At 38.6% G+C, this 72,089-nt stretch overlaps 3 protein-coding genes and 1 long non-coding RNA gene across 5 annotated transcripts; all 4 read right to left on the bottom strand.

Annotated features, from left to right (window-relative positions):
* Positions 1-14,312: 14,312 nt before the first annotated feature.
* On the bottom strand, positions 14,313-20,464 carry LOC142165760 (uncharacterized). Its single transcript, XM_075224132.1, has 8 exons — positions 20,365-20,464; positions 20,182-20,244; positions 19,973-20,047; positions 17,742-18,096; positions 16,879-17,387; positions 15,629-16,333; positions 15,290-15,483; positions 14,313-14,432 (listed from the first exon to the last, which is right to left on the bottom strand). Exons 1-8 carry the CDS (start codon positions 20,462-20,464, stop codon positions 14,313-14,315), a joined length of 2,121 nt encoding a protein of 706 aa, XP_075080233.1.
* Positions 20,465-37,888: 17,424 nt separating this feature from the next.
* Positions 37,889-39,878, bottom strand: LOC107786159 (cytochrome P450 77A1). Of its 2 annotated transcripts, none has more exons than XM_016607611.2 (2): positions 38,830-39,878; positions 37,889-38,735 (listed from the first exon to the last, which is right to left on the bottom strand). In XM_016607611.2, exons 1-2 carry the CDS (start codon positions 39,677-39,679, stop codon positions 38,077-38,079), a joined length of 1,509 nt encoding a protein of 502 aa, XP_016463097.1. In that variant the 5' UTR covers positions 39,680-39,878; the 3' UTR covers positions 37,889-38,076. The 2 variants fall into 2 exon arrangements, with proteins under 2 accessions (XP_016463097.1, XP_016463098.1); XM_016607612.2 differs by having other exon boundaries at positions 37,889-38,732; positions 38,830-39,756.
* Positions 39,879-61,813: 21,935 nt separating this feature from the next.
* LOC107786158 (uncharacterized) lies at positions 61,814-62,831 on the bottom strand. The gene is made up of 2 exons (XR_001648080.2): positions 62,575-62,831; positions 61,814-62,067 (listed from the first exon to the last, which is right to left on the bottom strand). It is a non-coding gene; the product is annotated as an uncharacterized LOC107786158 (long non-coding RNA).
* A 506-nt stretch (positions 62,832-63,337) lies between these two features.
* LOC142165759 (uncharacterized) lies at positions 63,338-69,516 on the bottom strand. Its single transcript, XM_075224131.1, has 2 exons — positions 68,906-69,516; positions 63,338-63,347 (listed from the first exon to the last, which is right to left on the bottom strand). Exons 1-2 carry the CDS (start codon positions 69,514-69,516, stop codon positions 63,338-63,340), a joined length of 621 nt encoding a protein of 206 aa, XP_075080232.1.
* Positions 69,517-72,089: the final 2,573 nt, after the last annotated feature.

The following is a 72,089-nucleotide window of genomic DNA, read 5'->3' as shown; positions in this document are numbered from 1 at the left end:
CCCTAGAGGGTTTTCCTGCGATCTCAAAGTCATTTTCTCCACCTTCCTGATACTGATATATAGAATCCTATGAAGATATAGAAATACGAAGAGTCTTGACACCGTCCAATGGAAAACCCAGTTTCTAGCCAAATATACAACTTGAAAACCTCCAATTACTACATGTAAAATCTTGAAGCCAGCAGAAATGTTCTCGAGAGTTATCCACTCTACTCAAACCTCAATTAGATAGATCAAATGAACCGAACAACCTATGCTTCATTAGCACTCCGACACCGCATATTGTAACCTTACCTATAACCAAGCAACTTCCTGCTCTGTGCACCGCACATCCCTTACCAATAACCACTCAAGACATTCATACACCTATGAAGCATAATATAACCTTTGTCAAAATCTTCCTTTACTCGAGCCATCCTTGGTCTCGGTATTCGTAGCCCTGCTCTTCTCCCTCTTGTATTCCTTAAATTGTTTTAGTATATTTTCAGACCTTAGTAGATGCTCGTGACTTGTGACACCCCGATGTCGGTCTTGTATTTTTATTCCGCACTGTTCATTTAGACTTACATTATGAGATTATTGATTATTAATGGCTTAAAAATGACTTTCATTGAATAATGGTTGATTCGGGAATTGTGTCGGCTGTCCTAGTTTCACCATAAGCTCCATCAAGACGTGGTCAGTTTTAGGGTCATGACATTACCTTCCCTAGTCATTCTGCCACTTGTTACATGAATACTTGGCTTACCTAGTGCCCACATATATTGGAATTTCGTGCAACTCATATGATCATGAAAATTACTTTTGATTTTACTTCCTGTTCATTGGTTACGATAGGTGGCACTTTCTTATGGAGTGCATACAATGTTATAGTGAGATTGTTATTCCAAGATCATTTCTTCTTTAGGTCACTATGCTTATGTTGAAGCCTTCGTCCATATTTTCTCAGCTAGTCTTTCATTGTAGCACTTATTGGAGACCCTCTGAATCATGTAAAGCTGTAAGCTTATTACATCATATACCCGACGGAATTTTCGATGTGCTTACTCACCTACAAATATCCTTAGTTACATACATCCGTACTCTTGTTCTAATAGGGTTACTTCTGAATTCAATTTTTTTTCCTCCCCCGTGGCACTCTCTTTTGTTTTTGTAACACTTTTACGGCAACTATAACTACCTACTCCTATTTGAATAATTTTCAAAGATTACGATGTCGTATATGCGAGACTGAATTCCCTATGATGGGGTTCACTAGGTTTATTTTGCATGGTCTATTGATTATTTGTATCCTCTTGTCTAGCCATAATTAGGATCTTCCTAAATCAACTGCTAACTACTCGTTGGTCCATTCTCATATCTATATTCTTGTAATCTCTCTAAGGTTGTTCCCTTGTCTTAAATTACCTCTCACACTGCTCCTAATGTATCCAGTGCCCATTCACACTTATTTATCAATAATATCTTGGCCGGGAACCCTTACTGCCTCTCCCCAACATCGTGCTTGCATAGTGTTCTAGAGTTGTAGTATATATGTATGATCTGAATAAATTCAATCTCACTTCTTTTGCCTTTTTACCGCTTCTTCCTTTACTATTCCATAGTTACCTGAACTACTTAACTCTAACTTAATACTATATCACCCCATCTTCCTCCCTTTAGGGGAGTACTAAAATTTAATGCTATGAAGATTCACCTACAAATATTTTACCACTTCATCTTCGGTGTCTTTTCACGTCTTCACTGAATCTTACTCCCTTATGGTAGCCCTTCTTTTCCAGGGATTACTAAATTTCTTACGTGCGAGGGTGACACCTAGTGTAACTAGCACACTTAGTTTCTTAAGCTAAACTTTGTTCACAGTTCTTTCTTTAGGGAAGCGTCTTCCTGAATGACCTTTAAATGTTATTCTTCTATTGTCCATTCGATTTTTGCCAGAACATGATCTCCAAAATTCTCACGATGCCGACTATTATTGAATCCTTCGGTCATTAAATCATGTTTGATTTTTCATATTTACTAGACTATGCTAATTTCTATCACTCCGGGTGTCTAACTTTGCTTTCTAGTAATCATGTTGGAGCCACCAACTCATTTCTATTCGCATGGTATGTTAGATATTCCCGTCTTAGGGTAAGTGGGAAATTCACACATCAGGTATGCATGATCTAATAGGGTATCAAATAGGGCCACACCGTCAAGAATTCTCTCTCAACTAATTCCCTCACCTGCTGCTGTATTAGCCCTCTGGCTAGCTATAATTTTTCTAATTGAAAATATCTCTATATCATTAGCAAATATGAGCTTTGGCTTGAACTCTTATGACTCAGCTTTATAGCACGATTTGGATTTGAAAGAAGGGTAACAAACTCCTAAATGCCTTGTAGCTTCCTGTTTATATAATGTGTTGCACAACACATCTATAAACAGGCTCTGCTAGACACGGCTTGTAGACTTCCTAGGATAGAGCTACTCTGATACCAAGTTTGTCACGCCCTAAACCTAAAGAGGCATGGCCGACACCAGGTACCATACTCGGCCTGAGTGTACCACTCTGTAACTATGAACTCTAGAGGGATAACCCCCAACCTAAATCAATGAGGCCATACTCTGAATCTGTAACGACCCGACTGGTCGTTTTGGGCTTTGGCACTTGCTCTCCAGTTCTCGGGCATGACTTGCCCCATGTGATGTATTATAACTTATATAAATTATTGATTTTTCTTTTTAGGGTAACCAGAATGAATTTGGAAGAAACGGTTCTCAATTTGAAGCTTGAAATTTAAAACATTTGCCCAAGATTTGACTTCTTGGTATATGATCTCGAATTGGAATTTTTATGATTTGGTTAGCTTCATTAGGTGATTTGGGACTTAGGAGCATGATCGGAATGCATTTTGGAAGTCCGTGGATGGTTTAAGCTTGAATTGGCGAAAATGAGATTTTGGCATTTTTCAAGTTAATAGGTGAGATTTTGATATAGGGGTCGGAATGGAATTCCGAGAGTTACAGTAGTTCTGATGTGTCATTTGTGATGTGTGTGCAAAATTTCAGGTCATTCGGACGAGGTTTGATAGACTTTTTGATCGAAATCGGAATTTGGAAGTTCTTGAAGCTCTTAGGCTTGAATCCGATGTGATTTTGGTGTTTTGATGTTGTTTTGAGCGTTCTGAAGGTTGAAAAAAGTTTGAATGAGGTTATGGGATATGTTGTCATGTTTGGTTGAGGTCCCGATGGCCTCGGGTGAGTTTCGGGTGGTTAAACGGATCACTTTTGGACTTTGGACTTGGTAGTTTTTGCTAGTTTTTGTTGCAGACGAATTGTGCTTCGCGTTCGTGGTCAGGGACTTGCGTTTGCGAAGGGTGTTTTGTGTGATGATATTTTTTTTCTACGCATTTGCGAGGATGAGAATGCAAATACAAAGGTGGAGGATTCATGTGCATCGCGGACGCAAGACCGAGGTCGCGTTCGCGTAGAGGAGTAAGGTCGTTGGGCACCCCAGTCCCATGTGCTATGCATTCGCGAGAGTTGCATCGCGTTCGCGAAAGCCTGGCATGGCGAAGCATCACGTTCGCGTGGAATTGTCCACGTTCGCGAAGGGAAAAGTGGAGAGGCAGTGAATTTGGTCTACGCGAATGCGAGAGGACGGTCGCGTTTGCGAAGAAGGTAATTTTACCTGGGGCAGAATGTTTAAAAGTGAGTTTCGCGATTTTTGGTCTATTTTCTCCATTGTTGAGCGATATTTGGAGCTTTTGAGAAGGATTGAAGAGGGAATCGAAGGGGAACACTTGAAAGTAAGATTTCTGAACTCTATACTCGATCCTATGTTGATTCTTACTTGTTTAATCATGAAATACGTGGAAATTAAAGCCTAAAATTGGGGAATTAGGGCTTTAATTTGGAAAGTGTAAATTGGGAATTTGAGGGGGCAACTGAGGTCCAAATTTGATGTTATTGGTATGTATAGACTCGTGAGATGATGAGGATTCCATTGATGTTAATTTTGTCAGATTCCGAGACATAGGCCTTGGGTCGGGTTTGAGCAATTTCGGGATTTTTGATGTAAATTGGATATTTTCGAGTGGGCTTTGTTCCCTTAGCATATTTTAATGGTTATGTACTGATTGTGGCTAGATTTGGAGCATTCGGAGGTCGATTCGTGAGGGCAAAGGCATCGCGGGCTACAGTTTGAACCGGATCGAGGTGAGTAATGATTGCAAATGATGTTCTGAGGGTATGAAACCCCGGATTGCACATCATTGTGCTATATTGAGGTGACGCACATGCTAGATGACGAGCATGGAGTCGTTCACTGTTGGGGATTGTGACTTAGTCCGTACCGAATGACTATTTTACCGCGTATTTGACTGAAAATCTATTTTCTATCATCATGTTTTGGGTTAAATGCCATATTTGGGCTTCGTGCCAACTATTTGAACCCTTAGGAGATTTTATTGATATTTCCTCACTGTCTTGACTTTATACTTGAACTCAGTCATGCTATATTTCACTGTTTTCATAACTTAGCCATGTTTACTCTGTTTTAATATATCAAATGATATTTCAAATAATATTTTGGGCTGATCATCATATTTTACTGTTGCGCGAGTGGCTTATGTGATTTTGACTGAGTAAGGCTGAGGGCATGTGCTGTGAGGATACTTTTGGGTCGGGATGCATGCCGCAACGTTGATACACTGATTATGATTAAGAGACCGAGGGCCTGAGATATGTATGTCACGAGGTCGCTTGTTGATATGAGGCTGAGAGCCTGGTGATGATCCCACAAGATGGCTTGATATTGCGCTTGTGCCGAAACGGGCCCCTCTAAGAGTTTGCACACCCCCGGTGAGCGCGGGTACCCATTGTGATGTGAGATATAGCCTGAGGGGCTAGTATCGTTGACATTGTGCCCGAGGGGCAATCCTTTATGTGCTTATCTATCTTATTTGTCTGTCATTTACCTGTTTAATTGTGTATTTGAGCCCGAGGGGCAGATTTTCTGTGCTTATCTGTTCTAATTGCTTTGCATTCAATTTCTTAACTATTAAAAAGTCGTATTTTAAAGAAGTTTAAACTGAGCTAAGGTGTTTTAAGAGATTTCACAGCTTCATTGCTTTCTTACTGGTTTTGTACTACTCTATACAACATGTTGATGTACTTTTCGTGATTTCATATCACTCAGTCTTTGTTTTGATTATTACTCACTGAGTTGGAGTACTCACTTTTCTCTGCACCCCTTGTGCAGATTCAGGCGTTGCTGATCCTGCCAATGTGAGTTGAGAGCTCCCGACAGACTTTGGAGTCCACGAGGTAGCTGTTTGGCGTCCGCAGTCCCGTGTGTCTCCCCCTTTATCATTTCTATCTCTTTATCAGACCTTTTGTAATAGCTTATACACTTTTCCGACTTGTATTAGGATTGATAGATGCTCATGACTAGTGACACCCCTGTATCGGGCTGTGTTGGGTTGTATTCCGCAAATTATGCTACTATTTGCTACTTTGAGGTTCTATTTATTATTCTTAGACTTATTCCTTGTGGTTTAACTATTAAAAATTGAAATAGAAAGTGTCGGCTGGCCTTGTTTTCACGAGAGGCGCCATAACGATCGGGTCCAGGTTTTGGGTCGTGACAAGTTGGTATCAGATCCTAGGTTGCATAGGTCTCACGAGTCATGAGCAGGTTTAGTAGAGTCTTGCGGATCAGTGGGGAGATGTCTGTACATATCCTCGGGAGGCTGCAGAACATTTGGGAAGAACTTCACATTCTTGAATTCTTGTCGTGCGTCCTTGATTCAGCTTAAAAAGTAACTCCTTGAATTCCTTCCATGCGTTCGTATGCATGCATGAGCGCTCGGTATCAGATGTGCATCGATGGCTTGTGATTCCCTAATCGAGGGGCGAGATGTGATCCCTGGGTGTTGATGTTGGGCCAGTCTGGAAGACTTGAGGCCGGATTTCTGCCTATAGCTTGAGCCTTAAGCTGTTGATTGCGTAATGAGCGTGTTTTTGGATCTATATGTGTTGTTGTGTCCCTATTAAGGGAATTAATGACTGGATAGCGACGTGATGAGGGTGATGTGACTATGGGATGTGTTCATATGAATCGAATGAGATGAGGAGGGTCTGCTTTGGGCCAGCAAGGACTATTAGGTGCTTGATTTCCATCTTGATTTGGGGTATAGCCCCGAGTTATGGGTGTGTGAAGAATCTTTTCATGTTTTCTAGTTGGGAGTGAAGTAAATTTCATGTTGTGGTATGAGTTTAGACTCAGGAAGATTAAGTGACTGCGTAACATTTGTGACGGCGAAAGGTATACAGAAATACCAGTTTGAGGCAAAGCAGGTGGGTTATCTCCTGCGGAGTGTTCTGAGGTTATGTGATCCTTATGTTATCTGTTAGAAGATCTCATTTATAAGTGAAATATATGTGTTGCAATTTAAATTTGGGTCACTTAAAAAAGTGGGTTTAACTGTTACGAGAGTGAATGCGAGATTTGCATAAGAGTTAAAGTACCAGATGGCATGTGTTTCACAAGCTTATGAAGGATTGAGTTTAATCTCACTATGGTATTATGGCAGCAATAGAGTATATGTGTTATGAGTTATTGAGTGTGTTTTGATCTATGGCTTCGAGCCAAGTGGGGGAGTCTGCTATTGATTAGTTGATTGCACGATTATGTGCTATGTTGGTTCCAGTTTGAGGCGTTCAGGAGAATCAGTTATGGATTACAAAGATTTGAGAGCGAGGATAGCTCAAGTAAAGGAAAAGGTTATGTTATGCTTCGTAGGTGTATGAGAATCACAGAATATCTTGAGTTGTTATGGGTAAAGGGTGTGTGGTGCTTAGAACATGGAGTTGCTTGGTTGCATTAAGGTGAGGTTACACTCTGCGGTGTCGGAGTGCTAATGAGGCACGGGTTGTTCGGTTTATTTGATCAGCCTAAATGTAGTTTAAGTAGGGTAGATGGCTTTAGAGAATGATTCTAATGCATTCAAGGTTTTACATGTAATAATTAGAGATTTCAAGTGTATAATTTGGCTAGAAACTAAGGTTTGCATTGGAGGGTGCCGAAATTTGTGTCATTTCTATATCAATTATGGGATTCTATATATCAGTATTAGGAAGGTAATGGTTCCATATTCACAGGAAGTCTCTTCGGGGTAGGTATTTTGAACGTGGTGCTTTTGGAACATTTAAGAGAGTACTCAGCGGCTTATGAGCCTTAGACAGTGTGGTTTTATGCTTGGGTCTCATGTGGTGAGTTTGGGTTGAGGAATTGTGGTGCTATAGCAAGAAGGAGTATCAATTTAAAGGTAAATCAGAAGGAAACCTGGATAGATAGGATAGCTTGGTAGTAGACCGGATTGGTATGGTAAGGAAATGATTAGTTCCTTGGGTGTGAACGGAGTAATGAGTTTCTGCAGGTGTTTTGCGACAATTCTCTTGGATTATTAGTGTCCTGCGTAGCTTGGTTGAGTTAGAAGGATTCAGTCCTGACGGTTTAGTTTTGTGCGAATGGAATTCGGAAAGTTTTTGATGATTTCTACCACGGTTAGAGGTGTATATTTTCCACGTGCATGAGGAACATGGGATGTATAGTGATTTTCTCCCAAATGGGGTCCAATGGAAAAGTTCTTGGCTAGTTGAGGATGTAGTTGCGTATGGCTCGGAATGGATATGAAGTTCTCATGTTTACCTTAGGATGGTATGGTATATGTGGTATGTTGTGCAGGACTTAGATTTGCATGTTTAAGGTCATGGATCAGTTCTGAAAGAAAGGTCATAAATTCTTAGGCAGCACGGGCAACTTCAGATAATTAGAGAAATGATCTCCAGATAATTAGAGAAATGAGCTCCAGATAATTAGAGAAATGAGCTTCAGATGATTAAGGAAATGATCTTCAGATGATTAAGGAAACGTTATTGCTAACTGGGGTGATTTGACGAGGGTATATGTTTCAGAAAAAGGCAATGTGATTAAGTTGATGGTATTTCGGTAGTATTGCAGCACTCTCTTATTAGATCGACTGCTGATATTCAAGTTTGCTTGGTGGCACAGAAGAATTTTTAAGTATCTCTCATGGAATGATTGGGTATTAGAGGTATGGTATGTATTCAGACGGCGGAATTGGGATCAGATATGGTGATTCGTGTGCCATATGGATTTGGAGATGGGAAGTTCTCACAAATAGGTTATGTTGTGGTTGTGGGTTGCGTGTATCAGCACTGTATAGTGACTATTGGGGTTTGGAGACTCGAGTGGATCTTTTGCTTCTTGGTATGTTAGATTATGATGTAACATTGGGGGCAGACTGGTTGTCTCCATGTCAGGTTATTCTGTACTATTGCGCTAAGGCGGTAGTGTTAGGTATGCCGGGAATGCCACGGATTAAGTGGCGAGGTTTGACGGATTATGTTCTTAATAGGGTGGTTTCATATTTCGAAGACCCAGAGGATGGCTGGGAAGGGTTGTCTTTCTTATTTGGACTTCATAATGGATGTCAGTGCAGAGACTCCTATTGTTGATTCAGTTCTAGAGATGGGGGACTTTTTCGGATGTGTTTCCTACTGCCAGGCAAGTCGCCGGACATGGTTGTTTATTTTTGTATTGATTTGGTGTTGGGCACCGTATCGTATGGCACCGGTAGAGTAAAAGGAGTTGAGGGAGTAGCTTCTGGAACTCCTTGATAAGGGGTTCATTAGTAGACCTATATGGATGTGTGTTCTGCATTGAGACGACTTTGTTAACTTTGAGTCGCTATTGGTGAGGGATATGTTGATTCGGTTGTTATTGAGCTATTAGTGTTCTAAAGTGATCTATGAATTACTTTTTTGTGTTGCGAGACGTTATGATTTGTTGGTTATAGCACAGATGGTGCAGTTCCATTGGGGTTTCATAGTGGAAGTCGAGCAGGAAAGAGTACTGGGAATTGCTCGGTGGATGGCGGATCGGTTGTGTCCCTTCGGGTATGTGTAATGTCGTGTCAATTTCTTCACGGTGGTTATGATGATTGCCTTGGTTTTAGACATCATATTGCGCATAGTTGTCGATTTTTTAGCATAATGACTTAGGGTGTTTCATGTGGACCAGTGTTTGGATGAGGTTGCGTATTGGAGCAAAGCTATGTGGAGGTATGGCCCTTCAAGTTGGATTCGTGCGTTCTGTTTCTATGATGTGTGATGGGTTCTCAGCATTGTGTGTGGTAGTTCTGGTAAGCTTGCGGTACAACTCTTTCATTTGAGTCATTTTCATGGTTTTAGTATGTTCGGATTATTGCTTATTAGGGCGTGGATTGCGCAAGTTGTGGCTTTATTCTGTATTGAGGTGTCATGTCACCAGAGTAGTTGTATTGGATTAGATAAGATCATTGGGATCTTTAATGAATACAAATGGATTCGATTTCAGCAGTGTTAGTAGGATAATATCAAGGTTCGGCAGAAATTTGCTATGGTCTTTGCCAAAGGAGAAACGACTTCATGAATGGTTGATCTGAGAAATGGTTATGTCTTACTGCATGTTTCATTTATCATTGGCAGTATATGAAAGTGTAGGAATGAAACTTTAGTTGATAAGAGGTTTTCTATCGGTATTCGGTTGTTGTGTGTCGCTGCTGTGATTAGAAGTTACCGCTACAAGCATTTGAGTTACGTGGTATATCATGTAATTGCACCCAACGTGGCAGGCATGGGTTATTACAGCTTGTTCGGGCTTATTTAGAGTATAGATGTGATACTCTGATCTTGTGGATGATTTCGGAAATGGAAATGTGGTTCTAAGGTTTATGGGCTAGGTTGGATTGTGAAATTTCAGTTACATTGTATTATCAGACCTATATGAGATAGGGTGATGGGATCACCCCCGGGTATATGCATGGTAAGGTCATTCAGCGATTGGTTGGCTTTTGGAACAACTCTGGGCACGTTCGAGGACGAACGTATGTTTAAGTGGGGGAGGATGTAACGACCTGACCGATCATTTTGGGCTTTTGCACTTTGCTCGCCAGCTCTCGAGCATGACTTGCCCCATGTGATGTATTATGACTTATATAAATCGTTGTTTCTTGTTTTCAGGGTAACCAGAATGAATTTGGAAGAAACAGTTCTCAGTTTGAAGCTTGAAATTTGAAAAGTTTGACCAAGATTTGACTTGTTGGTATATGATCTCGGATCGGAATTTTTATGATTTTGTTAGCTTCGTTAGGTGATTTAGGACTTAGGAGCGAGATCGGAATGCATTTTGGAAGTCCGTGAAAGGTTTAGGCTTGAACTGGCAAAAATGAGATTTTGGTGTTTTCCGGTTGATAGGTGAGATTTTGATATAGAGGTTGGAATGGAATTCCGAGAGTTTAAGTAGTTCCGTTGTGTTATTTGTGACGTGTGTGCAAAATTTCAGGTCATTCGGATGAGGTTTGATAGACTTTTTGATCAAAAGCGAAATTTAGAAGTTCTTAAAGCTCTTAGGCTTGAATCCAATGTGATTTTGGTGTTTTGATGTTGTTTTGAGCGTTCCAAATGTTGGAACAAGTTTTAATGAAGTTATGAGATATGTTGGCATGTTTGGTTGAGGTCCCGAGGGCCTCTGGTGAGTTTCGGGTGGTTAAACGGATCAATCTTGGACTTTGGACTTAGTAGTTTTTGCTGGTTTTTGTTGCAAACGAATTCTTCGCGTTCACGGTCAGGGACTTGCGTTTGCGAAAGGTGTTTTGTGTGATGATATTTTTGTTCTACGCGTTCGTGAGGATGAGAACGCGAATGCGAAGGTATAGGATTCATGTGCATCGCGGACGCGAGACTGGGGCCGCGTTCGCGTAGAGGAGTAAGGTCGTTGGGCACCCCAGGCCCATGTTCTATGCGTTCGCGAGAGTTGCATCACGTTCGCGAAAGCCTGGCATGGCGAAACATCGCGTTCGCATGGAATTATCCGTGTTCGTGAAGGGAAAAGTGGAGAGGCAGTGAATTTGGTCTACGCGAACGCGAGAGGCCGATCACGTTCGCGAAGAAGGTAATTTTACCTGGGGCAGAATGTTTAAAAGTGAGTTTCGCGATTTTTTGGTCTATTTTCTCCATTGTTGAGTGATTTTTGGAGCTTTTGAGAAGGATTGAAGAGGGAATCGAGGGGGAACACTTGGAGGTAATATTTTTAAACTCTATACTCGATCCTATGTTGATTCTTACTTGTTTAATCATGAAATATGTGGAAATTAAAGCCTAAAATTGTGGAATTATGGCTTGAATTTAGAGAGTGTAAATTGGGAATTTGAGGGGGCAATTCATGTCTGAATTTGATGTTGTTGGTATGTATAGACTCGTGAGATGATGAGGATTCCATTGAAGTTAATTTTGTCAGATTCCGAGACGTGGGCCCGGGGGCCGGATTTGAGCAATTTCAGGATTTTTTATGTAAATTGGATATTTTCGAGTGGACTTTGTTCCCTTAGCATATTTTAATGGTTATGTACTGATTGTGGCTAGATTTGGAGCATCCAGAGGTTGATTCGTGAGGGCAAAGGCATCATGGGCTACAGTTTGGACAGGATCGAGTGAGTAATGATTGTAAATGATGTTCTGAGGGTATGAAACCCCGGATTGCACATCATTGTTCTATATTGAGGTGACACACACGCTAAATGATGAGCATGGGGTCGTGCACTGTTGGAGATTGTGACTTAGTCCGTCCCGAATGACTATTCTACCGCGTATTTGACTGAAAATCTATTTGTTATCATCATGTACTGGGTTGAATGTCATATTTGGCTTCGTTCCAACTATTTGAACCCTTAGGGGATTTTTATTGATATTTCCTCACTGTCTTGACTTTATACTTGAACTCAGTCATGCTATATTTCATTGTTTTCATAACTCAGCCATGTTTGCTTTGTTTTAATATATCAAATGATATTTTAAATAATATTTTGGGCTGAGCATCATGTTTTACTGCTGCCCGAGTGGTTTATGTGATTTTGACTGAGTAAGGCCGAGGGCCTGTACTGTGAGGATACTTTTGGGTCGGGTTGCACGCCGCAGCGGTAATACACTGATTATGATTATGAGGCTGAGGGCCTGAGATATGTACGCCACTAGGTGGCTTGTTGATATGAGGCCGAGAGCCTAGTGATGATGCCACGAGATGGCTTGATATTGCGCTTGGGCTGAAAGGGGCTCCTCCAGGAGTCTGCATACCCCCAATGAGCGTGGGTACCCATTGTGATGTGAGATATAGCCCGAAAGGCTGGTATTGTTGACATTGTGCCCGAGGGGCAATACTTTATGTGCTTATTTGTCTTATTCGTCTGTCATTTACCTGTTTAATTGTGTATTTGAGCCCGAGGGGTGGATTTTTTGTGCTTATCTGTTCTAATTTCTTTGCATTCAATTATTTAACTGTTAAAAAGTCATTTTTAAATAAGTTTAAACTAAGCTAAGGTACTTTAAGAGATTTCACAGCTTCATTATTTCTTATTGGTTTTGTACTACTCTATAGCATGTTGATGTACTTTTCGTCATTTCCTATCACTCAGTCTTTATTTATGATTATTTCTCGCTGAGTTGGAGTACTCACTTTACTCCCTGCACCCCATGTGCAGATTCGGGCGTTGCTGATCCTGCCAGTGCGAGTTGAGAGCTCCCGGCAGACTTCGGAGTCCACAAGGTAGCTGCTTGGCGTCCGCAGTCCCGTATTTCTCCCTCTTTATCATTTCTATCTCTTTATCAGGCCTTTTACAATAGCTTATAGACTTTTCTTACTTGTATTAGGATTGATAGATGCTCATGACTAGTGACACCCCGGTATCGGGCTGTGTTGGGTTGTATTCCGCAAATTATGCTATTATCTGCTACTTTGAGGTTCTATTTATTATTCTTAGACTTATTCCTTATGGTTTAATTGTTAAAAATTGAAATGGGAGGTGTCAGATGGCCTTATCTTCACGAGAGGCGTCATCACGATCCGGTCCGAGTTTAGGGTCGTGACAGAATAATCTGAAAATATCATCTCTCTCATCTGAGGGGTAAACATACTCAAAAGCTCGTATATATATACTAGTATTAGGACCCACGCGATGCGCGATTTATTTTAACGAAACTTATCATATCAAGGAATACTCTGCAATTTGTAGAAAGCAACAAACTTGATTAAAGGACAAAAGTCACAGCATCCAACACATTGGTTTGCAATCCAGTCTAGAACATAAGATTTACATCACCTATGTCTATTTTGAATACTAAAAACATGAAGCAAATGAATTGCTTTAGTAGAAATTAGCAATCTCAATTAAAGTCGCAGTATATAAACATATAATTACAGCCTACATGAATTTGTGGCAATTTTTCGGTTCGATTTGAACACCCCTAACTATAGTGCAAATTTTGTTCAATACTAACCCCAGGCTCCATCTTCTTTTCCTCACTTAAAGTGAAAACCAATTCAGCTTTTAATCATCTTGATAAATCTATATGTTCTATTTTTTATATTTAAATGGATAAAAGGATAAGTGCTTAGCTTATCTGAAGAATACAATATAGACACATTTTTAATTGGGTACATATGAACTTGGCTTCCTATAAATTTTTTGTGTATATCTTCATCATATACGAAAGGACATTGGCAGTGGAATTATCATAAAGAAGTCTGCTACTGAAGAATGAAACGGTATATTGGAAACATTGCTGCAGACTTGTTCCGAGGCAGCTTGTGATTGTTCTCCATTTATAATATATTTGGAACATTTATGCAATCCTTTTTTTCTTTCACTTATTATTCTTAATCATTTGCTCTGAAAGTATGGTAAAGGATGCTGAATTTAAAAGGTATCTATCTTAGAGTAAAAATTCACATGGTCTCCAATACATAAAGATGACTGAAGGATGGTGCCTAAACATTTTACCTTTTTCCCATGTTCCTAAACCGGGCTTCTGTTGCTTAAAGGATGGAGTATCGATTCTTAATTTTCCATTTTATTGAATACTATATCTCATACAAAAAAATTGTATCAGAAGTATGAAGTCTCACAAACACAAGTAGGTACGAAAACCTCAACTACACAAACTCTTACTCAATACTTGATTCATTCACTTAACTCACATATAACATTCATAAATTCTTTCTCATTAATGATTGACTGATATAACAATATAAACATTCAAGTACGGTATTTTAAACTTCTTCAGTAGATCTTCTAATATTAATCAAATCAATAACATAAAGAGTCAAGTAACTTCAGACTAAAAGTCATGATTCAAAGATACTTTCTAAAATTTAAATTATGCAATTATCTCAATAAAACCATTTAAAATGAAGTAAATGCAGTCATTCATGGATTTTTTCTCTTGTTAATCACTCTTTTGATCTTGTTGCTTGATAATTGTGCAACATCATCATCAACTTCTACTACAGATGATCCATTATCTTCTCCAGTTCTCTTGGCAGGGATCTTCGTAGAAAAAATTATCTTATTATCATCCATGGAATCTTACAAAAGAAAAATAATTAAGGGTCAAATAATCAGTAGAGAAAAATAAATTATCAAAACCTTAGATGAGAATAGCTACTGAAAATATACAATGAAAATATAATCAACAGTAATGTTTACTCAAAAGTTAAAGCAATTATAGAAATCAGAAAAATATATTGTAAATACCTGATAATTTCATCATGTCTAGATTCATCTCAAACTAAATTATGGAAAACTTCTTTATATACCACATTTGTAACTTCATTCGTTATTTGGCCATCATCATCATAAACTAAAATCTTCAACCCTTTTCTACTCGTCACGCGTAAAAGAGCAACATACAGTTGTCCATGCGTAGATATTGGCTTCTTCAAAAATAATCTCACATGAGACAATGACTGGCCTTGACTTTTATTAATTATTATGGCAAAAGATACAACAATTGGAAATTGTCTTCACTGGAACTTAAAAGGTATTATTGCATCTGATGGCGTCAACGTCATTCTCGGGATAAATATTTTTTGTCCAGCCATGTTACCCGATAAAACCTTGGCTTCAATAACCCGATTTCCAAGTCTTGTGATGATTAACCTCGTGCCATTACACAATTCTGATGACTGGTCTATATTTCTCAACAACATCACAGGAATACTAACCTTCAAAGTAATAGAGTGATTTAGAATTCCAGAACATTTAATATTGTTTAGGAATTGGGGTGTATGTACGTGCTTCAAAGCTGAAAAGGAATGATCAGACATACAAACTATATCAGAACTCAAATATATCTTCTCAGAACTATGATTGAGTGAAACCATATATTCATTGATCTACTTCACCATATTAAGAGTTGGAGCAAGAATTGCTCTTTGCTGGAAGTAATCAATGTCACTAGAATGGTTAAAGAAATCTAGATATGTACTTTCAACAATTGCCAATATTAGATCATCATAATTATTTATGAGAAGATCATCGGGGATTTGGACATTCTCAATGCCATCAATGTAACTCCCAATACTTCCATCACCGATTACTAAAATCCATTCAAAAAAAAAATTAACTCATCCAAATGTGCATCTAACTGATCTCTTTGTAACCACATATTCTTTGTTAGAGTTAAGACTTCACAGTGGGTCCATAAATACGAAGAATTAAGAGTAGCATTAATAATATCTTGCCTAAATCCTTTTGCAATGTCAGGCAAAATTTGTCTGAAGTAGCCACCAAGAATAACTGTTTTACCTCCAAAAGGTTTATCAGCATCGATATGTCTTTAAATCTAAGAATATCTCTAAAAGTTTGATCAAGATCTTCAAAATAATATCTATGTATCATCGGTTCCTCATCCCAAATAATCAACTTTGTCTTTGTAATCAAATTTGCTGGAGGACTACCTTGTTTTATATTGCATGTTGAATCTTCAGTTGGATTGAGAGGGATTACAAATCTCAAATGAGCTGTTCTACCACCTGATAACAAAAGAGATGCAATTCCACTTGATGCAATAGTTAACACGATGTCTCCTCTAGACCGTATGCAAGAAGATAGAGTCTTCCAAATAAAAGTCCTTCTAGTTTCTCCATAACCATACAAAAAGAAGAATCTGCCTTTGGCTTCATTCACTACCCTCATAATTTTGTCATAAACCGACTTTTGTTCAACTGTCAAATTTATTAATAATTGTTGATGTTCCTCTAACAGAGAATAATGATTATAATGCAATTCATCATGGATTAACCTATTGCTATGGTCAACTTCTTCCTCATTGTAAAGAGGTCTTGGCATGATTGGAAAATCATGAAAACTTCTTCCACAGTTTTTCAAAACTTTTTTCAACTTTTGTAAACGACGTTTTTTCAATTCATCATCTATTAGGTCTGCCTCTGAAAGAACAAAAAGAATTATAGAATTTAAATAACAATAATATAAAAAAACATATTACATGATTACACAAATAAAGTATATTTAATTTAGCTTTTTAGTTAGGTTAGTTGCTTATAATAATGATTTACACAACAAAGAACTTATGAATGCTATATAGTGAAACTCCATATTATCTTAAACATAAAGATCATAAATTAAAGAATATAACTTCTAAAGAATTAAGTAAAGAAATCAAATACAAAGAGTTTCACATAGGAGTTTATATTTTCATTCAAAATTTGCAGATTTTGTTTTAAATTTTGTGCAAAATTTAGTCATGGAGTTATTAAAGACTCAATATATTAACCCTTTAAATATGCTTTGAGCTAGACTAGTTACATACTCACATGTACACTAAAATAACTATAAGGATATATATGCATGTAATTTTTATCCTCTTTATAACTATATTTAGTTATTATGCTACAAATAACTACTTAAATATCCTCATATAGACGCTGAAACATTATTTGATAACTTGAAAATAGAAAGTCTATATTTATACCTAGATTAGTCAAAAACACTCTTTCTTCATGGAGGATATCTTCTGATAATAATTTCCATGTTGATTGCCAAATATATTCTGGCCGAGACGTCGAATTGGATAACAGCAACATAGCAAATAATTGCCTAAGATATGATGACATTCCCCAGTTAATTGCTTCCTTTATGGCATCCACATACTCTTTATCGTCATCCAAGAACCCAAGTGCATAACATGCATCTCTAAAAGTGAGATGGTTATGATTGTTGATTCTTTTAAGATCGTCATAAGATTTTGGACCTTTAATAACATTCAACAACAATCTGAGATAATATAATTCACCAGTTCCAGGCGGAACAAAGAAAATTCTTCCAATGAAAAATACAGAAGTTTTTCTTTTCTCCCAACTTTTAAATTGTTTCATCCAAACAAACTTAAGAGTGAATTCTGCATAAGTCAATTCTCTTGCTTCTGGCAATGTTTTATTTGTCTCAAACCAGCTTAAAAATATTGATTCCTTTACACTTGGTCTATTTGCAACATAATCAATTGGATCATCATCAGAGAATATAACATTTTATTCATTTGGAAGATGAAATGATAGTCTTTCCACAGGAGGTTCTCTATGGTGAATTGAAAATTTGAATATTCTCCAAGCAGCTTCACATGGTGATATGTATCCGCAATTATAATACATATTTATTTCATCAATATTTGATGAATCTTTCTCTTGCACGCTTTGAGAAAAATCAGCGGTAACACGATCATTTCCTTTGTTAATATACTTAAATAAGTACTTAATGAATCTTGACTAATTGCACCATTCTACATTAATATGAGCATCATGCTTAAGTAATAAGAACCGATTGTGAGGCACCACATACCTACTATCCAAGTCAATACCATCTTTTTTTATATTTCTACCATTATCCCTTCGTCTATAAACAGGATAACCCTCCTCATCAATTGTTGTTGACTCAACAAACCTTTTTGGAAAATGCTTGGTACATCTTCCGTTCTGCATGCAAGGAGAAGATTTTCTTGTAGAACCACACGGGCCATGCATCATAAAATTATGAACGGCCTTATAATAAACAGGATCAGCCAATTCATCTGGTATTTCGGCAAAAATGATTCGATCAATATCTGCAGCAGTTGGATATTTATCATGCTCATGAAGAAAAAGCAAGATGTGAGCATCAGGCAACCCTCGTTTTTGAAACTCAACTGTATAAATCACTACATCAAAAAGAATTTATTACACTTCATAAATATAATTGAAATATTCGTTTAAAACCTATTATCCTATGTAACATAAAAAGTAATTATTATTTGTTAGAAGTTAACTATGGCAATATACATGCTTTTACTTTTTCAAAAATCTGATTGTCGCATAAATCCTTTATCAAACGGTCCGATTTGATTTTTAATACCCTAGCTAAAATGTCTGGACGATCCTCAGGATTTAGTTAAAATCTACGAATCTCAGGCCACTTTGGATTTCAAGTAAAGGTGATGAAAATATCAGGGTACCCAGCCTATTTGCATATTGCCATAGTATCTTGATAGTTTTGAATCATGTATCGTGCACCCCCTGTAAAGTTGGACGGTAGAATTATCCTTTTTCTTTGAGAAGAAGGATTAATTTCTCCATGCAAAATAACATCTTGTAAGCTTTTATACATGTGACATCTCAACTTTTTTTGATTGAGCCTAATATAACTTAATCGAGAAGATTCGATCATTGTATATGCATCAACCAAGAATTGCTGAAATAATCTTCTAGAAGACACAATCGTCGGAACTTCATTATTCCTTTCTTGAATTTTATAAGAAAAATACTCCCGCATGCTAACACATTTCCTTCCTCCAATCGATTCATCATCTCCCTCGAAAGGAATGTCCTCTCTGTATCCATCTTCACCATATGGAAATAGTAAAGGATATTATAACCCTAAATAGGCAGCATTTAATTCATTTATCCTTTGTAGCTGTCCGGATTGGGTTTCGATAAGGATGTCCCTATCACATCTAGATAGTCCAAAATCTTCCACCATCAAAGCAACTACCTCTAAACCATAGGCAAGTTGTATCTTCTTCCATCGGTGCCCCTTTTTCCTTTCAATCTGAGTCTAACATTGTTGCTTCTATCTTCTTGAAATCTATCTCTTACCATTCAAATTGTCTTTGCCAAAACATTGTTGCCATCAAGCATTTGCTTCAGATCATTAACAATCTTAACATGAAGTTTTTCCATGGTTTGGCCACGACTGCACAAAAATACATATATATAAAATTATTATATATTGTATTTTCATGTAAAATATATTTACGTGTTATAATTCATTTATGGTAGAATCCAAACCTCACAGCGTGAATTCTATTTTGTACTTCATTTTCTGTATCATAAATATATAATTGCGCAAACTTTGGGTTGGATCCATCAGGAGGCAATAGACTTCCGATTTGATGATAGTTCTAACCAGACAATTTGAGTGTTCTTGGTCCCCGTGTTTGATTAAAAGAGACATCAACTTTTTCCCCATTGATGTAAATGAGAACATAGAATTATAAATCCTAATGTTCTCTCAAAAATGGTCGCTTTTAGGACCTGCATTTTATGCAGTTGGAGAATGACGAACTATATATGAAATGCGATATTATTTTAAAAAGATTAAAATAGATGTTTCCCCTTACTAGATCCAAACAACAATTGTGTTAGAATTTGAGGAGGGTCCTTTGGATTCAGCAGCTTTATCTTTCCACAATTACAACATATAGTAAATACTGGTCATTTAGACTTATACTCTTTCTTCGAACCAAAAATATGCCCCACAATATTCGCATACATTTGTAGGATCTTCTATATTCCTATACTCTATTAATGAAATATTTATATGGTTAAAGTCATCAATTTTATAATGTAGCTAATTTCATTAATCCCATATATGAAAACACACATAATACATACCTTCATTGCAAATGTCTCAACAGTCAATGTCATCCTCTATAAAAAGTTGATAGTAAACTCAAATAAGTGACAATTGAACTACAACTCTAATTATCAATATATGTTGGACATGATTTATCACTAATTGAGTTATTCTTCATGTACCTTTACATTCATTTGCATCTTCATCATCAGCATCATCATCATTATCATCATCTTCACCTTCTAGGTTTAGTTGACCTGTTATGCATGAAATAAATATATAATTAACTTTCATGAATTTGTGTATATAATGATGTTAATATCGGAATTTTACTACAAAAGTACAACTTTGCAATGAGTCTATAGCGATATGAGAAAACTCAAAGTTTTACCTTCATCACCTAGAGCAATATTTAAATCAGGGACTTTATCTTCACTTTGAATACATATAATGCCTTTGTTTAATATAAAAGGAGTAATTAATAACTCAAAGTAGTAGAAAAAAGTTTAATAATATCCTATAGTTTCTTGAATTTAGTTATGAGTTATTATCTAGAGACAGTTGAGCAACTAACCAAAATTACTTGAATGATCTTGTGGGGTAACATTACTGGAACTTAAAATTTCAGTTTGCATATTGACACGACTTGAATCCATATGCTCATTCACCACCATCTTTTGCTTTGTATTGGAAGACAAACAACTTTCACACTCTATCATTAAAAAAATAAACTTTTCAAGTTACATTAAAGTTTAAACATTCCAGATAAATATAGATAACCATTACATACAAGTTAAGGATTAGGACAGCAAACAAAGACTGACTGTTATTCAAATCTCAGAGTGGAAGGGACTTTGGATCATATGCAAAAGATTTTAATGAAGAAACTTGTCGACAACTAATTATGGGAATGCTAACTGGTGGCGTGCAATTTTGATATGATGGAGTTGGCGCAACACAATGTCCATTTGTTTTATCGCCATTTGGCGCATGCATTCCAGCCATTCTAATTATACTCAATCTAGAGTTATTCATATTCTCATTCATCAATATGCCTTTCCCTTTGTTCTGCTTCGTATTTGAAGACAAACAACTTTCAAATGCTGTCAATCATAAAGTTAAATTTTCAAATATTTAAACCTTCTATACCAATATATAACCACTACATACAAATTAATAATTAGGACACCAGAAAAGGCTAACCATTTTTCAAATTTGCTACTGGAAGGGACTTTGGATTATATGCAAGAGGCTTGGATTTCGAAATCTACCCACAACTCATTATGGGGTAGATAATTGATGGTGTGCAATTTTGATATGATGGAATTGGCACAACATGTCCATTTATTTTTTTCTCCATGTGCAGTATGCATCCCAAACATTCTAATTGTACTCAGTCCAGATTTATCTGTATTCTCATTCACTAATATGCCTTTCCCTTTGTTCTGCTTTTTATTTGAAGACAAACAACTTTCAAACACTGCCATTCACAAACTAAAAATTCAAATATTTAAACATTCTGATAAATATAGATAACCATTACATACAAGTTAAGAAATAAGATCATAAAAGATTAACCATTTCTAAAATCTCGTAGTGGAAGGGACTTTGGATTATATTCAAAAGGTTTGGAGGAAAAAACATGTCCACAACATGTTATAGGGATGTCAACTGGTGGTGTACAATTCTTATATGATGGAGTTGGCACAACAACATGTGTATTTCTTTTATCACCATCTAGAGCATACATTCCAGCCATCCTAATGGTACTCAATCCAGATTCACCTGAATTCTTTTCAAATGTGCCATGACATATTTGTGTTAATTGACATATTTGTTCTCATTACATTCCTTTGTTTCCTCATTTCATTGACATCATCTTTTAGAAAGCACCTCTTGCGTCTCGACTGGGAAACTGTTCATGAATCTTTTCAATTAAGATAAGCTTGACATATATGAAACTATTTAGTAAAAATTAACACCCTTAGATTTATAAGAACTGACCATTGTTATATCAGGCAAAGAAGGAAATTTGTTTTCTTTTTCATTAGCATTCCCTCTGCAATTTGTGGGATCAACATTCTCTGTAGAACACATGAAATTTTCGAAAATGAGTTAGAGAAAAGGAATAATATAAAATAATTCAACATACAGTCTACCAAAAGATATAAAGTTTCATGCGCATTTCATACTTTGCTGGACCAAAAGAATTTCTCGATCAAAATAAGCCACTAACAAAGAAATTGGATCATAGAACACCTAAACCATCCTTTTTGCAGTACACCAAAATGAGAATGTGTTACTAATAATATGTCAATTTTCAGTACCTGGAGATGTTTTTTCTTTATTTCTGGTCAACTATTTCATGTTATAAATTAGGGTTTATATCTAACATCGATTAATTTATAACACGGAAAAGGTTAAATACATTAAAGCTAAGTGTGGAAATATAAGTTTTTACCATTGCGATCCGAGAAGGGTTTAGTCCGCTTTTGGTTTCGTATGCATATTCTGTTTATTCTTGCGAGTTTCTTCTGATATTCCATGTCCAGGTAGTCTTGAAAATGGATTTCTGCTGAGAATTGAGAAATTTTTAAGAAGAGAGAGAGAGAGAGCGAAGAAGAATTGGGAATTTTTATAACGGAGAGAGGGCGAAGAAGGTTTACGACAAATCCTACTATTATTGAATCCTTCGGTCATTAAATCATGTTTGTTTTTTCTTATTTACTAGACTATGCTAATTTCTATCACTCAGAGGGTCTAACTTTGCTTTCTAGTAATCATGTTGGAGCCACCAACTCATTTTTCAAAATAAATATATGACTTTATGGCATATACTTTTTTATAGTCTCAAAGCCTGTGATCTCTTGTCTTTTCCTTCACTTGACCATAGACTCTGTCATCCTACCATATTTTGATTTACCGTTATTACCCATTTATCATACCTTACTCATAATGCGTCATTTACTCTCTTCTTATGCTTCTGCTAATACTTCAATCTATCGCATTATTCTGAAAACTTCAACCAAACATTGTTTCACCGTTAGCTCCCCTGCCTCAATCCACCATTTCGGGTTACTCTAACCCAAGCTGGATCCTGATATCTCATCCTTCTCTTAAACTATATATGTTAGCTCCCATAAGGCATAACTGAGATGGGTATGACCAATTGTACAAACCTCTATTTCTATTGAAGGTAGCTTAGAATCCTTTTATTTCTCTGTCTGACGTGGAAATTCAGATAATCTTCATTAACTAGGTACCTTGCACCCTTCTTCACATTGCTTCTGTTACCTATTGAAACTTATTCTTTTACCATCTGATACTCTCATGGTCTGCTATTCACGGGGTATGTTAGAGATTTCCGTCTTAGGGTAAGTGGGAAATTCGCACATCAGGTATGCATGATCTAATAGGGTCTCAAACAGGGCCATTGTCGTCAAGAATACTCTATCTACTAATGCCCTCACCTGCTGTTGTATTAGCCCTCTGGCTATCTATAATTTTTCTTATTGAAAATATCTCTATATCATTAGCAAACATGAGCTTTGGCTCGAACTCTTATGACTCAACTCTATAGCACGATTTGGATTTGAAAGAAGGGTAACAGACTCCTAAATGCCTTGTAGCTTCCTATTTATATAATGTGGTACACAACACATCTACAAACAGGCTCTACTAGACACGTGTCACGACCCCAAATACCTGGTCGTGATGGCGCCTATCACATTACTAGGTAAGCCAACCCAAACCATTAACTACAACAAATTCCTTTTATAAAACCATTTTCTAACAATGGTTTAAATACCAAATTTCCAAAATAAGTGTTTAAAACAACCAAATATAAGCGGAAGTCAAATAAACATGAACTACACAGCCCCAAATATCTAGTGTCACGAGTCTGGAGCCTCTACTACATAACTGACTGTCTGATACAACAAAAGTCTAGAAAAATGTCGGAAAAGAACAAGATAAGAAGGAGAAAATAGGGCTGCGAATGCCATGCAACTACCTTGAATCTCCGTCAACCTCTGGATCAGCTGAGGACCCTCACTCTGCCACTCGGGCACTTGGATCTGCACACAAGGTGCAGGGAGTAACGTGTGTATGCCAACTCAGTAAGTAACTAAAGTAAATAAGGTCTGAAAGCAGTGACGAGCAGTTAAAAATCATATAACTGAATAAAACAACAGGATAGCAAGTCCATTTCACAGTTTAACACCAGTTTCGTCGTAAAATTATCAACTTTAGTTTAAAAACTTGAAATCATATACTTAGCAATTTTTCCAACAAAGACTATTTTTAAAAGAAGAGTGAAATCAGTGAAAATATCGTAACTGGCCCCTCGGGCAAGGTCTCACTCAGAACATGGCCTCTTGGACAGCCTCTCAGACACTCGTAACTCACTCTCGTCACTCAGTACTCACTTTCAGCACTCAGGCTCATTAATATCTCGTAATAATAAAAATTATAGTAACTGTTGCGGCGTGCAGCCCGATCCGTAATTTATAGTCAACTACGCTCACAGGGGGTTACAGATTCCGGAGGGGCTCCTACAGCCCAAGCATCATATCGCTGAGGCGAGAGCCTATATATATATATATATATATATATATATATATATATATATATATATATATATCATTGCGGCGTGCAGCCCGATCCATATAAGTATCACTGCGGCGTGCAGCCTGATCCATAATATATACATATAATATCCTCACTATTAGGTTCTCAACCTCTCTCAGTCATTAACCTCACGGCCTCTCGGGCACAACAATAGAATTTAGGGAACTCAGCCTAAACAATCCTCACAATTAGAAATGGGGTGATAAAACCAGTTTTAAACATTTAAACAAGTAAATCATGACTGAGGATATGCTTTCAACAAGTAAAGTGAGGAAAAACAGTAAAAATGACCCTAAGGGTCTCAACAGGTCGGCGCAAGGCCCCAAAACATGGCATACAGCCCATAATACAGTATAAATGACTAAAGTACAGAATAATATAAGATTCCAAATCAAATACGTGGCTGAATAGCTGCTACGGGACGAACCAAGTCACAATCCCTACTGGTGCATGCCCACACGCTCGTCACCTAGCATGTGCGTCACCGCATTTATCAAAACAAGTCAAATACTGGGGTTTTGTACCCTCAGTTCTAGATTTACAATGGTTACTTACCTCAAACCGGTGAAAATACTACTCTGCGATGCCTTTGCCCCTCGAATCGGCCTCCACTCGCATCGAATCTATCCAAAATCAGAATCACGGCGTCAAAATATGCTAAGGGAACGAAGCCCAAACGAAAATAATGAAATTATACCACAAATCCCAAAATTGGCAAAACCCGACCCCCGGGCCCACATCTCGAAACTCGATAAAATCATATCAATGGAATCAATATCCTCCCACGAGTCCATACATACCAAGAACACTGAAATCAGAGTCCAAATGACCCCTCAAATTCTCATTTAATGTCTCTTAATCTAAAGCCCTAATTCCTCAATTTTAGACTTAGATTCTATTATTTATTAGGTAGATTTCACAATAGAATCGAGTTTTAAGTCCAAAATCTTTACCTCCAAGTGATTCCCCTTGAATCCCTCTTCAATATCCTTCAAATAGCTCCAAAAACGACCAACAATGGAAGAAATAAACCCCACATTCGCGGACAAGACGACCTTTTAAACCTTCTGCCCAGGCCTAAAAATCCTTCTTTGTGAACACGATCAAAGCCACGCGTTCGCAAAGCATAAAAATAACCTTGACCAAATTCCTCTTTCGCGATTGCGACCACCACATCGCGAACGCGATGCCTTACTCAGACAGGCATTTGCGATCACGTTCTACCTATCGTGAACGCGATGAATTAAATCCACTGAAGCTCAGCCGCTCGTTTTCTTCTATACGAACGTGACACTACCCCGCGAACGCGATGCACAAACACTTAGCCCTTTGTGAACGCGTAGCCATCCTCGCGAATGCAAAGGCTTAAATTCCACCTTCCTCAACTGACTCTTCGTGAACGCGAGGGTCCATTCGCGAACGCGAAGAGTAAATTACCTGCAACAGCTGAACAGAAATCTGCAACTTTGTTTTAACTCAAAATGGTCCGTTCAACCCTCCGAAACTCACCCGAAGCCCCTGAGACCTCAACCAAAGGCACCAACATATCCCAAAACCTTATTCAAACTTGTATCAATCTTCAAAACACCTCAAACAACATCAAATCGACCAAAACACATCGGATTCAAGCATAATTTTCCAAAAACTTCTAAATTCCTCTTTTGATCAAAAACCTTACCAAACTACGTCCGAATGACCTGAAATTTTGGACACACGTCCCAAATGACACAACGAGACTACTGCAACTCTTGAAATTCCATTCCAACTCCTATATCAAAATCTCACCTATTAACCGGAAATCGCCAAAAATCCGATTTCGCCAATTCAAGCCTAAATCTACTCCGAACCTCCAAAATTCATTCCGATCACGCTCTTAAGTCCCAAAGCTAACTGAACCATCGGAACTCACATCTTAGCCCTCTAACACACAAGTCAACATCTGATTGACTTTTCCAACTTATACTCACTCAAAAGAGACTAAGTGTCTCAAACCTTACCAAATTCTTTCCGAACTTGATCTGACTAACCCGATATCACATAACACAGATAAACAAAGCATAAAGAAGTAGAAATGGGGAAAACGGAGCGGTAACTTATGAGACAACTGGCCGGGTCATCACAACACGGCTTGTAGACTCCCTATGATAGAGTTGCTCTGATACCAAGTTTGTCATGCCCTAAACCTGAAGAGGCGTTGTACCGACCCGGCCGGTCGTCTTAAGAATTAATGCCCCGATCCCCTATTAACTGCTTTCTCCAAGTCTATTTCCGCTGTTTTGATTGTTGGGATGTTCGGTTTTAAGTTTCGGAGAGTTTTGGGACACTTAGTCCCTAAATGAGAGCTTAAGTGTTGGAAAGTTGACCGTAGTCGGAACAATATGAAGACGGCCTCAGAATGGAAATTTCATGATTTTGTTAGCTCCATTGGGTAATTTCAGGATTAGGAGCGTGTTCGGATTGTGTTTTGGAGGTCCATAGCTAATTAGGCTTGAAATGCCGAAAGTTGAATTTTGGAAGTTTCTGGTTCGATAGTGAGATTTTGATCAGAGGGTCGGAATGAAATTCCAAGATTTGCAGCAGTCCCGTCATGTCATTTGGGATGTATGTACAAAATTTCATGTCATTCGAACGAGGTCTGGTAGACCTTTTGATCGAAAGTTTGTTTTTAGAGTTTTTGGAATTTTTAAGCTTGAATCCGATGAAAATAGGTGTTTTGATGTTGTTTTGAGCATTCCGAAGGTTGGAACAAGTTTGAATGATGTTTTAGGATTGGTTGGTAGGTTTGGTTGAGGTCCTGGGGGCCTCGGGTGTGTTTCGAATGCTCAACGGGTCATTCTTGAAACTTAGGAAATTGCATAAAATGTTGCAGCAATCAGTTCTGGTTTCCTTCATCGTGTTCGCGAATGGGATCTCACGTTCGCGAAGAGGAGATGGTACTGGGCGAAAAGTTTGGCCTTCGCGTTCACGAGAGGGACTCCGCATTCGCGAAGAGGCTGGATGGTTGTATTATGCGTTCGCAATTAGGCTTCGCGTTCGCGGAAGAGGAATTGGCCCAGTGGAGTTTTGTGCATCGCGTTCGCGTGGTGCCCGTCGCGTTCGCGAAGGTTCGTCTGTGCAAGGCATCACGTTTGCAGAGTGAGGGACGCGTTCACGAAGAAGGAAAAATGGTCAAAGTTATTTTGTGCTTTGCGAACGCGAGGTTTTGACCGCGTTCGCGAAGAAGGAATTTTCTATGTAGATATAAGATTTCAAAATCGAGGGTTTTAGCCATTTTTATCAAAACTGAAGCTTGGGAGCTCGGATTTGAGCGGGATTTTGAGGGATTTTTAGAGATATCGATTGGGTAACGATTCTTAACTCATTTTTGCTTGTAACCCATTAATCTAAACATGAATTCATCCTTTAATTTCGGAATTTGTATGAAAATTGGGAAAAAGTTCTGAGGCCAAGAAATTGAGTTTTGATTGGGGATTTGACATTGTATTTGGATAATTTTGGTATGGTTAGACTCGTGAGAGTGTGAGGATTCTGAAACTATAAATTTTACCCGATTCCGATACGTGGGCCTAAGGGGAATTTTGGTCATTTTACATAATTTCGCGTATTAGCTTAGAATTTAATTGTAGAATCAGTTACTTGAAGTGATATTTACATTATGCAATTGAATTGAATAGATTTGGGCTATTTGGAGTCAAGTACTCGTGGCAAGGACATGGTGTTGGGTTGATTTTGAGTCGGTTCGAGGTAAGCGGCTTGTCTAACCTTGTGTGAGGGACCTTCCCCTTAGGATATGATATATTTTATAATTGAAATGCCTCGTATGTGAGGTGATGAGCACATACTTGAGCTAATTGTTGAAAATCCAGTTTTTCCTTAAGTATTTCAATTGAGTTCTTTTTCCTATTTTATTCTACTTGTGAATTTAGCCTGTTGCTAGTTTAGAAAAGCATGTTTAGTTGACTTAATTGTCTATTTACTTAAACTGCCTTAATTGCATTACATGAAGTATGTTAGTCTAAGATTAACTGTTTACCTGGTACGAAATTTAGCTTAATTAGGTATTCTTGTGTTGCTGTTGTGTGTTTTTACTTTGGGACTACGGGACGGCATCCCGGGAGATCCCCTGTATGTATTTATGATCTGAACTGAGGTGAGGGATACCAAGAGATCCCTGGAACGTATATTGAGGATACCAAGAGATCCTTGGGATACCGAGAGATCTCTAGCATATATTGAGGATACCAAGAGATCCCTAGCATATATTGAGGATACGAAGAGATCCTCGGGATACCAAGAGATCCCTACCATATATTGAGGATACCAAGAGATCACCAGTTATCATCCTTGTTATGAGTGGTACTTCCTTGTGGTTTGCGTTCATCTATGTTTCTGTTATTGTACTCTTATTATCTTGTGTATATTCTTGCTATAGATTTTCAATTGCACTGCTTATCTTATCCTGTAATATTTATATTTATTTAATCTCAGTAGGGCCCTGACCTTCCTCGTCACTACCCAACCAAGGTTAGGCTTGGCACTTACTGAGTACCGTTGTGGGGTACTCATACCTCTTATGCGTATGTTTTTCATGTACAGATCCAGGTACTTCTACTCAGGCCTATCATCCTTAAGGGAGGCGACTACTTAGAGACTTCGAGGTACATCTGTCGCGTCTACAGACTGAGAAGCCCTTTTCTATTCCTGCTTTTAGTAATTAGCCCTTCTGTACTTTATCTGTTCTTATTAGACATTCCGGAGTTAGAGCTATGTAGTATTGATCTCAGCTTTTGATTCGTGGGTTTCCGAGTCTTGGATTTGGATATTGGTTTTGAGATTGATATATGGTGTATGTCGAGCAGCACATTTAAACATTGTTATTGCCTTATTTCTGTTTTAAATTTTTTACTTCCGCAATTTGGTTATCTTCCGCATTTTAGGCTTACCTAGTCGTAGACTAGGTGCTGTCACGATGGTTCACGGAGAGCGAACCGGAGTTGTGACAGGCGTGGCCGACACCTGGTGCCATCCTCGGCCCGAGCGTACCACTCTATAACTGTGAACTCTAGAGGGGTAGCCCTCAACCTAAACCGATGAGGCCATATTCTGAATCATCTGAAAATATCATCTCTCTCATCTGAGGGGTAAACATACCCAAAAACTCATATACATTTATATATATATATATATATATATATATATATATATATATATGTGTGTGTGTGTGTGTGTGTGTGTGTGTGTGTGTGTGTGTGTGTGTGTGTGTGTGTGTGTGTGTGTGTGTGTGTGTGTGTGTGTGTGTGTGTGTGTGTGTGTGTGTGTGTGTGTGTGTGTGTGTGTGAGTTGTATCATGATCGAGACAGTGCCTCGACCTCCCATCAAACCTGTATATATAAAATAGACTCCAAGGTCTAGACTTGGTAACTCCGGGGAAGTGGTGCTTACCAACCAAGCTGATGTTTGGCTCTATCTATTGGGAAGGTCTATCTAGCTGTCTATCAGGACATGCAGCATGAAATGCAGCGTCCCTAGCAAAGGGACGTCAGTACGAAATAATGTACTAAATATGTAAGGCAAAAAAATAATTGAAAGTTGAAACTGAACTGGTGATATAATAATTGAATGTAACTGGGAGTCAAAGATAATCTAAAGATATTCTTACCTACTGATACTGACTCAACTCTCTCCATATAGTATGTAAAATAGTTGTCCGGCCCGATAAGGCTCGGTATGTGTAACTGCTCTGCCATAGTAGGCTCGCTCATAGGCGATCGGCCATACTAGGCTTTGTATCTCAGCTATTTTGGGCTCGCTCACAGGTGCTCATCCATAGGTATATAACTTACCATCTGATCAGAGGTTGCCCAATAAGGTCCTGCCCACCGATTATATCTCGATGGTGGTGAAAATACTGTAGTACTGCCCAATAGGGGCCTGCCCATCGATTATAGCTCGATGGTGGTGAAAATACTTGTAATACTCTCTCTCTCTCTCTCTCTCTCTCTCTCTCTCTCTCTCTCTCTCTCTCTCTCTCTCTCTCTCTCTCTATGTGTGTATGTGTTGGAACCAACCAAACAGCATGACGAGCTAACTCTGAGAACATCATCTCATACTGCATCACAATCATTTCTCAGGAAGGATACTGTAACTTATGAGACTATGATAATGTACATAAGTTCAAGAATACGAACATCTCCTTATGCCTCATTATCAAACACATGTAGTTAAGAGATCATGCCAAAATGAAGGAAAGGTTTAGACTTAACATACCTTATCACAATCTGTCCAATAACCACGTTAAACTCGTCTCGTTGCACCTTAATCTACAACAATGATAACAATACTATCATCAAGTTATGGAAGGTACAACCATCTCTCAATAAACGACAAGCTTATTTTATAATAAAACGGGCAGCATCTCTCCTATAATCTTTACTTCCTCCCAATTATACATAACACCAACAAAAACAAGAACATAAAAATAACAACATATATACATCATTTCCCAACCTTATATCCATCATAAAATACCGCAAAACAGCCCAACATACCCCTATTACTTTATACACAAAACGACGACCATAATAGTGTCAAACAATCCGAAAATGTTACGACGAACGACAAGCGAACCACCCTTCTATTATGTTATGTTTCTCCACATCCTTTATCCTCATAAACTCCATAAAAACAGTAGCAAAAGAGACAACCCAACAGCAGCACGAAACAGCCCACAAAATAGTCCCACAAGTTCAACAACTCAAAATTAATATTTCAGTTTACTAAAACACGTTTCGCCTTGTCTTTTCTTTCAAATTGAGCAACACAACTAAAAGTACATAATTAAGCCTCTTATCCAATAAGCCATCCATGACTTCAACTTATAAGTAAGTTTACAAGTAGCCAACAGTGACGCAACAATAAACAATATACTATTCTTTCGAAACTTGTTAGGTCTATTCTTTATGATCGAGTTATAACTCGTACAAGCATAGATAATGGAAGTAGATGCATAAATTTACCTTAGTTTGAGTAGAAACCACGAAACCTAGCCCTTCTTCATCCAAAATTAGTCCCCCAATGTAGCTACAAGAAGGAGAAAGGGAAACTAGCAAGTTGTCCGGGCTTTTCGGCACTAGAATCACATCGTAACACCTTAAATAACCTAGGGTTTGTATGGGATTTTTGGGGAGGAATTGCATGGGTTGAATATGGTTTTCTTGGTCTTAAAGATGGCTGGAAAAAATGAGTTCATCATCCCTTAAAACTCCCCTCTTGGCCAACTTTGGAGCTTTTAATTGAGGCCTCTCCTTTTGGCAAGTAGGTGATGCACCTACTTGTCACCTACCAGTTTGTGTAGTCTTGCAAAAATGTTAATATCTCTCTACTCCAATGTTGTATAAATGAACGATTTACTCCATTAGAAACTAGACTCATAGATGTTCAATTTTGTAGTTAGATCATCCCCTAATTCCAAGTACTTTGGGAGAAATGCCGAGCTACGTTTGACCTAAAGTTTAGCATATTTATGAATGTAACTTGTGATGACCTTTGCGAACTTTTGTTCCACAACTCGCTTAAATTCAAAATGTAATACACAACTATCATATGACTAAAATAACTCATAACATAACCTCCTTATAATGTTAAGCAACCTAATATCACCCCAAAAGTACATGTTATAACATTCCCAACTTGTCGGCATTCGACGAAACTTATTTTCTTCAATTCGTTTAAATTCTAAACCTCCCAACCCTCTTGTTACTTGCAGTTCATGATCTTAAATATTTGTAATCTCCAAGTTAACATGATTAACTTACTCCATGTACTTTCAAAGATGATCTCATTTCTGAGCTTACATCAATTGACTTACGACGTGCTCTCACGTATGAAAATGTGGGTCTAACAAGTGTTCTTTTCTTTATGTGATCACATGGATCCATTCGCGATTGCATAGTGCATTCTTGAGGCATCAGTTGGTTCCTTCTTCACGATTGCATGCATTTGTTCGTGATCCCGTAGTATAATTTCTAGGAAATGGTCATTTCCTTCTTCGCGATCGTAATTTCATTTCCACGATAGTGATGTGTAAATCTCTAGTCAGCAGAATATATTTTCCAAATCTATGGTTTCAGTTTATTTCACACATTTGATTTTTGGAGCTCGGTTGGAGTCGATTCTTGGAGAGATTTTCAAGGGAGTGATTGGAGTAAGTGATTCTTACTTAGTTTTGGTTAAATTTCATATTTATGTCTTTGATTTCATCATTTAATTAGTGATTTGGGTTGAAAAATTGGAAAAAAAATAGAGGAAAGTTCAAAGGCCGAATGTTGGGGATTTGAGCGAGATTTTAGTAACGTATTTCTGTAATTCTTGTATGGTTGGACTCGATATCGGATGGGTGTTTGACTTTTGTAATTGTGGTGGGGTTCTGAGACGCGAGCTCGAGTCGACTTTTTGTAGCGATTTTTCAATTGTTGGCTAAGATCATAATTTCATTATTTAAATTAGTTTCCTATAGTTATATTTATAGTATGAAATATTTTTGGCTAGATTCGAGTCGTTCGGAGTTGGAAAATCGAGGGAAAGACCTTCTAATTGATTGATTGAGCATGGTTTGAGGTAAGTGACTTGTCTAACCTTGTGTAGGAAAGCTTTTCCTTAGGATTTGGTACTGTGGTGATAATTTGTGATATGTGAAGGTCGTGTACGCAAGGTGACGAGTACATATTCGAGCTTATTTGTGGAAATTTGACCGTTTAGGGATCTTAGGTTCTTATGTCTATTAAATATAAAGTTGTTTTGTCGTGTTAAATTCCCCATATACTAAATTTACCCTTACGTGTTATTTGAAATTAATTGTTTTGTGTTTTACCCTTATTACTGATTGAACTCTTATGTGCTTAACTAAAGTTGTTGCCTCTTTTATCGTCATGTTATCCTTTTCGTAATTTATTAATCTTAATTGAAATCATTATTATCTCTTCTGTAATTGCTTGGCCTTAATGGAAGTCTGTTATTCCTTTCATTGTTGACGTATTCTTATTTGCGGTCATTGATTCATGATATCTCTCTTTTTATCGAATTGCACTTACGTGTATTATTGTTACACATTACCTCTCCATTGTTGAACTATTCTTGTTGAGACTATTATTTCCCTATTGTGTCTTTCTCTGTGAGTTCGTTCTTTCGTTTTCTTTATGTTCTGAAGTTCTTGTGTTGATTTGCTTATCGTATTCTCGTGTTATTCTTGTTGGTGTTGTTGTATTTGGTGAGGTGGGCTTGAAACGCGTGACTAGTAGGGGAACTACTAGAAGTCACACGGTGTGATAAGGTGGGCTGAAATACGGGATGCTATTTCGGAAAAAATGATTCTAAACTAAATATAAAGACTCCCGCAATGACATAAGAAAATTTGTGATTCATTTTACGATTTTAGACTACGAGGTGGTACCTCGTGAGAGCTATTGTTGTCATTTTTCCTTTTATGTGCACTTGTCTTTGATTGTTGTTTTTCTTAGAATACTATTAATTGTTTTCCTCCGTATTACACTATTTGCTATGTTCTATGTAGTTAATCTTGTTGTGCTAGTCACTAGTTCAAACTTCATTGCTGCTTTTATTATACTGAACCTTTCGTGGTGATCGTTTCTTATGTGACATTCATTGTCTCTACTCTTATTTGTTAACTGAAATTATGATAGAATACTTGCACAAGTATACATGTAGTAAAATCACCCATTTCGGTTTTTAAAATGTGAATCATGTCATCATTAACCATTATATGTACTCTTGTTTTCTAGTCGTCTGTGTGAGGATCGTTCTATTGGCACGTGAGTCGTCCATGCGGTTATGAGTTGTAATGTGGCACAAGATGCTAAGTGATTAGGGTTCATGAATTGGGACCCGTGAGCTATGATTATGAGGTTCGGTACCTCGTGCAAATACTAGAACAGATCTTGTATGAAAGCGATTGTTCTTAATCGTTGCTGGTTTTCCCTTTATTTGATTTCTCTGAACTTAGACTGTGATTAGTTAGTCTACAGCATTATCACCTGACTGCTTCGTGTTGAATATAGTTCTTACCAGTATCTCATTGCAAGTATTGTTTTGCATTCCTTATCCTGCTTAGCTTTATATTAATATTGTTTCTCTATTAGTTCATCTACACACTTGTTCACATTGTTTAGTCTGGTAGGTGTATTGATTGTCCCTCTTCACTACTCTACCGAGGTTAGTCTTGATATTTACTGGGTACCGATGTGGTATATTCATATTACGCTTCTGCAAATTTTTGTGCAGATCCAGGTGCCACGGTTATTGTTGATTATTAGCTGGTTGGTCGAGCTGTAGATACTCAAGGTAAACCTATCGTCACGTTCGCAGGCCTCAGAGTCACCTTTTGATATTTTCATTGTATTGTTTAATTCCATTCTGAACAGTTACATTTAGGAATTTTCTAGTAAACTCAACAAAGCTTATGACTTGTCGTACCAATTTGGGGGATGTTATTTCATGTTGTAAATGTTGAGTTCATTTAAAATTGTTCGATTTCTACTTAATAGTTCTTTTGCTAGATTTCTGCCAATTTATTTAGTAAGTGCTAGTCTTAACTAGTCGTAGAGAGTAGGTGTCGTCACGATATCCTACGGAAGAAAACTGGGGTCATGACAAATATGGAGCATAATATACTTGCCTAACATTTTCTGCAATTATAAAAGGATCGTAGCGATCATACTCCCTCTTTTTATTAACCTCAATTACGTTGTACTGCAAGGTGTACATTTGTACCTCATTTAGGTGTTGGGTCAAACCACTTGCATTGGAAAAGTATGATCTTCTTATTTGGCCTAATATGTTAATTCTAGAATCTCTTTGATCACACCATAATAATCATTTTTCCCATCCTGGTTGCCTTCACCACCTTTAACACACACCCCACTGTTATTGCTTTTTTTATACTTGGAGCATTCCTCAGTGTGAAATTTGTAACCATTCATAAAATACTTAGACATAGTTGTAACCGTGGGTGTAGGTCCCCAAGATATATCTTTCAAAAATTGATTAACATCGTTGTTTGGATTATTGACCTACATGTAGTGTTAAATAAATCACAAGTGAGCAAGTATATTTAGAAGACACCAGGTATGTATATTCATATGTGAGCAAGTATGTAAGTTGCACTTACATACTCATAAACCACGCCTCAAATGTAAAATATACAGCATCATGGCCAAAATGACTCACGAAATCACTGAGCGATACATTGAAAATTTTATTAGTTGCATCAACCTAATTAAATAATAGTCCATATAAATTAATCTTACGTCAACACGTACTTAAGAAGGGTTGAACTTCCAAAATTTAGCAATACATAATTTGAAGCTGATTTGTACTCCATACTACTTAGGCCCTTTTTTTTTATCGATCTTTAGAACCTCGGCTTGGTTGATTGAATATGTATAGTGGTGGATATAATGGATCATTCTCAATCATGACATTGCGCTGGTTGGGCATATTTCTAGCACATAGCACATGACTCTCAAATTAGTAAGAACAAATATGGGCAGTCTCTTTTGGAAGATAAGCTTCACATATAGATCCTTCAATCCTATCCCTCTGTTTAACAAATCATTTATACTTGCCGATAGTCCTGCACATTGTCATATTAGACAATAACGTTAAAGAAAATTACAAAAATGAATCAAAGTTTGATCATTATTAATATTTGCTCGGATACTTGATCAGTGGATCAATTGAAAATTCAATTATATTCTATTAACCTATGATATGGTCTTAATCATTTTATTTAACCTAGAACATGCATCATTTTTTATTTTAACTGGACACTCGAACATACTGACGGTCTTAGTGAATTAAATAAGTTTTAATGTGGGAGCGATCGAGTCTAAGTATCGACATCCAACATGCTATAACACATTTAAAAACAAAATATATAGTGTTATACTAAAACCTAAGTTGTAGCAACAACAACATACACTCAGTCAAATCACATGATTTGGGAATATATATATGTGTGTGTGTGTGTGTGTGTGTGTGTGTGTGTAAATTGATTCATAATGATCTATAAATGTTTGACCACTAATACCGACCGATATCGGTATCGGTCGAAAACTTCATCAACTTTTTTTTGAAATTTATACTCCCTCTGTTCCAGTTTATGTGAACCTATTTCCTTTTTGGTCCATTCCAAAAAGATGACCCCTTTCTAAATTTAAAAACAATTTAGCTTAAAATTCCAATTCTACCCTTAATAAGAAGCTTTTATAATCGCACAAATATTCTAGACCCTATTTTGACTTGTTTAGGATCACAAATTCAAAAAATCTTCGTTTTTTCTTAAACTCTTTGCTCAGTCAAACAGGTTCACATAAATTGGAACGGAAGGAATATTATTTATGAAAATATAAAATAGAACCTGGGCGGGAAAAAATTAATTCAGTATTCCGACCGATATCGATCGAAAATGAGGAGCTTATTTTATTTTAACATTTTTTCCGTACATAATAGGCAAGTCTGACCAACTTTTGATCAAATAGTGAAATGTGTCAAACTGTATAGTATTTTCGATATTATGGGTTTACGACCAATTTATACTATTTCGGTCGGTATATATGCTTTGGATGGAATAGGCACTTTTTTAGTAGTGGAAGTCCCTTGGTGTATGTAACACCCTAGACAAATATGAAGAAACAAGACTTAAATGGAGGTGAGAGTTTTAAAGTCATGCTAAGGACAAGTGATTACTAGTTTTAGTGCTTAATTCAACACCTAATTATATTAGGAATTAAACGCAATCTCCTTTTTCAATGATTTGTAAAATTGTCCACATTCTTTTCAAAAAGTAGGCATTGTTAACTTATTCTTGGGCATACCATCTTTATTGGTTTAAGAAGGTGATTCCCATAACTTAAGGCTGGAAAAATACTTGACATGCATAATTATATTGGACCAACGAACAAAATGCTTCTAGGTCCATAAAAATATTTATATTAAATGGCCAACAACAAAAGGAAACATTAAAATAACAATGGACCCTCCACACTTATAAATTCTCTTGAAATAGCAGTTCTTTTCAGTGGTTGTCGCAAATACCTACTTAACTTACTAAAACTCGTGCTTCTTCATAAAGAGTAACACTCACGTGACCCCCAATTCTTTTGTTAATTCTTTTGAAATAACAGGGACATATATAGCTAGCATAGAAAGTTAGGGTCCATTAACATTAGTCCAAACTTTATATATATATTTGTTGAAAAATCTACCGAATATATACATATTATAAACTTCAAAACCTATAAACTTCAAATTACAAATTCATTTTCTGCGCAATAAGCCATACTAGAACTTGCGATTAATTAACTATAGAAAGTAAAATGTAACCAGAGGTGCGCCGATTTAACTAAGGCATTTATCTTATTCTTTTCTCTACATTCCATTATTGACAAACCAACTCAAAAACAAATGCCGATAAATATAAATAAGCTTCAGAAGGTTCTGCTATAAAGATGAAAAGGTGAAATATTGAGAATATCACCACCTTCTTTCCCACAAACCAATCAAACAACAATTTTGAACAAAAATAAACGTGAAAATATTGTAACCATATTTTGGACTTATAATCTTAATGAAATTACTCCACTTACATTCTTGGTTTGACCTTAGCTCTTAAAGGATTTTTCATCACCACAGTAAATATCAACTTCTCACTAAAATTCACTTTGCTCTTTTCCGGGTAAGCGGACCATTCAAATTCTTGAACCATTCGGGCCAACATCAAATTCACATGCACCGTTCCCAGACCCAAACCCGGGCAAATTCTCCGCCCGACACCAAATGGCATCATTTTCACTTTTGTCACACCTGTTATATCAGCGTCCTCTCGCCCTGATAGAAACCTATCCGGGTCGAACTTCTCAGGGTCGGACCAGATATTCGGGTCATGCGAGATCCCATGTGAGAAAAACTCGACACTAGCATCCGTGGGTATGTCATACCCGCCCAATTTAACTGGCTCTGTTACTGCATGGGTTAGTACAAAGTACGTAGGAGGATGTTTACGTAAAAGTTCCTTTACGACGGCGTTTAAGTAAGGCATTTTCTCAATGTCCTTTTCATCAACCTTTCTATCACCCACTGTATTTATGATCTCTTCGTACATTCTCTTTTGTATGCTTGGGTTTTCGATCAGTCTCCCTACGGCCCACTCTAATGCCGTTGCAGTTGTGTCAGTCCCGCCGTTTAAGAATTCTGAACATAAGGTTACAAGTTCCGGATCCGTTGGTCCTGATTTTTTACCTGCTGAAAGTATAATTTAGTAAATAGTTAAAGATATATTTTGTCTTATAGCTTAAACTCTTAAATGAGACGCTCATATAATTCAACATTATTATACCTTCAATTTTCACATCGAACAAAGTGTCTAGGTATGAAAATGAGGCTGAAGTCTTGTCGGACCCAGGATTTTGCATAGCTCTACGACGTTTCTCGATCAAAGGGACAAGTGTTTCGATTTGTTGCTTGCGAACTTCTTGAACTCTCTTACGTTGTTTATACCCAACAAATAAGCTCAATATAGGAAGATAATCATCTATTCTAGGAAGAAGCTCAACTAACACATCCTTCATCATTTGGTCAACAGTTTCAATCATTTTTTCATCTATTTCAACACCAAAACACATAGCCAAAAGTATATAAAACACCGCGAAACGCACGTTTTTCAGCACCCAAACGACGTTGTTGTTGGCCTTAGCATCTGCATGAATCCTTTCAACCAACTTATCCATAGCTATTTCTCTACAATAACGAAACTCTTTCGCTCTACTCGAACTAAGCATATTTTGGACCATGTTTTTTCTAAGGGATCGCCAAAGTGGCCCGTAAATTGCAGCATTGACGCTGAACTTGTTGCAACTGAAAATGGTTCGGGTCGGATTCTCACTCGGGCGGGTAGCAAATATCGGACCCTTTTCGATTAAAGCTTCGTAAGCCAAGTCAGCACTGCTAACAATAATCATAGTACGAGCACCCATTTTGAGTGTGAAAATGGAGCCATATTTTGGTTTGAGTTCTCTAATGTATTCGAAAAATTGCTTACCAGAACCAGCTACTTGAAAAAGGTTACCGACTACCGGCCAACCCGGTGGTCCTGGAGGAAGATTGAGGTTTTTTGATTTGTTTTTGCGCGTGAACAAGAAGATGAGATTTAAGAGAAGAAACGCTAAAGCTGTGAATAAGAGGTCCATTATTGTGGAAGTTAATTAGTGATGTATACTATTGAGATGGAAGTAATGAGTGGAACTAGCTAGTGAGGGAAAAGGAGTATAAGAATGGAAAAAAGCTTGAAATTATAGTTAGGAAATAATAAATGCTGTTAAAGTAAAGAAAAGAGAAGAAAACTATGCATGTTAATTGAAAGTATACAACTTTACATGCATAAATGCAAACAAGGTAGGTAAGACGGGTGTTCTTTATACCTAGTACTAGTATGAAGAAAAATGTAGTAGTACTGCTACAGAAGTACTACAAAGAAGGAGATGTCAGTCTGGTGCACAAATTATCTCATATTTATGCAGGGCCGGGAGAATAACAGCACCTCAAGGGGTGTGGCGTAGACAGTCGACCCCAATACAAGTATTTGTGGCTAATTCAACGGCATCAATCCAACTTGTTCCACTACCTTACTAAAATAGTCATTAAAATTTCAACTGAAAAAGGACTTACCTATAGAGACGGCATTACTTTACAACATCAACTAGCTAATACTTGAAAAGCTCGACTAAAATCAGCATTTCATTAAATCGAAGAACCAATAGAATTGAACCCTAATAATATGGATTAGTTGTCAAATTATTGCAGCGAAGTAAGAGAGGTTAATTAAAGCCGTAAACTTTGGGAGATATCTTACTTATCCTGCCAATTATCATGCATTTATTACTTATTTCGGTAATTCGGTTCCAATTTTAATCTATCAACATTTTGCTCCTATTTTAAATGAAATAATTTGTTTTCTCTTTCAATCTTGTGTACGGGTAAAATCGGGGGTAATGTCTAGCCCGATTCCCCGATGAAAGAAGGAGACGGGAACGCGGATCCGTGAGATTGTAAACGGGGCCAGAGACTCGTCGAGACCGGGGAAGATCCGACATTGGACGCGGTAAACTGACACACCGTGGACCGAGTATGACTTCTAGACCTCAGGAGACGCAATGGACGGTTATGCACGACTGATAGGGGGCCGCAATACTCGTCCTCAACCGGATATCACGGCGCGAATCTCGCTCGATGTCGATTATGGATCAACAATTACCGAGAAAAGAATATTTTAACTTTTTCTAGACTTGTACTAGGATTAAAACTCCCCTACTATATAAAGGGGGAAGTTTTTCTTTACAAACACATTGTAACACGCGATTCAAGGCAATAAAAGTTTATTTTTACCTTCTAGCTACTGCGAAGATTTTTGCTCACTAGTTCTATTATTCATTCATGAATGGGCTCGAACCGAAGGTCCAATTGAAGACGAGCTCATTGTTCAATCTAAGTTCGGGCTTGGCCATAACATTGCAATTGGTTTAATCATTTATTTCGTTTCTAATTCGTTTATCCAATATTCTTAATTATTCGTATACAATTAAACCACGTATCCTTAAAATCGCGTACGAATTTAATTGTTATCCAATTGTGGGGTAAACAGTTTGGCGCCCACCGTGGGGCTAAGGATAATAGTGGTGATTTGATACGATCTCCATAACACACCCTATTTTACGCTTGTTCTTTGAAATCTTAATTTCAGGTCAGCCCAAAAATGTCAAACTCTCAGTCTGCTCACTTGAACGTTGACGCTGAGTTTGGCCATCACAACAAAAACAATCATTTGTTGCCCAGCCACGATGTGCCTCCTGCTGATCCCAACGGTGTCCCAGTTGCTGACCCGGTCGACGCTAACTCGCAGGTGGCCATCAACATCAATTTACTAACTGATCCCGAAAATAGTATTCCCAAGGGACCCTGACCAACAGCTCGAGAAGCGCCCAAGGTGAAGGTGATAGGGTGAGCCTATGACTAATTTTAGAAATGTTGCAGGCTCAACAAGCGGCAATAGCACAGCTGCAGAATCAATGTCATGCCCCCAACAGGGTCAAGCCCGAACAATCTTGGGAAAGCACATGGAGAGACAAATAAATTGCTGAGAGACCAGATAAAGCTGAGCCCATGGTAAATCCTGCGGTAATAAAAATGCTCGAAATGTTGACGAAACAGGTGGAGTCAGGGGAGAAAAAGATTAAGGCTAATGACAAGAAGGTAGAAACCTACAATTCCAAGGTGGATCAGCTCCAAGGAGCACCCCCGATATTGAAGGGGCTGGACTCCAAGAAATTTATCCAGAAGCATTTCCCTCCAAGCGCGGCACCAAAACCGATCCCAAAGAGGTTTTGTATGCCTGACATCCCCAAATATAACGGGACCACGAATCCAAATGAGCATATGACCTCCTATACATGCGCAATCAAGGGAAATGATTTGGAAGACGATGAGATCGAATCGGTGTTGAAGAAGTTTGGTGAGACTTTTCCAAGGAGCAATAATATGGTATTACAACTTTCCCCCAAACTCTATTGACTCGTTTCCTATGCTTGCAGATGCTTTCGTAAAGGCCCATGCCGGGGCCATCAAAGTCGAGACCCGACAGTCAGATCTCTTGAAGATCAAACAAAGAACTAACGAGATGCTCAGGGAGTTCGTGTCAAGATTTCAGATGGAACAGATAGACCTACGATCAGTTGAAGATGATTGGTCCATTTAGGCATTTACTCAGGGGATCAACCCCCGAAGTTCCATGGCATTTCAACAGCTAAAACAAAATTTAGTGGAGTACCCGGCGGTAACCTGGGTCGACGTCCATAACAGGTACCAGTCGAAGATCAGGGTCGAGAACGACCAACTCGGGGCCCCTTCTGGATCTGTTTACCCCATCAGGGCCAATTATAGATTTAAGAGAATTATTGATCAAGATCTGAGACCGGTATGAGATCGGTATCAACCATACAGCATAGACCAAAGAGGAATTAGGACTGGGTGTCACCCCACAAGAAATGAGAAGAGAAGCAATCGAGGGCCCGGTGGCCGAAGTCTGATAAGCAAGTATTGTTTGACAAGCCGTTGGGGAGCAGGGAAGCACCGAGATTGTCGGAGTACAACTTCAACGTGGATGCCACCAGCATCGTGTCAGCCATAGGGTGCTTAAAAGAGACCAAAAGGCTGCGACCATTGCTGTTCGATCCTACCCAAAGAGACCCTAATTTGATGTGTAAGTATCACGGCACTCACGGTCACTGGACCGAAGATTTACGACAATTAAAGGAAGAAGTTACCCGGTGATTTAACGACAGGAACCTCCAAGAATTTTTCAGTGAGCGCGCCAATAATCACCTTAGGAATAGGGACGCCAACAAACAGGTCGAACAAGAGGAGCCTCAGCATGTGATCAACATGATCATCAAAGGAGTCAATGTTCTCCAAGGACCAATGATAAAACGTAATAAAGTATCTATTGCGATGGAGAAATGCAACCGGGAGTATGTCCCGAAGGGAGCCATTTCGTTCAGTGACGAAGATGTCGAGGGGATGCTACAGCCTCACAATGATGCACTGGTAATATCCGTACATATAAATATCGAGTTAAACGTATGTTGATTGATACAAGTAGCTTAGCCAACATCATCATATCAAGGGTCGTATAGCAATTGGGGTTACAGGACCAAATTGTACTAGCAGTCCGGGTACTGAATGGATTTAACATGGTGTGTGAGACCATAGGAGGAGAGATAACCTTGATATTAAACACCGCTAGGACAATCCAAGATACGAAGTTTTACGTGATCATAGGGGACATGAGGTACACCACTCTGTTCGGAAGGCCATGGGTCTACAACATGAGGGCGGTGCTGTCAACTCTGTAACCCTGGTACCCACGATTTCGACATCAAGGAAAATGGAACCTACAAAAAAGAAAAAGATTAAATAGCAATCACTAATATCGGCCTCGATCGAACCGAAGAAACAGGAAGAATGAGGAGCAGACGAGGAAGACGATTATGGCATCTCGAGATCATTCATAGCTCTTGATGACACCGATGCCACCAAATCAACAGTTGAAAAGTTGGAGCAAGTCATGTTGATTGAGCATCTACCAGATCAAAAGGTATACCTGGGAACGGGGTTAACCCCCGAACTCAGAAAAAACTTATTAGTTTTCTTAAAGCTGACGCCAATTGTTTCGCTTGGTCCCATCTTGACATGACAGGGATCCCACGGGAAGCAACCACTCACAAGCAGAAGAGGAGATCAAAGATGCGTTCATCAAGGATGAGGTATCCAAAATTCAAAAAATAACATCCATTCAGGAAGTCAAATACCCGGATTGGTTAGCTAACGTAGTGGTAGTACCTAAAAAAAATAAACTAAGGATATGTGTGGATTATAAAGACATAAACAAAGCATATCCTAAGGATTCTTTCCCTTTGCCTAACATTGATTGAATGATCGATGCAATGGCCGGGCACGAGATACTCAGTTTTTTCGATGCCTACTCTTAGTACAACTGAATTCGGATGGGCCCCAAGAAAAGAATTCTTTCATAATCAAATTAGGCATCTACTACTATAACGTAATGCCATTTGGATTAAATAACACTGGTACACCTACCAACGCCTAGTAAAGCGCATGTTCAAGGAACAAATAGGGAAATCAATGGAAGTTTATATTGACGATATACTGGTCAAGTCCCCACGAGTAGATGATCATTTGAAACATTTGCAGGAAACCGTCCACATACTAAGGAAGTTCAACATGAAGCTCAACCCGGAGAAGTGCGCATTCAAAGTCGGTCAGAGTAAATTCCATAGGTTCATGGTATCCAATCGGGGGATAGAGATTAACTCCGACAAAATAAAGGCCATAGAGAACATCATCATAGTGGACAATTTCAAGGCGGTTCAAAGATTGACCGAGCGTATAGCCGTTTTGGGTCGGTTCATCTCGAGATCCTCAGATAGGAGCAACCGATTCTTCTCACTATTGAAGAAGAATAATAATTTTTCCTAGACTCCAGAATGCCAGCAAGCTTTGGAAGAACTCAAACAGTACCTATCGAGCCCCTCTCTGCTGCACACTTCGAAGGCAGACAAACAGATATACCTCTACTTGGTGGTTTTCGAGGTGATAGTAAGTGGAGTCTTGGTCCGGGAGGAAGAAGGTACGCAAAACTCTAGGGGATGCCGAGTCAAGATACCCTCACCTAGAAAAGTTAGCACTCGCTTTGCTAAGAGCTTCTGGGAAGCTAAAACTGTACTTTCAATGCCACCTTATATGCGTCATGACCTCTTACCCACTGAGGAATATCATGCATAAGCCCGAGATATCGGGCTAGTTGGCCAAATGGGTTGTGGAGATTAGCGGGTACGATATCGAGTACCGACCTCGAACCGCCATAAAATCTCAGATTTTGGCAAATTTCATGGCTAACTTTACGCCGGCCTTAATACCTGAAGTCGAAAAGGAATTACTGCTCAACTCGGGGACTAATTCGGGAATCTAGACCCTATGCATGGACGATGCCTCCAACACGGAGGGGTCTAGGCTCGGTATTGTGTTAAACCCACCTAAAGGAAGTATAATTAGGTAGTCTATTAGAACTGTAAAATTGACTAACAATGAACCGAAGTATGAGGTTATGATTGCAGGTCTAGAACTAGCTAAGAGAGTTGGGGCCGAAGTGATTGAAGTCAAATACGATTCCATCCTCCTGGTAAATCAAGTCATGGAACGTATGAAGTAAAAAAAGAACGGATGCAGAGGTACTTGGACAAATTGAAGGTAAACCTGCACCAATCCAAGGAATGGACTCTGCAGCGTGTACCTTGAGATCAAAACAGTGAGGCCCACGCGCTGGCTAACTTGGGATCGTCAGTCGACCCCGACCACTTCAGCTCTGGGTGGTGGTACAACTAATGAACTCAGATATAGAAGAAGGTCATGCCAAAGTAAACTAAACAATCTTTAAATGGTATTGGAGAAAAAAATACATAGACTACTTGAAGACAGGAAAATTGCTTCCGAATCCTAAAGAATCGAGAGCCCTGCGCACCAAAACTGCCAAATTTAGCTTGTTTGAAGAGGAATTGTTCAGGAGATCTTTCTTCAGCCCACTAGCCAGATGTTTAGGACCAAGAGAGACCGAATACACCATGAGAAAAGTTCACGAGAGTATTTGCGGGAACCATTCAGGGGCAGAATCCCTAGTTTAGAAGCTAATCATAGCCGGCTACTACTAGACCTAAATGGAGAAGGATGCGAAAGACTTCGTACGGAAATGCGATGAGTTCCAAAGATATGCCCTGATGATCCATCAACCGGGAAAAATGCTCCATTCGGTCATGTCTTCATGACCGTTTATGAAATGGGGAATGGACATCATCGGTTCCCTGCCATAGGCACCCGATAAAGCTCAATTCATACTATTCATGACCAATTATTTTTCAAATGGGTCGAGGCTCCAGCATTCGAGAAAGTCTGAGAGAAAGAAGTCATTGACTTCATCTAGGATCACATAATATGTCGATTTAGGATACCAGCCGGGATCGTTTGCGACAACAGGAAACAATTCATCGGCAAGCAAGGTGAGTAAGCTTTTCGAAGAGCACAAGATCAAGAAAATACTATCAATACCTCATCACCCAAGTAGGAACGAGCAGGCGAAACCAAAAAACAAAACTACACTCCAAAACCTGAAAAAGAGGTTGACTAGTTTGAAAGAAAAATGGAAGGAAATCTTGCATGAAGTCTTGTGGGCATACCGTATGACTTCAAAATCGAGCACTAGGGCCACCCAGTTTTATCTGGTCTATGGAGCTGAAGCCTTAATACCAGTTGAGGTAGAGGAACTAAGTCTCAGGCTTCAGTATACTACCGAAGAGTCAAATGGCGAGGCCATGACCATGAGCATGGAATTGTTGGATGAAAAGTGGGAAGCCACCCTGGTCCGGTTAGCCTCCCAGAAGCAACGAGTAGGGAGGAACTACAACCGAAGAGCCAACCTCCAACAATTTTAAGTCAGGGACATGGTATTGAGAAAGGTAACACTACACACCAGAACCCCAAGCGAAGGAAAACTGGGCCCGAATCGGAAAGGACCATATTGAGTCATCGTAATAACCGACAAAGGCTCATATAAAATCGAAGCAGGAAACAGTGTACAACTACCAAACAACTGGAATGTGGCACACTTAAAAACGGTAATACTGCTAAGGTATGAACTTTATTACTTCTTAATTTTGTTACATTACAGACTAAGGTATATAGATACTCGACCAGGGGCGGATGTGGCTATTAGATCTAAAAGCACGTGTTGCACTCTTTTTCCCTTAAACCGATTTTGTCCCGAAGTAGATTTTTTGGCAAGATTTTTAATGAGGCAACAGTAAAACATGGTGCCTTAGATTTGAAGATAGACTTTAAACCAGAACCGATGATCGATTGTATTAGATCAATAGTATCCGAGCCCTCACAAGTTTGGCATCAGATACTGGGGGCCATACCCTTAGATTAAGATTAAGATCTTTAGCAAGGGAAAAGAAAATTTTATGTGTCAAAAGATAAAGCTTGGTGGTCAAAATTCTTTGTAAGGGCTAAACGGTCATGCGATAACAATTTGGACAATTAGGCTACCAAATCCCGTAGGCACCAAGCCTATTAGGCACTACACTAAAAACGACTCGAAGACGTCTGAAGTCCGTACTCAAAAAGTAAATAAAGTAAGTCCCTTATGAAAAATCAAAACCTGTTAAAAGGTTACCGTTGACAAAAACATCGTCTAAGACAATTAAGAATCATAAAGGCCTTTGATTTTATCGAAGATTCGAAGCCATAAGTAATCTGGAGCCACCATTGAAATCAGGACCCATTGGGCCTCCGAAGAACGGACGCTCTAGACTACATTTAATTATATGCTAAGGCATTAAAAATGATAGGCCAAATACATCGGCATCCCCTTTAACTTGTTTTCAATTTCCACTTTAAACTTATTCTTAAGTTCGTTCCATTTAAACAGCCCAACCAGCCCTTTAGTGTGTCACCAAGACACAAAAAGCATACATGGCAAGGCGAATGTTTCTCACTTTTTTCAAGCACGTGAAATAGTCCAAAAAACAAACTTCTCTTTTAATTTTTTAGAAAATACTATGTACACAAAGGAGTAATTCTAAGTTATGCCAAGATTCCATTTCAAGATCGAAGCTTCTGCTTTAATACATAGGATTTTATATTGATTATCTCGTTTTTAATATCCAAGCTTCCACTTCAAGACATACTCAAAAACAACCATGACTAAGAGTAGCTTTCTGGCCGAAAAAGTTTAGCACTCATATATGAACAAGAATTACTCAAATCGGTACTGTTTTTTTCTTATTATTTACCAAAAACTATATGGGGGATTGTATTTGATAAGAAGAAGCATGTACAACATTTGAAGCTTGCTGAATTGGAGTGAAATTGAAATTGACATTTAGTCGAACATCTTGTATACCCAACTTGCCAAATTATCCATTTTTCAAATTAGTCGAAGATGAGTGGATCAAAGCTGAAGAAGATGGGTTAGAAACACTCCCCTAAGGTGCAAAAACTGTTCAGCATTGGTTTTGTTGTATTTGATTGGCTTGAACACCATCTCCGGCCAAATAGAGCTCGTCGGAGCTTGGAGCTTCATCGGAGTTGCCATTTTTGAAGTTAGAATGATCCAAAGGTTTGACGAAAAAATATGAAGGTTTGATGTGACATATGAAGATTTGAAGATGAGATGAAGATATGAAGGTCTGGGTTGAAGATTCTAAAAGAATGTATGAAGATTGAGGATGAAGATATGAATGTGTAAATAGCACTATATGAAGATTTGAAGGAGTTAAAGGCAAGTAGGGAATTCGAGGGTAAGAATTCTAGAATCGGAAAGAGGAGAAGTGAAAAAGGGGTCGGAGTTTCTATAGGCGAAGAACAATCAAAGCGCAACATTGAGCATTCGCGGACAATCAACCGGTGGCCGACACGTGTCCGAAGTCAGAACGACGCAACTGATTGGACGTTTCGTTGACCCAACAACTTGGTCATAATTGAACGAAGGAAGAAATAGGGGATCACTTATAGTTTCCCGTCGTTTCAATAAATCTACCCTCCGGAAAATAAGGGGACTATCTATGTACGGGTAAAATCAGGGTTAATGTCTACCCCGATTCCCTGATGAAAGGACGAGAGGGAAACACGAATCTGCGAGATTGTAATCGGGGCCAGACACTCGTCGAGACCCGGGAAGGATGAACGATATATCCGACAACATTCGCGGTAAAATGACACACTCCGGACCGAGTATGACTTTTAGACCTCGGGAGACGCGATGGATGGTTATGCACGACTGATAGGGGGCCGCAATACTCGCCCTCAATCGGATATCACAGTACGAATCTCGCTCGATATTGATTATTGATCAACATTTACCGGGAAAAGAAGATTTTACCTTTTTTTAGACTTGTACTAGGACTAAAACTCTCCTACTATATAAAGGGGAAGTTTTTCTTTATTCTAACACATTATAACACGCGATTCAAGGCAATAAAAATTTATTTTTACCTTCTAACTACTGCGAAGAATTTTGCTCACTTGTTCTGTTATTCATTCACGACTGGGCTCGAACCGAAGGTCCAATCGAGAACGAGGTAATTGTTCAATCTAAGTTCAGGCTTGGCCATAGCATTGCAATTGATTTGATCGTTTATTTCATTTTTAATTTATTTATCTAATATTCTTAATTATTCGTATACAATTAAACTATGTATCCTTAAAACCGTATATAAATTTAATTGTTACCCAATTTTGGGGTAAACAAATCTTTTACAATTTAATTACTGCATCACCTCCCTCTTTTTTTATTTTTTTATTATTGTTGTTTCATTTTAAGAGGACAATACCTCTTTCCATATCCCCACCTAATTATAATGCGTTGTTATGTGCCAGCTTTCAGTTCTTTCTCCTCTTACTTCCATTTTCATTATTTTGTTATCATGAAAATGAAAGGTTGTTTTGTCGTCTTTTTCTGCAATAATTAAAACGAGGCCGTCAATTTAGTTTTTGACTATATTTATTAGAAATTCTTGGTGACAATTGGCATATAGATCCTCCAGAGAGTTCTACAGGGCAATTTATTTTCCATTATTAAAAGAAAGCTGATTGAAAAATATTAGTTTAGATCCAAATTAAACATTCAACATGTGTACCACGATGTGCCATGAAAATTAATATCTTATAGACAAGATGTTTCGTAACTCAACAGTAGCAGTAAATTATTTAAAGATAGTAGTTCATCTGCTCGAATTTACATGACAACTTTTCTATTTTGGGATCTTCCAAAACGTTCCTATCATTCCACTTGAGTATATCATAACTATTACTTCCAAGAAATTCGCATGGTATAACAATTCAATGTTAAAACTTAATGGAAACAATGATGCAAACGGGCAGATGGCTATGGAAGGCGCAATGTGACTTAAAAATTTAACTTAGATAGAGGTAGCGAGGGTTTGAGAATTAGGGGCTATTTATATTTTTCAGATTTTACGTAGAATTACCATCAAATTTAGTACAACAAAAAAATTAAAATCAAAACTAATTTTATAAGTACAATACAAAGATTAAAATCAGAGAAAAACCTGATGGTAACGGTTTATTGTTGACGGCAAGAGAGGTGGCAACAAGAGAAGCGCAAGTAGCTAGTGAATAATGGAAACAACAATGCAGATGGCTATGGAAGGCGCAATGTTTTTTTTTTAATTGAAACAGTCAACCTTTACTACGAACCTCCCGAAAGCAAAACAATTGTTGAGGGAGGACATGTGACCTTACCCTCAAAGAATTGAGAGACTAACAAAACAGCCTCTTACTCAATTTTCGAATAAAAAACAAAGTGAGACTACCTATCTACTGAACTAAGCTTCATGGTGGCCCAAAGGTGAACTCCCACGCCTTTAAATTTCTGACTCCAAATTAATGAAGTCATTTCCCATCTGTCTAATTGTTGTGATTCTCATATCAATGTGAAAATTATTTGGGAGGAAAAACAACTCTATTTCACAAGAATAGAATTACAGAGAATTTACATTAAGAATTTCTCTCTACAAAAAAACCTCACCAAACTCTCTTTTTGTTCTCACAATCTCTTCCTGGATTGTATTTCAATCTCTTTGGATTGATCTTTCTGTGTAAAACATAATGCTCTATTTATAGCCTTAAAGAAGGTGGTTGGTGGTTGAATTCTTCATTCAACAATGGAGGCTTCAACAATGGTGGCTTCTAGAATGGGTTGGTGGCTTCAACAATGATGGGCTTCTAGAATTGGTAGTTGGCAGCAGCTGAACTTATCAATTCTCCCCCTTCAGCTGCATTCCAACACAACTACTATTTGAAAGTTATTCCAACTATGTCTCTGCACAGCTCTAACTTTTCTTGAGTGACCACCTTTGTTAACATGTCTGCTGGATTCTCCTTCGTATGGATCTTCACTAGTTTCAACAGTTGTTGATCCATCACCTCGCGTATCCAGTGATAGCGAATGTCGATGTGCTTTGTCCGAGAATGATACATTGAGTTTTTGCTTAAATCAATTGCACTTTGACTTTCACAATGTATCTTATACTCTGTTTGATTTATCCCTAGTTCTTGGAGAAACCGCTTTAGCCATAACATTTCTTTTCCAGCTTCCGCTACAACAATATATTCTGCTTCAGTTGTGGATAGTGCAACACACTTTTGCAATCTTGACTGTCATGACACAGCTCCCCCTGCAAAAGTATAAACATATCCTGAGGTTGATTTTCTTCCATCAGGATCTCCGGCCATATCTGAATCTGTATAGCCTTCCAAGACTGGATCAGCTCCCCCAAAGCACAGTCTTGATTTTGAAGTACCTTTAAGATACCTGAGAATCCACTTAACTGCCTCACAATGTTTCTTTCCAGGGTTAGAAAGAAAACGACTTACCACACCTACCGCATGTGCGATATCTGGCCTCGTGCAAACCATGGAATACATCAGACTTCCAACTGCTGAAGAATATGGAATTGTAGACATCTCCTCAATCTTTTTCTTGGATGAGGGGCACAAACTCTTTCTCAACTTGAAGTGATTTGCCAAAGGGGCACCTACCGGTTTGGCATTACTCATATTGAACCGTTTGATCACCCGTTCAATATAATTTTCTTGAGATAGCTATAACTTCTTGTTTCTCCTATCTCGAGTTATCTGCAATCCCAAAATATGTTGAGCTGGACCTAAGTCTTTCATTTCAAAGGACTTAGAGAGTTCTTTCTTCAACTGTCTAATTTTTGTTGCATCTTGTCCGACGATCAACATGTCGTCTACATAAAGTAGAAGTACAACAAAATTGCCATCCGAAAATCTCTGAATGTAAACACACTGATCTGCAACAGTCCTTTTATATCCTTGACTTACCATAAATGAGTCAAACTTTTTGTACCACTGCCTCGGTGCTTGCTTTAGGCCATATAAACTTTTCGTAAGCTTATAGACGAGGTTTTCTTTTCCTGAAACCTCAAAACCTTCCGGCTGCTCCATTTAGATTTCTTCATTTAGATCACTATGAAGAAATGCTGTCTTGACATCCATTTGTTCAAGCTCCAAATTCAAACTGGCTACCAATCCAAGGATGATGCAAATTGAAGTCAATTTTACAACTGGTGAAAATATTTCATCAAAGTCAATTCCCTTTTTCTGTAGGAATCCTTTGACTACTAACCGGGCTTTGTGCTTCACCACCTTTCCTCTGCCATCTTTCTTGAGCTTGAATACCCATTTACTCTTCAGTACCTTCTTTCCTTGTGGAAGTTTCACAATCTCATAAGTGTTGTTTTCTGTAAAGAGTCCATCTCTTCGGTCATTGCTTGCAACCATTTCTCTTTATCCTTATGAGATATAGCTTCATGGAAACTCTCTGGTTCTCCATCTTCAGAAAGTAGAATATACTCGGTTTCTGGGTATCGAGTTGATGGAATCTGACCTCGTTCAGATCGACGAGGTTGTTGATTATTAGCTTCAGGAGGTGTACCGTCATCGTTCCCCTGTGATGGTTCTGTATTTTCCTGAGAGGTTTGTGCCTCCCCCTGCCAAACATCCTCCAGTTCTGCTTCTGGTACTGCTTCATGCTCCCCCATGTTATTTGTGTCAAACTGCAATGGTAGTGGATCTGGACCAACTTTTTGGGCACTGGAACCTCTTTCATAAGACATTGTGGGCTTTTCAATGTCTTCAATTGTCTGGTTTTCGTGGAATACAACATCCCTACTTCTGATCACCGTCTTCTGTATTGGATCCCATAATCTATACCCAAATTCTTCATCTCCATAGCCTATGAAGATACATGGTATAGTTCTACCATCAAGCTTCTTCCTGAGCTCCTTGGATACATGTGCATGTGCTAAACAACCGAATACCCTTAAGTGAGAATATGAGGGATTCTTACCAGACCATATTTTCTCTGGAACCTCAAAATTCAACGGGGCTGATGGTGACCGGTTGATTAGGTAGCAGGCGGCGCGAACAGCTTCTCCCCAGAATGGCTTAGGCAGCTTTGCCATACTGATCATACTTCTGACTCTTTCCATAATTGTCCGGTTCATTCTCTCGGCTACTCCATTGTGTTGTGGGGTGCGTGGGAACGTATTTTCATGTCGAATCCCTTGTCTCTTGCAATAGGAATCGAACTCCTTGGAAGTATACTCGCCTCCATTATTTGAGCGAAGGCATTTTAATTTCTTTCCCGTTTCACGCTCTACCATGGCATGAAATATCTTGAAATAATCAAAAGCCTGGTCCTTTGTCTTTAAGAAATACACCCACACCTTTCGAGAAGCATCATCAATGAAAGTCAGAAAATACCTATTACCGCCAAGTGATTTCTCCTCCATGGGACCACAAATATCAGAGTGTACCAGACTGAGTAACTCTGATTTTCTGGTTGAAGAAAATGTAAAGGAGACTCTATGTTGCTTTCCGAATAAGCAATGATTACAAGGGTCTAAAGCAGCATTCTTGTCCATTCTAATAAGCTGCTTTTTTGTTAGAATTGATATCCCCTTTTCACTCATGTGACCGAGTCTCTGGTGCCACAGGTTTTGAGACGCCTCTTTTTCCATAACATTGAGGCTGTCTGAACATACCTTCACATGAGTTTTATATAAGTTGCCACAAATATGTCCTCGAGCGAGAATCATAACCCCTTTCAGCAATTTCCATGTGCCTTTTCCGAAATAACTTTCATAGCCCTGGTTGTCAAGAGCTATACCTAATATTAGGTTTAGACGAAGATCTGGCACATGACGGACATCCTTCAATATCATTGTACTCCCAATATTTGTTTGTATTTTGATATCACCAATTCCAACTATCTCACAGGAAGAAGTGTTCCCCATTTTCACTACTCCAAAGTCTCCTGCTTTGTATGTTGTGAAGAAATCTTTTCGGGATGTGGCGTGGTATGATGCTGCAATATCTACCACCCATTCGTTTTCTTCTTGACTTGAGACGTGAAGGCATGTCTGTTCTTGGATGGAACAAATGGCTACCTCTCCATGGGTAGTGACTAATGCATCTCCATCCTTCTGTTTCAACTGCTCCTTCTCCTTATGCAATTTTCTGCAGTTCTTCTTTAAATAGCCCTTTATTCCACAGTGGTAGCACGCATAAGATGACTTCCTACCATCTGTGGATTTTCCCCTACTCTTGCTTCTGCCTCTCCTCTTATCTTGACTTCTTTCTTGTTGTCTCCCTCTTTCTGTAATAAGGGCATGCGACTCACCATGATCGATGTCCTTTCTTCTGGCTTCTTCATTAAATAAGGCATCTTTAACCATAGACATGGTCAGATTTCCACTAGGAGCTGAATTACTGAGAGAGACTACCAGCGTCTCCCAGCTATCAAGAAGAGAACTAAGAAGTAGTAGGGCTTGCATCTCATCCCCGAGCGGCATGTCAATAGACGATAATTGATTTATCAAGCTCTGAAACTCACTGGTATGCTCGGCAACTGAAGTTCCGTGCTTTAACTTCAAATTTACCAAATGCCTCATCAACAAGGCTTTGTTCCTAGCGGTCTTGGCTTGATACATCCCTTCTAACTTCACCCAAAGGGCATACGCGTCTTTCTCTTGTGCAACATGATGAAAAACGTTATCGTCAATCCATTGTCGAATTTGACCGATAGTTTTTCTGTTTAATTTCTTCCACTCTGCTTCTTTGGTGAAATCGGGGTTCTTACCCTTTGCTTCTATGGGATCAAACAAATCTTTACAACTGAGGAAATCTTCTATCCGAGGTCTCCACAATGTGTAATTTGTGGCAGTAAGCTTTATCATAGCTCCAGATGATGATGACTCTTCCATTATATCTTTAAAAATGGCTTGGTCAAACTTTTGGAGCAGAATCTCACCAAACGGACCTCACCACGCGTCCGGAATGGTGAAAATTGGTAGGATTGACTCTTCTTGGGTCAAAATAGGGCCTCCAGAAAATTTTCAAAATTTACACCAAACTTTTGAGGGTTAAATCGAAAATATACTGAACTTGTGGGGCAGATTTATAATTTTAGTAACTTCAGGGGTTATTTCATAAATTTTTGAAAATTTATGATGACTGGGTGCTGACTAGATGCTGACTAGATGATGACGTGACGCTGATTGGGCAATTACTATTCATCATCTTCTTCTTTGGACAGAAGAAAAAAAATAGTAAAATTCAAATTGCCATAACTTCTTCGTTTTAGCTTTGTTTTGCCTCCGGAAAATTGCGTTGAATTCATATCGACGCAAGGAATCTAATGAAATGATCAAAACACCCCGAAGATCACGTTTTCGAAAAACGTAAATCCGGGTTGAAATTTTCAGTGTTCCGATATTTCTTGATGAACACAGAATCGAAAGCTCTGATACCACTTGTTGTGATTCTCGGATCAATATGAAGATTATTTGGGAGGAAAAACAACTCTATTTCACAAGAATAGAATTACAGAGAATTTACACCAAGAATTTCTCTCTACAAAAAAAATCTCACCAAACTCTCTTTTTGTTCTCACAATCTCTTCCTAGATTGTATTTCAATCTCTCTGGATTGATCTTTCTGTGTAAAATATAAGGCTTTATTCATAGCCTTAAAGAAGGTGGTTGGTGGTTGAATTCTTCATTCAACAATGGAGGCTTCAACAATGGTGGCTTCTAGAATGGGTTGATGGCTTCAACAATGGTGGGCTTCTAGAATTGGTAGTTGGCAGCAGCTGAACTTATCACTAATTACATGAAACCTCTGACTTGTCTTGGCAAATCTTCAACCGTTGTAAAAATAAGGTGTTGGCGATGTGTGTGGCTAAATGCATCCAGTTTGTCCGCTACTTTATTAGCTTCTCTGTAGCAACGTTTCACCACTACTCCTTTATCATTCACAATCTCCATGATTTTATTCATTGTTTGTAGTAATCTCCATGGTATGGTGACCTCTCCATTCACGCAGGACGTTAGAATTTTCGGGTGCGCTTCTGCAATTATCTTGCTTAAACCTTTCTGGGCGCACTGTCGCACGCCAACAACAACGCCTGACTTTCCGCCCAGTTGCTGGTGCCATGCCCGATGTACAGAGAATATGCAAGAATAATTTTGCCATCGCTATTCTTGATGATGCCGCCTACTCCACAGTCCCTATTTAAGCAGCTACCATCACTATTCAGCTTATAATATAGTGGTGGTGGCTTGCTCCATTTGACTATTCTGACGGATTTATGCCCTATTGTTTGATCTACAACATTTTGTAATTGTCCCCATGACCTCTGTATACATAATTTTCCAAACTTTTGCATTGTCATCTCTGTTATAGTCATAGATATCAATGACGCAGATCTTTGTATTGACAGAGATTCTACCTCATACCTAGCTGCGCACCTTGACCTCCATAACTCCCAACAAATAGTCGCTGGTATGATCTTGCCCATGAACGTTGCTATCACATTCATAGGTTTGAGTGACCACCATTTGTGTAAAAGTTGGCTAAACTGTAAGTTTCCAATATTAATACCAAATGGTCTGGCAAACTCTATCCAGATGGAATGTGCAAAATTTCCTGAGCAAAATAGGTGCTCAGCGCTTTCCAATATGCTGGTTGGGGGTGAGCCGCACTAACATTCAGCCTGGAGATTTTACCCAAATTTTAAAACTTTCTCACCCGTTGGAGCTAGATCTTGAACTGCTCTCCATAGCATAAAGCTCATCTTGAATGGAACTTGTTTTTGCCATATCTTCGAAAACCATCTTGACTGCTCCTTCTTTCTGCAGCCCATATTACTCTATCAGGGGCTGTTGGAGATAAAGTTATTTAATGTTGGGCAACTTCATCTCTGACTGATTCAGGCACTTCTATACCCATTGAGTCCAGTTGCCAGCTTCCTTGAGTGAGAACTTCTTTTATTTTAACGTCTTTTGGCTTAGCATTTGCTGGCAGGTGAATGTATAATGGGCCTGGCCCTGTCCAATTATCGTACCAGAAGGACACGTCTCCTTTCCCAGGAAGCCATATTATATTTTGTTCTAACTCGTACTTAATATCACATAGCGCTTTCCATTGTTGTGACTGTCCTGTTATCCACTTAGTGACTAGGGGATGGTTCCTTTTGCAGTATTTTGCCAACATAAACTCTTTCCATAGCGATGTGCCTGTTATCAGGTTCCACCATGACTTAGTTGTGAATGCATTGCTGACATCTTGTAGCCTCCTGAACTGAACTCCGCCTTCGTTATATGGATAACACAAACCCTTCCAAGACATGCAATGATGCCTATCGGAGCCCCTCCAGAAGAAATTGGCTAATATTCTCTCTATTTGAGCGAACACTCCTTTCGGCGGATTCATAGTGGACAGGAGATGAATAGGTATTGCGTGTAGAACATGCCTGATGAGAATGGTGTTACCACCAGTAGACAAAAATTTATGTGCCACCCTCTTGTTCTATTCGTCACTTTGCTAGTTAAGTCTGATTAGTGTGAAATTTTCTGTCTTCGTATGAAAAGTAGGCGTCCCAGGTATTTGGCAGGAAACTCCTTACGCTGCATTCTCGTGACATTAGCTATCCTGCTGATTGTTCTTCTCGATGCTCCAGCAGCTATCATAAAGCAACTTTTGCTTTTGTTTATTTGTTGTCCTGATATTTCTTCGTATCCAGATAGAGTGTCCATTATCCGCTTCAATGTTTTCCTGCGACCACTAGCAAAAAAGGATAATATCGTCTGCAAAAGCTAGGTGGTTGACTTGTGGGCCCGATCAGCCATATGGAACCCTGTATAACTTCTTCTTTCTTGTAAATCATTCAGCATGACTGAGAGTAGCTCTGCACTCAGAACAAATAGTGATGGTGATATGGGGTTACCTTGCCTCATCCCATTCTCTGACTCGAAGAAGCCATATCTCTGCCCATTAATGATCATGGAGTACCAATTTCTTGAAATATGTCTCTGTATTAAATCTACCCAACCAGCCGCAAAACCCATCTTTTTCATCAGGTGACTTAAGTATGGCCAAGCGACTCTATCATAGGCCTTGGCCATATCAAGCTTTAGGACCACATTGCCACCCTTCTAGGGTTAATTAATTTCTTTTATGATTTCTTGTGCCAATAGAATATTCTTTGCCATTGATCTGCCCCTTATGAATCCTGACTAGTTATTGGAGATAATTTTTGGTAAAATATTTCCCAGTCTTGAGTTCAAAAGTTTTGCAATAATCTTGCTCGATACATTACAAAGGCTAATTGGCTGTAGGTCAGACAAGCGTTGGGGAAAGTCAACTTTTGGTGGTAGTACAAGGCATGTATGTGTAAAGAACCTGGGCATGGTTACCCCATGAAAGAAATCCACGACAACATTATACACGTCCTTTGAAATCACAGACCAGCAGGTTTGGTAGAAAAGTGTACTCAGCCCATCAGGTCCAGCTGCACTCTCTGGGCTAATAGAAAATACAGCATCTTTCACCTCATCAGTTGTTGGGATTGTTGTAAGAATTCTGTTGTCCTCTATAGACACTCTTGGTTCTATACAGTCTAGCACCGACATATCCTCTGAGGCTTCATTATGACAAAATATTCTCTGGAAGTGATCAATTGCTGCTGAAGCAATGTCTTGACCTCCTTCTCTCTAATTTTCACTATCCTCTTGGATTCTTTGAATATTCAGTTCTTCCTTTTGCCTTTTATTATACTATAAAAATATGTTGTGTTCCTGTCCCCGTCTTTTAGCCAATTGGCCTTTGCTTTTTGTCTAAGAATTGCTTCTTGAAGTTTAAGAAACTGCACATAAGGCCTTCGCCTTATTCAACTCAGCTCTTTTACTTGCTGAGTTGTCCACTACTAGAGCATTTTCTAGATCTGCAATTCGTGTTTCCAGCCTCTTTAGCTCTTCGTACATGTCCCCAAATGCTTCCCTGGACCACCTGTTTAATCTTTGGCAGACTTTCTTTAATTTTTGATATAGTATCCACATAGAATTTCCATCAATTGGTTCCCGCTGTACTTCTTTCACCGTATGTAAAATCTTTCGTGTTCTACCAAGAAGTCTAAAAATTTGAAATAACTTGGCCCGCTATTTTTTGTAGACTTCATGGTGATCAATAAGGGAGTATGATCTGAGCAAACTCTAGCTAGGTGTAAAACCGAGGTCTCGTTGTACACGTGTAGCCAATTTTGATTAGTAAGTAATCTATCCAATCTTTTTCATATTGTTTTAGTTGGCCCTCCATTGTCGCTCCAGGTAAACCTTGCACCATAGAAACCTGCATCTTTGAGGCCACAATCATCAATGCATTTCATAAAGTCAAAGCTTTTATCAATTCAGTATGACCTTCCACCTGATTTCTCCTCAACATCAAGAATTTCATTTAAATCACCTTCCACACCCCACGGTACTTGAATCTTCCTATGCCATGCTCTTATCGCTGCTTTCTTTCCAATGTTGTAAACTTGGAATATACAAATGATATATGTACGGTGTTGTTGACATTGGAACTAAAATTTGGCAAGTAACTTGTTGTTCTGTGTCCTCCAGTACAGTCAGTCCCACATCTGATGCCCAAAAGATCCATATTTTATTGTTACAATTGTGGTAGTAGTGTTGCATACCCAACCGATATCTGTATCTTTCTATTTTTGAAGACCTGACCATGGGTTCTTGTAAGGCAATAAAGGGTAATTTGTATTGTGTTTTTAGAGATTTAAGCCTCTCAAAAGCTTGTTTGGACTTTATGCCCTTATATTCCCTGAAATTGTGTTAATCATGAGAAACATTAAGGGTGGAAGCTTTTGTTCCTGTTTTGTTATTTTTGATTGATCTTGGTGATGGCCAGCCCTTAGCTCCATCTTGGGCCTGAGTACTTCTTGGTGAGAGGTTGTTGAATTTAGTTATTATATCCTGAACACTTGACATTATTTCTGTATTATCCTAAAAGGCAAGGACCTTATGTGGCCTTCGCAAGTTTTCATCATCTGCCTCTATCTCATCCAGCATTTGTGATTCACCGCCTTGCGTTTCTAGTATCATGTCTGTGTCCTCAGCTTGACGTCTCATGTGTTGTTCCCTTTGACCATTCGACCTCATTGCCTCTTGTGTTGGTGATTTCATTGGTGTAAGCATATAGACCTCAATGAGAATTGCAGTGTTGAGTTTGCACTCGTTCTTCTCCCCCTTTATTTTTCACCGGCCTAAGGTTAAGGGTAGGAAAGGTTCTCTCCCCTGAGTAACCTTCGAGCCATTCCACATCAGATAAGTCTTCGGGGGTTGGACTTGAATTTCTTTTTCTTCTTAGTTGGAATATTTTTGACCAGCTCCTGTGTTATATTAAGGAGCTCTGTCTCCACAGCTAGTGCATGCTCTTCCACCTGCTCTAGAATAGTTGTCACACCTCTATTTTCTACGCCCCGAAAGGTATATGGGAGTTTTTCCAATTAAAGTGACATAATTTGAAATGGGATTATTTATTTAATTTTTAGAGTCGCCACTTGGAATATTTTAATTGGTGTTCCAAGTCACCGGTTTATTTTAAATCCCAAATCGAAGAAATTTCGACTTTCCTTTGGAAGTCTGCAAACCAGAAATTCTAGATAAGGAATTCTGTTAACCCGGGAGAAGGTATTAGGCATTCACGGATTCCGTGGTTCTAACACGGTCGCTTAGCAATTTATACTTGGCTTAAGTTGTCTAATTACTTATTTTAAAACCTATGTGCATTTAACTTTTTACCGCTTTTAATTGCTTGATTATTCGTAATTAAAGAATTGAGTCACGCGTACTCATTTCGCTTGGCGCGTCAAATCATGTCACACGAACGTGTCCACGATTAATAATGCTCTTGTTGATTTATTAAGAAAGTTTGGTTGAAGTTGCGCGAACGCATCCCTCGAGCCTTTTTAGAGTTAAATTTGCAATCATATTAAGCGATCGTATATATATAATCGCAATACTAATCTAAATCGGGCCTAAAGCAAACTACGATGGTTCAAATTAATAAGAGGTTTGCGATGGCCATGGAAAATTTAATAATGGCATACCTCGATCTTAAAGAGTTATTACTAATTATACGAGGGCCATGGACTTAGGGGTTTTGTTTATCATGGCACACCTCAAATTCACAAATTTTAATTAAGGTTATGAGGGCCATAATTTAAAGAATTTTATTTGTGTATGGCACACCCCAAATTATTTAATCTAAATTTGTGAGGGCCATGTGTTATAGATTTAAAGCATGGCACACCTCAAGTTATTTTGAAAAAAAAATTATAAATATTTTAAAGGCAAACTAAAGGTATTCCAATTTTAAACTAAATTAAAACTAGTTATCACAACCACGTCACGGGAGTCGTATCCGTAGTTGTAATAATTTAATTGCGCGTCTAAAATCAAACTACAGTTACTCATGATTAATTATTTTTTCCTAAGTTCACGATTTTGACAATGAATGGGTCAAGGAGATACCACACGTTGATTGAATAAAAATGAAATTAATCTCAGCCAATGGATTATAATGAAAACGAAAAAGGGCTAAAGGACAGCCCAAATGCCCAACACAGTCTGCATGTATAAGTGACGAGGCATGTTGCAATTCATGTTCAATCGAATGCAGGCTTATGGACTCTAAAAGTCCAAATTTGGGCCTTAATGAACTGGCCTGGCTTTGATCCCAGCCCAAACGTTGAGGGTATAATTTGCCAAGTTAATGTCTGAACCAAAAAACTCATACAATAAATAAAATAAAAGCTTTACACCAATGCATTCAAATATTCATGAGGAACAAATGATCATTTAATTACAGCAATATAATATCCAACAAGTAAACAATTTAAAATGGAAATAAAGTCTAAGCTGCTCCTGAATCTATCAAACATGCTCTTACTCCACTATTAATCTCAACTTTGCTAATCGGACCAATTAATGGTCAAATTTGCCAAAACATGGCGTTATGCTCAGCATTTTGAGCTGCACTTCTCCGACAGTTTCTAGAAAAAGAAAGAAAAAAAAACTTAACATGCTTGAAGTTGTCACACATGTATCTAGATTTAGCCATTTATAACACCATATAATCAACAGTGACAACATTTAGACTTAGAAGCACACGATTTAAACTCAGAATTATACATGTTTAGATATTAAATCAACCAAGTATTCAAACCAATTCACAATAACAATCAGCAAGTAAGGTCATTTGATAAACACAAACATACTCAAGATAAATCGATTCAAAACTTCCTACCATTATACCATTCATGAAGTCCTTACACTAGCCTACACGTTAACACTCAAACCTTACATGCATCATAGAGTAGTACAACCATACCAACAACATTTAATCACAACTTGAGAAAGGAACTTGAATCCAGAAAAGGAAGAACAACAGAAAGAAAAAGCAAATAGAGAAAAGAAGAGGGAGGATCTGAGTTCATATTCCAAAAAAGAAAACAAAGGCTACATTTCCATTTTTGTCTCTTCGAGGCTGATGAGAATACCTGGATAACAGCAAAGAACAAAGAAAGCAAGGATTTCAGCAATGAATGAGAGATGACAGCCCAACAACAGCACTAACAGCTTCAAATAGACCCAAACTTGAACCAGAAATTTCAAAGAAAAGATTTCTTCCAAGTTTCTTTTAAAAAATCAACAGAAGAAAGGACTAGTCATGATAATAGCTCAATCTATTATGCCTTTTTTTTATTTTGATCATGTATTTCTTCTTTTAAAGCCTTTTGTGCTGAAAGAGAGGTTGATCCCTTTTTTATGTGAGTGAGTGCTTTCTATATATATGGTATCCAAAAATGGCATCCAAAAGGAATATCCTACCCTAAATTTTGAAAATTCAGAATAGTACAGCCCCTTTTTTACAGCTGTCCATCATTTTCTCACCCAATCAGTATTTTCATCACAAGGATAAGGACAACTGTACACAATCCAGAACATTTTGATATTCACCCCATACAAATCCCAATTTTAACCTTCCAATCACTGAATATTGTAATTTTACCTATTTGACCCAAACTCTGGTGGTTTGATTACCTAATAGCCCCTCCCGGAACCTTCCTAGAACCTATCAGGCCAAACCAGCTTTGGACCCCCTGAATTAAATCCCAATCAAACCCTTAAGGTCTCCAAAATTAATCTTTCAAACCCCGTTTTAAATCAAACGGTAGTCAAAACTTCTCACAAGAACATATTGAAAGAAAAAAGTGAAAACTAAAGCTAAATCAACGATTAATTAACAAAATGCCCAAAACTCTAATTTAACCTACAGAATTAACAGAAAAGGGAGAAGAGATTTGAGCTATTGACTAGTAATTGAACTTATAGAAAAAGGGAAAAGGGGGTATAGCAATTAAGCCTTAGAATATTCGAGAACAATGACGACTCCAATTCGAACTCTGGTGAACCAAAATCTCGACCAAACGGTGAGAATTGCAACACGAATATTAGCGAATTTTCGTTCATGGCTAATGATTCATGTAGCAATCCTCATCGTTTGCCAAAAAGAAGCGAAGTAGAGGCTCGAAGAAATTGAAGCGGTTAAAAGCTAATTTCCCAAAATTTGAACAAATCCATGAGAAAGGGATTTTTTGATATTCAAACAAAGTTATCTTGTTGAAGAAACTGGGGAATTCACGAGGTATTTACTATGGATTGAAGGTTTAATCCGAAAAGCTTTGGAAAAAGAAAAAAGTTTGGATTTTTAATTTTTGGATCTATAATTCGGAAGGATTGGGTGATCTTTTGGGGAAATCGATGGTGGGACAAGGACGAGGAGATGGCGGAGGTTGTAGGGTTAAGATTTGGAGGCATTTGGAGGTGCTCCGCTGCCGTGGGGCAATTTCCGGGCGGCGGAGCTATGGCGTTGAGAGAAAAATGGGATTAGGTTTAACCTAAAGGGATTAAATGAAGACATGGATACGTTTGGTCGTTTAATGGGGGGAGGGAATGAGTGAAACGACGTAGTTTTGAAGTGCAACTACATCGTTTTGGGCGAAGGTGAGTCAGACCGGGTTTGCAGGGTTTGGGCTTGGGTCAAAAGGGTTTGGGACCGGACTTGGGTTGGACTATATGTATAGAAATTGGCCCAATTTCACAAAAATAAATCCCTATTCAATTCTTTCTTTTATTTCAAGATTCCTTTTCTTTTCTTCTTATTTTTTAATTAAAAATCCTAATGATTAAAAATCCTAAATTATCTAAAAATATGAAATTGAAATAATTAACTAATTATAAAAAATTATAAACATCACTTAAATTTAAATTAAAAGAGAAAAATGAATAAACTAAAATTAAAAGAAAAAAATGTAAAAATGAGCTATTTTTGTGATTTTCAAATTTTTATAAAGCAAATAATTACTGATTAATCCTAAAAAAATATAAAAACAAATCCTAAATGCAATGCATGATATTTTGGTATTTTTCATGATTTAAAAATAAAATTAAACATGCATAGAAATGCAAACAATTAATAAAAATCTACAAAAAAAATTCCTAAAAATGTCAAATAATTAAGAAAAAATCTATTTTCTTGATTTTTATAGGAGTATTTTATATAGGGCAAAAATCACATGCTCACAGCTGCCCCTCTTTGCTCGAAAACACGATGGGTTTTCGTGCAAAGATAAAATGAGCAATTATGAGGGATTTTTGCCCGTTTGAGACTCCATGAGAAGCATTTTTGAAAGAGCCTGACCGAACCTTGCTTTAGAGGTTGCCTACATATCCTTGGCTATAAAGGAAGCAGGTCAGTGTAGTTCTGGAAGTTTTGGTAGCTGGGACTACCGGAAAACTGTGATTTCACTGCTGTTGCTGTTGTTTCTGCTTGCTGAGCTCCTTACTACACCAAAATAAAAGATAAAAAGCTAAACTAGTTAATCCTATCAACTACGAGTTATAAGATTCCTATTTATAAGTCTTCTAAGCTTGATCTTGAGTCTTGGTTGATTCTTCGTGCGGACTCTAATCTGAATCTTGATGCTCGTCAGCTGCAATCGCTGATTCATTCTTCTTCAGCTTTCGGATCAAGGCGGGACATATGAAGCTTGTGACTTCAACCATAGCTTGAGCAATCTGCATCTTTTCTCCGCTTCTACACTCAGAGTTCAACTTCTTTTTTTATTACTTCTTTTCTTTTATTTGGGTTGAGACTTCTTCTTTTGGTCATCTCAAACCTCGTGCCTCATGGTAAAAAACCTGTTCAGGCACCAAAACAAACAAACGAACGAAATTTTTCTGCCCCAATTTTCACTAGGAAAATTTCGTGAGTTATTGTAACGAAATATAAACTAATTTTTATTGAAAGCAATAAAATCAGGATTGTGTATCCTGAGAAAAAGGAATTGGTAAGTGGAGCCCTAATCTCAACTAGGGAGTGGAGACCCTGTGTTGGCAAAGGGCGACTAGGGAATGGAGACCCTTGTCCAAAATAATCTCAACTAGGGAGTGGAGACCCTATGTTAACAAAAGGCTACTAAGGAGTGGAGACCCTATGTCTAAAATAATCTCAACTAGGGAGTGGAGACCCTATGTCTAAAATAATGTCAACTAGGGAGTGGAGACCCTATGTTGGCAAAAGGCGACTAGGGAGTGGAGACCCTATGTCTAAAATAATCTCAACTAGGGATTAGAGACCCTATGTTGGCAAAAGGAGACTAGGGAATGGAGACCCTATGTCTAAAATAAACTCAACTACGGAGTGGAGACCCTATGTTGGCAAAAGGCGACTAGGGAGAGACCCTATGTTGGCAAAAGGCGACTAGGGAGAGACCCTATGTTGGCAAAAGGCGACTAGGGAGTGGAGACCCTATGTCTAAAATAAACTCAACTAGGGAGTGGAGACCCTATGTTGGCAAAAGGCGACTAGGGAGTGGAGACCCTATGTCTAAAATAATCTCAACTAGGGAGTGGAGACCCTATGTTGGCAAAAAGCGACTAGGAAGTGGAGATCCTATGTCTAAAATAATCTCAACTAGGGAGTGGAGACCCTACGTTGGCAAAGCGTAAAAATTGAGATTGGGGATCCTAAGCTACCATTTTTTTTTGAATTTTTCTTCTTATCTCTTTTTTATTTTGTTTTCTCCTTTCTTCTTTCTTTTTTTTAATAAAATGAATGAATGCAGGAAAGAATTTCGGAGGGAACTTCCCTCTTTATGGATCGTTGCTGCAAAGTTGTTTCTAACACTTGCGCATTTCTTTTTTGGTTGCTCCTGCTTCTTGCACGGTTGTTTTGGGTTGCACCTGCTTCAAGTTTTCAAGTAAAGAACAATTGTTAGTTTGAAACGGTGGTTGGTTTTGTGGCCTTGATTATTTTGATCACTTGATCTCGGCCCATCTCTTTGGCGAGAACCTCTATTGCTTGTTGGCTTTCTGAAGATTGATCTTTCTTCTACAACCGAGGAACTCAACTTTCCAAAATTTCACATGACGGTTCACCCGTGTGGGGCTTTGGACCTTTTATCTTATTCTGCCTCTATGGGTATTTGACTTTGGATTTCTTTCATTTTCAATAATTTTGACTTCAGAGCATCGGCCATCATGGCCAGTCGGGATCGACTTGATGCTCCCGCTGAGGCTGGGTGCTTTTCTTTAGATTTGGCTTTTGTTAAGCAGAAACCTATAAACCAATCTTGCCATCTTTTCTTTATATTAGCTTTCAGAGAAAAATCAAACCAAAAGGGATTCAAAGAAAAATAAGCAAAGGACAGGGAAAATGAATTTAAAGAGAAGTGTCCTTTTCGGAGAGGGGAAGAAGAACTTATCTGGAGTGCATACAGACTTCAATAGACATGACATTCTTGGATTGGATACCCGATCCGTGTAACTATCCATCTTTCATAAACCCATGATGAACCGTATTTTAAAATCAAGAAACCTTGCCAGGACTCTTTCAGTGCTAATGGTTGCAAAGGATTCTCTCTTTTCGATCAACGACGCCCTTTGCGGGTTTTCACCAATCGACCTCTCTCATTTCTCTTCTCACTATCGCCTTATAGTGCTCTTTGCGAGTTTTCACTAACAAGTCTCTCTAATTTTTCAGTTTCTCTGCTCACCATCGCTTAAGGTGCCCTTGGGTTTTCACCAATAAGACTCTCATTTTATTTCTCTCATCTTGATTGCATCGGATCCAAACAACTGCTTTCTTCGATTTGAACACCTTTCACTGATTGATTGGAAGGACTTTGAACAAGGTTTAGGTAAAAAGAATCTGGATCAAATTACAACTTTGGAACCATTCAAGCGGGATTATCACCTAACCAATTATAATATCTGCCCCAATTTCATTTTTGGGAGAAATTGGATTTTTGTTTTGGTGTGACTGAACCCCAGAGAGAGGCTTCCTATGTATCCTTTCGGAATCAAGTCGAACGTAGTTCAGAGAACTTTGTTTTTGACTTTCTTTTATTTTTCTATTTTGTTTTGTTTTTTTCTCTTTTTTACAAACGTTTTCCAGTTCCAAAGAGGGTAATGAAAGAAAGGTAACCAGCTCAAAGGGTTATCAAAGGATTGGAGTGTTTGGGGTAACGAGAATGAAAGTCTTTGTCATCCCAATCGGATAATGTTGTTGCTGCAGTAAGATTAGACATAATACCTTTTGACTGCATCTGCATTTACAACTGTTTCGGGTCATTCCCTTCGATGTCTCCCAGGTATAAGGCCCCTTTTGACAATAATTTTTTGATAATGTATGGGCCCTTCCAATTAGGAGCGAACTTTCCTTTTGCTTCCTGGGGGTGAGGGAGAATACGCCTCAAAACGAATTGCCCCACTTTAAAGTTTCTAGGCCGCACTTTCTTGTTGTAGGCACGGGCCATTCTTTGTTGATACAACTGCCCGTGGCAGACTACGGCCATTCGCTTTTCATCGATCAGAGTTAATTGTTCTAGACGGGTTTTGACCCGCTCACTATCCTCAATTTCAGCTTCAACAATGATTCGAAGGGATGGAATTTCAACCTCGGCGGGTATTACGACTTCAGTGCCATAAACCAAAAGATACGGGGTTGCTCCGACTGATGTGCGCACAGTTGTGTGGTATCCCAATAATGCAAACGACAACTTTTCATGCCATTGCCTGGAACTTTGGATCATCTTTCTAAGAATCTTCTTGATGTTCTTGTTTGTTGCTTCAACGGCACCATTAGCTTTGGGCAGATAAGGGGTGGAGTTCTGATGCGTGATCTTGAATTGTTCGCATATCTCCCTCATCAAATGACTATTCAAGTTCGCAGCATTATCCGTAATTATAGTTGCAGGAATACCAAAACGACATATGATATTGGAGTGCACGAAGTCTACCACCGCTTTCTTAGTGACATATTTGAGAGTAATTGCTTCAACCCACTTTGTGAAGTAGTCGATGGCGACCAATATGAACCTATGTCCATTTGAGGTTTTTGGCTCGATCGGCCCAATGACGTCTATACCCCAGGCAACAAATGGCCAAGGTGCTGACATAGGATGCAGTTATGTAGGTGGTGCATGGATCAGACCACCGTGCACCTGACACTGATGACATTTTTGGAAAAAACTGAAGCAATCCTTTTCCATAGTCATCCAATAATAGCCTGCTCGAAGGATCTTCTTTGCCAAAACATACTCGTTCATGTGGGGTCCACACACTCCTGCGTGCACTTCATACATGATTCTTCTGGCCTCATCGGCGTCAACACATCTTAACAAGTTGAGATCTGGAGTCATTTTGTATAAGACCTTACCGCTCAAGAAGAAACCACTTGCAAGTCATCTAATAGTTCTCTTTTGGTCTCCACTGGCTTGGTCAGGATATTCTTTAGTTTTCAGAAATCTCTTGATATCAGGATACCATGGCTGAAAATCCGGTTCTGCCTCAACTGTATTGAAGTAACCATGCCTTTCTCGGATTTGGATTTCCAATGGGTCAATGTGGAGATTGCCTGGATAGGGCAACATCGACGCCAAAGTAGTGAGTGCATTGGCCAACTCATTGTGAAAACGAGGAATGTACCTGAACTCGACTGACTTGAACCGTTTACTAAGATCCTCCACATGTTGCCTGTATGGAATAAGCTTGACATCTTGGGTTTCCCATTCACCCTGAGCTTGTTGGATAATCAAGTCCGAATCTCCCATGATCAATAGTTCTTCAACATATTGGTCGATTGCCATATTCATACCCATAATGCATGCATCATACTCGGCAATGTTGTTTGTGTAGGAAAACCGAAGCTGAGCTGTAGCTGGATAGTGTTGACCAGTGGGTGAGATCAAAATTGCCTCAATCCCGACACTTTTTGCGTTCACAGCTCCATCGAAGAACATTTTCCAAAAATTGGTGTCTTCTGATATTACCCCAACTGAATTCACCTCCTCGTCCGGGAAGTAAGCATTCAAGGGCTGATATTCATCATCAACAGGGTTTTCAGTTAGGTGATCTGCTAGAGCCTGAGCTTTCATTGTCGTGCGGGTGACATGGACTATGTCAAATTCAGTGAGCAAGATCTGCCATTTTGCTAACCTCTTTGTGGGCATCGGCTTCTGGAATATGTACTTTAAAGGATACAGCCTGGTGATGAGGTAAGTAGTGTAGGCCAACAAGTAATGCCTAAGCTTTTGGGCGACCCAAGTTAAGGCGCAGGAAGTCCTTTCCAACAAGGTATATTTAGCTTCATAGCTTGTGAACTTTTTACTCAAATAGTAGATTTCCTGCTCTTTCTTCCCAGTCACATCATGTTGCCCAAGGATACAGCCGAAAGAATTCTCCAAGACTGTCAAATACAAAAACAAAGGTCTTCCATGTTCGGGTGGAACTAAGACCGGCGGATTTTACAGATATTCTTTGATTTTGTCAAAGGCCTATTGACACTCGTCTATCCATTTAATTGCTGCATCTTTCTTCAACAGCTTGAAGATGGGCTCACATATGGAAGTCAACTGAGCAATGAATCGGCTGATGTAATTCAACCTTCTTATAAGGCTCATAACCTCTTTCTTGGTTTTCGGAGGAGGCAAATCCCGAATAGACTTTATTTTCGTTGGATCTAACTCGATGCCCCTCCGACTGACTATAAATCCTAAGAGTTTTCCAGACAGAACCCCAAATGCACATTTAGCCGTATTCAGCTTCAAATCATACTTATGCAACCACTCAAAAAACTTTCTCAGGTCTCGAACATGGTCATCCTGTGTTCTGGATTTGATGATCACATCGTCCACATACACCTTGATTTCCTGGTGCATCATGTCATGGAAAATGGTAGTCATGGCTCTTATGTAAGTTGCCCCGGCATTCTTCAGACGAAAAGGCATGACCCTGTAACAATAGGTGCCCCAGGGTATGGTGAAGGCTATCTTTTCTGCATCCTCTTCATCCATCAACACCCGATGATATCCTGCATAACAATCCACGAAAGATTGTATCTCATGTTTGGCACAGTTATCAACAAGGATGTGGATGTTTGGCAAAGGAAAGTTGTCCTTGGGACTTTCTTTGTTCAGATCTCAGTAGTCAATACACACTCGAGTCTTCCCATCCTTCTTTGGTATAGGAACCATATTAGTTAACCAGGTGGTGTACCGGACCACTCAGATCACCCCCGCCTTCAACTGTTTGGTGACCTCCTCTTTGATCTTATCACCGATATTAGTTTTGAACTTCCTTTACTTTTGCTAGACAGGGGGATAATCAGGGTAAGTTGGCAGCTTATGGACCACCAAATCGATACTTAATCCTGGCATGTCATCGTAAGACCAAGCAAACACATCTTTAAATTCGAACAAAAGTTTCTGTGTGAATGCTTATCATGGTTTCTTGGACCTCTTCAGAACTACTCAAATTAACCGGCTTGGTTTCATCTAAGTTCGGCTTAGGTTTATTCTCAAATTGTTCCAATTATCAGTTTACTTCCCTAAAAGCCTCTTCTTCATCGTATTCCAGTTCTTGGTTCATTATTTCACAATTAGACAGCGTGTTTGGATCTGGGCATGAAGTCCGCAAGCATGTCATGTTATTTAAAGCCGCATTATTAGAATTGAAAGAAGAAATAAGAAAAAGTAACAAAAATCAGAAAGAATAAAGAGAGATGAACGATGAAATATCGATTTCATTTCATTGAATTTTGAGGATAATGGGGTTTACATTGGAGATTAAAGAAAATAAACTAAAAGAAAACATTCGAGTTACACCCTGAAATAACTTGTGATGCAGAAAAGGTGGCAAGACTGGACTACCGAGATTCCCGCCTTACTGGGAATGGAGTAGCCTTCCAATTTTGGAACTTGGAATCGGGCCCCATATACAGCACCTCAGTGGTGCTCGAGCCTTGTCCCGGCTGAACCATGTGGGTTTCATACAACATCTGCCTCATAGCCCCCACTGATTTCTTCAATTTCCTCGGCCATGAAGGCCTCATCTTCTTCTTTTTCATTGTACTTGGGCCTGACCAAGGTTTCGAACAGATGCGGGATCGACTAAGGCAAGACCCAACCATTGTTCTTTCATTCATTTGCCCATGTTTCATCAGCTGGCGTGGCTTGAAAACCCACACCAAAGAACTTCTCGTTAGTACCCAGAGTGATAGGTTCTGTGATTCCTTGCAATGATGTCCCAAGCCCCTTCCCGGGTTTATAACCATGCCTGATCATTTCCTTGGCAACCATAATTGACGTATTTGAGAGAGAGGGTTGAGGACAAGAGCTTCCTTCTTCACATTGTTCTGCGACTACAACCTCGAAAGCTTGATAGACTATATGTTCACTTCCTTCCCTAGCTTCAAGACATGGGACTGATGGGTCCCGGTAAATATACTGCTCGTCCTCTCCATGGACTACAATCTCCTGATCTTCATATTCAAATTTCACCATCTGGTGGAGAGTGGAAGGTACAGCCCTTGCTGCGTGAATCCAAGGTCTTCCTAAGAGGAAATTGTAGGAAGTATCCATGTCTAGGAACTAAACGGTCACCTCGAACTCCACAGGACCAATAGTCAAAACCAAATCGATCTCTCCTATGGTATCTCTCTTGATGCCAT

Source organism: Nicotiana tabacum, chromosome 11 (genome assembly GCF_000715075.1).
Source record: "Nicotiana tabacum cultivar K326 chromosome 11, ASM71507v2, whole genome shotgun sequence".
Lineage (NCBI taxonomy): Eukaryota > Viridiplantae > Streptophyta > Magnoliopsida > Solanales > Solanaceae > Nicotiana > Nicotiana tabacum.
This window is presented reverse-complemented; position numbering and strand designations above follow the sequence as displayed.

Coding starts and splice junctions, on each gene's coding strand:
- LOC142165760 (XM_075224132.1), bottom strand. CDS start 20,464: ATGGTGGTGAATGAGCATATGGATTCAAGTCGTGTCAATATGCAAACT. Junction 17,388..17,741: donor GGTATTGACTTGGATAGTAG/GTATGTGGTGCC, acceptor TGTTGCAAATAG/ACCAAGTGTAAAGGAATCAA. Junction 15,484..15,628: donor GACATTGCAAAAGGATTTAG/GCAAGATATTAT, acceptor AATGGATTTTAG/TAATCGGTGATGGAAGTATT.
- LOC107786159 (XM_016607611.2), bottom strand. CDS start 39,679: ATGGACCTCTTATTCACAGCTTTAGCGTTTCTTCTCTTAAATCTCATC. Junction 38,736..38,829: donor GTTCGATGTGAAAATTGAAG/GTATAATAATGT, acceptor TTATACTTTCAG/CAGGTAAAAAATCAGGACCA.
- LOC142165759 (XM_075224131.1), bottom strand. CDS start 69,516: ATGAAAGCTCAGGCTCTAGCAGATCACCTAACTGAAAACCCTGTTGAT.